The sequence below is a fragment of the Dendrobium catenatum genome, unplaced genomic scaffold, assembly GCF_001605985.2.
Source record: "Dendrobium catenatum unplaced genomic scaffold, ASM160598v2 fragScaff_scaffold_0, whole genome shotgun sequence".
Taxonomy (NCBI): Eukaryota; Viridiplantae; Streptophyta; class Magnoliopsida; order Asparagales; family Orchidaceae; genus Dendrobium; species Dendrobium catenatum.
The window spans coordinates 423,064-495,152 of NW_021318462.1; the positions used below are offsets into that span (position 1 = coordinate 423,064).

A 72,089-nucleotide genomic window follows, 5' to 3' on the forward strand; every position below is an offset into this window, starting at 1 on the left:
ATTATCAAAACATAAGTCATGAAAATAGATTTGCAACAAGGGGTGGGAGTGCTGATGGTTTTATAAGCTTAAGAGGAGGTGTTGGTTTGGGTATGTTTAGACGGGATGGCAGCGTCATTCGCAATTTTTGACTAGTGCTTTTACTTATGGTTCTAACAGTATTAGGAGGAGAAAGGATTGGGTCTTTAGGACATAGAGTTGGGGGATGCATGATAGAGCCGCACTGAGAGCATGGGTAAGGTTTTCAATCATATTAGACACGGAGAGGGAAGGTTTTCTCGTCTACACAGTAGAAGATTTATTCTGGGAGGGTTGAGGAGCTAGTGATTTGAACGCAAACTCTTATGAAAGTTAATCGCATTTTTGCAGCAGAAAGACCGTCAACAGCTAATGGAATACCGACACAGCTTGCAAGTTTAGAAATACCTTCTGGGGTCCAGAGAGAAAGTGGTAAGTTCATTATCTTTATCCATAGGGGAATCGAAGGAAATTTCTCACGCTTAGGGACAAAATCCGGCGACCACTTCTGGAGGATGAAGGGCTGCCGAAGATAAACCATGGTCCTCCGGTCCAGGCTAGCTTGTAATCTTCTAGAGTAATGAACTTAAATAGGAAAAATCCGTCATCCATCATAAGCAAGGATAAGCCACCCTTGAGGTTCCACGCCTTTTTGATGGTTTGAAGAAGGGCCTCGTAAAAAGGTCTTATACCAATCGAGTAGCCGACAAGAAAAAGAGACCATTTGGTAGCACCAATGATAAACTGTTTGCTGGTAAATTGGGAAGTAAGATTTTGAGTGGGGACAAAAGATAGGGAGTGGGAAAATTCAGTAGAAACTTGGGGTGTGGTGGCGAGGAGATTTTTCCAAGCTAGTGGGAAGCAGTTGCTGATGGAGGAGAAGAACTGGAGTGGGAAGCAAACGGGGGAAAAAGGAGTCAGCCATGGGGAAATGCCCTCGTTGGGGGTGGCGGGAGAGCACAAACTAGAGCAAGACTAGAAAACCATAACGGAGCTCCAAAACGGCGGGGGTAAGTTTAGCATCTCTGGTCTTCATCGGCATTAAGGTGAGGCATACATTATTTGGAGCCAAGAATCCTACCTTCCTGATTTGAAGGGCCTCTCAATCAATAAAATTAATTGATCGTGTCTCTCATCTTTTCAAATAAAAAAAGGAAAATTTACATACATATCACTATATACTTATTATTTTACATATCTAACACCTCATTTTTAAATAATACACTTATACCACTCAAATCCCTATTTCACCTCAATACTACTACTCCGTCTATCGCACCATCTACTACAAACATTACAATGTCTACTTCCCGCCAAAATCAGCTCTTCGCGCCAGGGGTGTCCAGAACTTGTTTCCGTCATACGTTCCCCAATCCTGACGTTCTGCTTCTCCCCACGTTCTACTTCTCACGACGTTCGAAAAAGTAGCTTGTCGCCAGGCGAACATTTCCCTTCGATCTTTGCCGTGTTATGCTTTAGGCATTCTGCTTCCCAGGTTCTTTTTTACCGCTTTATGCTTCCGACGTTTCTCATTTTGTAGGTTAGGCATGCTCGTTTAGCAGTAAGCTTACTGTATACCTGTTATCAAGGTTGCTAGTGGAGTAAGCTATGCCCGTTTGTTTTAGTTTAGAATATTGAAACTAGAGAATCGTAAGAATAGTGAATTCTTCATAGGCAAATTAAATATTCCATTTAGAATGAGAACGTGCTTGTTATCATTCTAAAAAAATTATTTTTGTTTCATAGTAAAAGAAGTTTATTTTTCTTGTTGGTAAGCCATGCAATTGAAGTTGATTATGTAATTTGTTTACCAATAACGAAGGAGGTTTAGTAGTAAAAGAAGTTTATTTTTCTTATTGTTAAGCCATGTAATTGAAGTTGATTATGTATTTTATCATTGATAATGCAGGCAGTTTTGCAGTAAAAGAAGTTTATCATTCTCGAAGCAGTTATTGATGTGTTCCAAGACGAATTACTTTGTGAGTATTAATTGATTGATTTAAAACACCTTATAAAATTTTAAATAACATTTTCATCATTGATACTGCAGGCTTATGGTGACAATGTTAGAAATAATCTATACGGAGAGAAGAATGAGTATATTTATGTTGTATTTAAGTATAGAGCAATATGGGTTCAAACCAATGACCAACATAGAAAGAGGTACGATGGTGGCAAACAAAGGACTGTAAAAATTGAGAAAGGACAACTCACTATTTTTGCAGTTAGAGCAGAGATTGCCCAAATATGTTCTTGGCTCAAGGGACATCCATATAATATGTATTATTACAAATATGGAACATCACCTAAAGAATACAATGATCTAAATTCTAACGTTAAGGCATCTAAGTTCATAAAAGTATCTAATGATAATTTACTTGCTGAGATAGTTATTACAGTACAAGAAGTAGAAGGACATGAATCTATGTCCAATATAAGGGAGTTCATAAATTTTGAATAGATGATTGAAAGTTCTTTTGACTATAATGATTGTATTTCGAGTGTTCAAGTTTTATGTTATAAAGATATAGCTGTTGGCACCTATTTTTCTGATGCAATAACTTACAAGCATACTTTGCGATCAGTTGCCATCAAGGAGATATTTGATGTTAGGATTAAGGCTAGTGATAAGAAACATGATATTGCTACATGTTCTCATCAAAGTTGCTAATGGAGAATTAGAGCTTCCCTATGTGAAGATGCTCACACTTTTGAAGTTAGAAAAGTTGATGGAGTTCACATGTGTCCAGGCATCAACCGTGCTGGGAATAGACTAGCCATATCTGCATGGGTTGCCAATGAGATTCAAGAGATTGTCAAAAGGAATCCTGACATTCCTCCAAAAGATATCAATAGCAATTTAGAGAATGTATGGGATATACCACAGTACAAATACCAATAACTTTGCTGAATCATTCAATGCTTGGATAGTGGAGGCCAGAAATAAACCTATTGTTGACTTAATTGACATGATTCGTGGTAAACTAATGGAACAAAGGGCTACACGTAAAATGACAAGTTTGACTTGGCAACGTGAAATAGTTCCTCATTCTGAAGAATACATAAGATACTTTACTACAAGAAAAGAACATTTAATAGTTAGCCAATATACTACTGTCAAGGCTGAGGTGGAATCCATTCAAGACATATTGTTGATGTTGAGAGTAGAGACTGTACATGTAAAGTTTGGGAATTAATAGGACTTCCTTGCATCCACGCCATTGCTTTCATTGGGATGAAGGAGTATGCACTATGGCATACATACGTTCATGATTACTACTACGTTGACCGGTAACTCTAACATTTGAATTATTTCAATTTCTACATCACACTTGCTACACTAATTTCAACTTCTTTAGATACAGGATGGCGTACGATGGAGCAATTGGCATGCTACCTGGGAAGGATCAATGGCAAGTGATTCACGATACTGTTGAGATTGGAGCACCAAATACATTAAGACATAGAGGAAGAACCAAAAGAAGAAGATTGCCTAGTTTTTTGGAAAAGGACAAGAAAGTACATAAATGCAATAGGTGTAATCTTTGGGTTCATCATCGAAGTACATGTAAGAACCCATTACAGAAGAACATCAATGACACAATTATAACACAAGTAAGACAACCAAAGCGTCCAAAGTTGCAAGTAGAAGGGTTGTAGAGGAGTTGGGAGATGAGTATGAGTATTCGAATCTTGAAGGTTTTTAAGTAAATGTTCAGGATTATTTTGGGTTACTTTTTTTGGGTTTGACTTCTTTTGGGACAAATGCTTTGAGTAAGATTTTTGTGGTCTTCAAAATTAACTTATAAACCATTCTGAATTTGTGTATTGAAGTTCCGTGTAAACCTTTTTGTGTTTGATTTTTTGGGTATCTGCCTGTACATCTGTTCAGTACAGTTATGCACTTCGTCTGGGTCCCCAAAGTTCAGAATTAATGCCTGTGTATTCGCACATTTCTCATGAACTACATCAATTGATGTTGTTGGTTTCAGTATAATTATGCACTTCATCTTTGTCCTGTTCTTTACTTGCTCTAATATCTCAAACTTATAAGTACAGGAAAATTTTGGTTCTTTGAAAACTATATAAGCATTGAGGATGAAAATAGCTCCTGCATTCATTTGAGGATGAAAATAGCTCCTGTATTCATTTGAGGCTGTTGCTTAAGTTAAATTTGCTGCTATTTAAGTTAAATTCCGATTCTAAAAACTTATAGTACAGGGAAAAAATTTGCTTCCTATATTCATTTGAGGCTATCTCAAGTCATAACACAGGCGATGAAAATTGTATAAGCATTATACAGGATGCTGTTTAAGTTGAATTTCAGTTCTTTGAAAACTTATAAGGACAGGGAAAGAATTTGCTGCCTGTATTCATTTGAGGCTAGCTCAAGTCGTAGCACAACCAAATTGAAAACAAATATTTCTTTCATTCCACAAAAAACTTTGAAGATACAAAATTCTAATACAAAAGGCTAGCTCAAGTCATAGCAACGCCTGAACTATTAACCTTCGACAAATACATAATAAACTACTAATACAACACTTATCATCCTCTAAAATCATCCATACATTCAACTTGAATACCACATAATTCTAGCCAAAAAAAGGTCGAACTGTAACGTCGATAAGAACAACCGCAATAAAAACTTTATTCATCAGAAGAATCCTGTCAAGCTTCTTAGAAGTCTTTCTATCGAAGGCATTAAATTCATAACGTGTGACATAACATGGCTCTTCCTCTTCATAAACCCATTTAAAGTAATGGCAATCATCATCACTTCGATTATAAATACACCTATAAAATTGTCTTCCACTATTTGGTCCTTGGTGGCAGGTAAACAAAACACATTTGAGGTGACAATGGTAGTATACATGGGATTGATGCCGCCTGGCTCTCACAACTGATGAATTTGAAGAACTCATTATAACAAAAAAAAAAAATTATGTCAACACACTCCAACAATTTCTAACAAGCGAAGCCAGTTATAATCTTGAAAAAAAAAAGGAAAAACATTTTGGTAGCACGACACAGTGGAGTGAACGGAAAAAGAAATCAATCCAACATTTTGCTTCATGGCTCTTCCTGTTTTGACAGCACAACATAGTAGCCCAAATCTCCAAGTAAGCATAAATCAATCCAAGTTAAAATCTCAACAAGACTGTTTCTGCATAAACAGTCCGACCTCAATGGCGTGAAGGGAAAAATATTTGCTTAAACAGAAATCAATCCAAGTAAAAAACTCAAAATATCTGCTTAAACTCTGCATAAGCGGTCCGAACTCAATGTTGTGAAGAGAAAGTCAGAACATGCTTCTATCATTTACATCTAAAATCGAAACAAAGTTTTCATGCTTTTACCTTAGATTGCGAAGAGGTCCGACTCAATGATGTTATCCCCCTCCTCAACTTCACCCGCTGATGCCCTAAAAATGAAAAAACTGGAAGACGTCGTTAGCGTGAGAACAAGCATCGTGGACTGTGTGGACAGAGGGTATAATTGAGGTGAGTTAAGGATTTGAGTGGTATAAGTGTAATATTTAAAAATGCGGTGTTGTATATGTAAAATAATAAGTATATAATGATATGTATGTAAATTTCCCATAAAAAATAGTAATTCTTTTAGCAAACATTTTTTTGGCTACCTTTACTGTTTTACTAATACGGCTCTCATGAATGATTCCTAGATTTCGACTTGGGAACAATGCTTTAAAAACCGGATCGGCCGGTTTGACCGGTTCAACCGTGAACCGGTCACAAGGCCGGTCCGGTTCAGCCCTAAAACTGCTTCTGCAACGAACCGAACTGAACCGGTCAGAACCGCCGGTTCAACCGGCGAACCGATTCGGTTATTTTTGAACCAGCCGGTTCAAATCTCACAAATTTTAAGTATTTTTTTAAATAAATAAATTAATATATATTAAAAACATTTAATTTAAGTTAAATACATTTTATATAATAAGCATTTTTGTCCTCAAAACATCATGAAACTTCTTCACATGACCTTCTCATATGCTCTCTTCATGTAAGGAATCGAAATATGCTATATAAACAATAGCAAAAAAGTATTTCTAAGGGATGTGGGACTAAAAAAAAGAGATGAGAAGTGTATGAGTTCATAACATATATAATGGGTATAAAATTTATTTTTAAACATATTTTTTTACTTAATTATTTTTTATGTGAGTGTTAATTATTTATTAGTTAACAATAAAAATTTATTTATTTATACATAATAAAAAATAATTTATCATTAATAATTTTATTTATTTATTAATGATTTTAGATATAAATTTATAAAATAACTTTTGTATACAATATATCATAAACATGTAAAATATATTTAATCATATAATATAAAATTGAATCTCTTCTTGTTCCAGTTCGTTGTTCGGTCCGATTTTCAATACCTTGCTTGGGAATCGACTTCCTTTTTATTTGCGGGTCCGAATAATTCAGATACGCGTAGCATGATTTTTTTTTTGGGACATTTAGGCCATTTAAGGCAAACTCACACACACAACGCATACACATGGACTCGAACCTTGGACCTCTTAGTTGGAAGCCTAAGCTTTCAACCAATAGGCCAAGGAGAGTTGTGTGCGTAGCATGATTTGCTAGATGGTGTGTGTAAGGCACTTATGCAGTGCAGGTTGGACTGGAAATTGCCTCCGACCGGACGTTCCTCTACGTCCTTGCACCGAATGTAATAAAAGTTCGTGTGGAACAATTGTTACGTCCTCCGACCGGACGTAGAGGAACATCCGGTCGGAGGCAAATTCCCGCCAAATACCGAGATGTACCGAGCAAATACCGAGCAATGTCAAACAATAACGAAGAATACCATCATTTGAAGACCCAATACTGAGTTATATCGGGATTTACCGAGCAAATACCGAGTTATACAAAAGTTGTACCGAGTTTTTTTCAGAAAAACTCGGTACAACTCGGTATTTCTCGGTACAGCTCGGTATAACTCGGTATTGGTCTTCAGAGAACGGTATTCTTCATTATTATCAAATAATACCTAGTTGTACCGAGCAAATACCTAGTTTTTGGACGGGAAATTGCCTCCGACCGGACGTTCCTCTACGTCCTTGGACCGAACCTAATAAAAGTTCGTGTGGTAAGGCACTTATGCAGTGCAGGTTGAATCAGATGAAGATCTATGTATGCGGAGTCCTTTTCGGACACGTGTAGTTGACGTGGCAGTTGACTTGGAGCCCGCATCTCTTCCATCTTCCTTGCCTATTGCTCGCCACTCAGCGCTTCGCTCCCCGCCCTCTTCCCCTCTTTCTTTTTCTTTCGCGAACTCGTTGTGGAAAATTTATACGAAACAGTTTGGTTAGGGCACGATGCTTCGGCTTTTTTGGTCGATCTCCTGAATCTTGTTTCTACTGAAGGCGTTCTTTCACTCCCTAATTCTCTGAGAAGCCCCTTGAGATTTTCTAAGCAATCTCATCGGCTTTTATCAAACTATTCGCTGGTTTCATCGAGGGATTTTTTCTCTTAAACAGTTAAGGTATGTTTTCTATCTTGTTTCACTAAATTTTTTATAGGAAATGCTAGATTTGATGATTAATTGTTCCCTGAAACTAAATACTTCCATGAGTTTCTGCGCTGATTTGATTTTTGAAAAGGATTGTATGTAGAATCTTCGTTTTTATTTAGAGGAAACTTCATCGATTGAGTTTCCATGTATGTTCACTGAGAGAGAGAGAGAGAGAGAGAGAGAGAGAGAGAGAGAGAGAGAGAGAGAGAGAGAGAGAGAGAGAGAGAAGAAGAAGAAGAAGAAGAAGAATCATAACTGTTCAGGATTTCTGGATCGAGTTCGTGTCTGGTGAATGGCATCAGAATTTCCTCACTCCTTTCCGGTGACGGATTTTTGCTGGGTTTTTTACGGGGCCAGAGGAAGTGGGAACTCGTTTTCAAAAAAAAAAAAAAAAAGCCCCGACGGAATTGGAATTTTCTGATTACGGAGTTAAAGGTGTCCAAAATTTTTACGCTTTTTATTAGGTACGCAGACTTACAGCGGATATCATGGTCTGCGCTCTGCCCGTCAACGCCATCTGGTTTGGAGTGTTTGGGTCTTCGGTATGGTGGAAGACGTATCTGCCCATGTCTTAATAAAAATTCACGTGAGAATTCTTTTTTTCTCGTTTTCTTTGAAAGGGAGCCGAGGAACATTATTGGTAGGAACGCAATTTAGCTCTGCTTTTTCCGATTTTTAAGGCTAATAAAAGCATATTTATCCTTTTAATTATATGAGGATTTTTAATCATCGAAGTGCTAACTTTCATCAAATGATTCCAGTCCTCTTCCTTTTTATAGATGAATATATAATATGGAAACCAGCTTAAAGGAAAGTGGATGAAATGAAATTCACACAATTTGTCTGGCTTTTATCTCCAACAACTGATTTTGAATTTTCAGCTTCCTTTTATTCCTTTTACTTGAATTCCTTATATCCGAAGAGCGCATGCTGAGATGATGTGGGTGATCCTATTTCAACATGCATTTTTCGTAAAATAACCAAATTTAAACTATTGCCTCATGATAGATCTTGTTAGTGCTCTCATTTGGAAGCAGGTCAAATTGATTTGGTAGCATCTTTAGCAAATCAAATTAGAGCTTGAATTCAATCTTTTTTGAACAAATAATAAATAGAGGGTTGACTTGATATGGTTTAACTGTCTCTATTATTAGCAGAGGGGCATGAGATTGAGAGAAGAATATAGCTCCCTATGATTGTTGTGCAAATCAACATAAAACAACACAAATAACACAACCAAACACAATGCGATTTATGTGGTTCGTCGAATAATCGCCTGCATCCACGGGAGGTGGTGATTTCACTATATTGCGTAGAAACATTATTACCATTGACTCTCTTTTACTTACGACAACCCTCAAACTTATATTTATAGATTTGAAACAAAATTAATAAAAAAAATTTTATTAATGAAAATCTAATCATGCCAATGATAGGAAACACTTAGAAGATCTCAAGTAATTCTTATCAATCTTTAGAAAAACAGCGAAAATCCTCCACAAAAATCCACACAAAACTAAGAAAACAGTAAAAAATTTGTATTATTTGATGAAATAAAAATGAAAAATAACAAGATGCAGTTGATCCTTAATTCGAGAGGAGGATCGATCTTTCTCAAATCTCTAGACGCCGCTAGAGCCCAAAGAAAACTTAAATCTAAGAGATATCAAATTTCAACCAAATCCAAGATGCCCTAACCCTAGGAAAATAAACTATTTTATGCATACAAATCAAAAGGAAATCCCTAGACAATCCCTACATTCAAATTTCCCTCTTAATTTCCCAAAAAATCTTCCCTATTTGGCTCCTGAAAACTTGCAGCTTGATCGGCCTCCGCGGGAGAGGCGGAGATGTTTCGCCTCTATTCGCTTGGGCCAGTCCCGTGTGGAATGGTTGAACCGGTCTAACAATACATCCATCCCATAGATCCACCTTGTCCTCAAGGTAGAAATATGCTTGTGTTTCCGTGGAGGTAGGCATCCTTAAGGTGGCTGAAAAACCTTAACGAATTGTTGAATCAAGGGCTGCATTGAAAGAGAAACATCCCCTTCCTCTAATCTGATAACATCCATCCTGTGTAATCCCACCAGATAATCTTTCCCCACCTCTTGTATGCCCCTAACCATGATTTTAAGTGATACCATGACTTTGGATAGCCCTGCATCTCCCCTTATAACCACCTTTCTCCTATCCACCATTAATTCCATCTTGAGTACTCCCCAATTGTCCTTGGTTTCCCCCAAGGTTTGCAACTACTTCATCCCTAGATTGACATCAGTACTTCCTAACTCTAGTGGGAGAAAGTCATCCCTTACCTGAATCCCCTGGATGGGTAACACCACTCCTCTACAGTTCCCCTGGCTTGTACCCATCATCACTCCATAACAACCGGTGTCCACCAATTTCACTCACAGTTTGTTGACAATCTGAGTGGAAATGAAATTATGGGTAGCACCACTGTCAATCAATACTACTATCTCCATTCATGCTATTTCCCCCTTTACCTTCATCGTATGATTCGAAGTCAATCCTACTACTGGATTCAGGGAGACCTCCGCCACAATCAGATACAACTTGTCATCCATCTCTCGCACCTCCCTCCTCAAGTTCTTAATCATCACATACGGTGAGAACCTGAAGAGTTTGATCCCTACACCTGTACCCTGGAGTATACTTCTCATCACATCGAAAACATAATCCCTTTGACCTCTTCTCCTCTATATTCTTCTCTGTCAACCTCTTAAAATTTTTCCCACTCCCTCCTATTGGCTTCTTCCTTGTGGTCTCATGAAATCTTCCTGATGTCGGACCCTTGGGTGCTAAATGAGTAGTCGTCATCCTATAAGTGCCTCATGAGCTGGCTACTCCTGGGTCTGCTCTCCTCTCTAGATTCTTCTGATTTTTCATTAGTTGGGCCAATTTCATTGCCTCTCCCAAGTCCCAAGGCATCCTGACTTTCACCGTCACTCGGATTTTTGCCTTAAGCCCCTTCATGAAGTTCTCCTCCAAGGAAGACTCTAATAATCACTCCACCTGACTGGCCAGGTACTTGAACCGCTTCCGATAGTCTGCCATTGATCCATCCTGCACCCGTGCGAAAAATTGCTCATAGAAGTCTCCTCCCTCATCAATTTGGAAGCGTTCTAATAAACAATCCTTGAATACTCTCTAGCTCCTTATAGGCCTCATCTGGTCCCGCAATTGGTACCATGACAATGCCTTCCCCTCTAGACAATAGGCCTGCTGCTGCCAATTTCCCCTCATCCGTCAACCCATTGATGGCGAAATATCTCTCCACCTTATAAATCCACTCATACGCATCCTCTCCTTCGAATATGGGCATCTTCAGCTTTCTCACTTTCTGATCTCACCCGTTTTCCTTTATTCCTCCATAGCTTCCTTTCTCCCAAGTGCTTGGCTCTCCCCATGTCTCTTGGTCTTCCCTTGCCCTATAACCCAAACTCCCTTCGAATTCCGCTCTCCTTCCTTCAAATTCCGCACCTTCGCGGCCATAACCTAGCGTTCCCAATCATCACCCCTTTGCTCCTGCCCACCATACCCATGCCTTTCCCTAAACCTATCTCCTCTATCCTCCCTCTGGAAAGGCTCCAGATGGGGTTTCTCTTTTCTCTCTCTACGATCTCTACCTCCTCTTCATCCTTACGGATTTTAGAATTTGTATTATGTCCTTCTGGCCCTCTCGCCACAGAAGCTGCCGATTGATTGTGGAATCCTAACATCTTCTTCATCATCTCCCGTAAGTCTGCGACTTGCCCTTCCAAGGAAGAAAATTTGGTTCATCTCTCCTTCCAATCTCTCCTCCTAAGTGCCCACGTTTTGGCCACCATCGTTTGCTGGATTTTTGTAGATACAAAAATATGGATTTTACTTTAAAAAAATAACACTTTCCTTCTTTATCGACCCAAGAACAACCACTGGAATTTGCAAAAACAGCCCACCAATGGTCTCAAGATTTGTTCGGATACCAATTTGATAGGAAACACTTGAAAGATCTCAAGTAATTCCTATCAATCTTTAGAAAAACAACAAAAATCCTTCACAAAAATCCACACAAAACTAAGAAAATAGTAGAAAATTTTTATTATTTGATGAAATAGAAATGGAAAATAGCTAGATACAGTTGATCCTCAATTCGAGAGGAGGATTGATCTCTCCCAAATCTCTAGACGCTGCTAGAGCCCAAAGGAAACCTAAATCTAAGAGATCTCAAATTTCAGCCAAATTCAAGATGCCCTAACCCTAGGAAAACAAACTATTTAATGCATACAAATCAAAAGGAAATCCCTAAACAGTCCCTACATTCAAATTTCCCTCTTAATTCCCCCAAAAATCTTCCCTATTCAACTCCCGAAAACTTGCGGCTTGATTAGCCTCCGCGGGAGAGGCGGAGAAGTTCTGCCTTTATTCACCTGGGCCGGTCCCGTGTGGACCGGCTAGACCGGTCCATTGGACCGGTCTAACAGCCAATCAGATCTCCCAATCAGTGTAGTAATTAAATCTCCCAATTAATGCAATAATCAAAGCTCCTAATCAGTGCCATAATTAGAGCTCCTCTACTTACGACTAAAATTTGGAAATAAATAAAAAACTTTCATAACATTATTTACCTCATCTTTCACTTCAGAAAGTGGAAGATGACAAAACTCCAATATCAGAACGACAACGCCAAGTTGGTTGCCTATTTACTCTCATGCCAAAGGGATCAAGTCAAGCATAATTCTTCAAAATATATGAACAATCAGTCATGATCGCAAATGTTCACCAAACTCCTACAATAGGTGAACTTCTAAACCTATAAAACTTTTGTGAGCATGTCTGCTAGATTTTCTTTGATGTATATCTTCTTTAATTGAACATTTCCTTCATTAAATAAGTCCCGAACAAAATGGTACCTTACATCAATGTACTAATACGAGCATGATAGATTGGATTTGTGGCCAAAAATATCATACTATGACTATAAAAAAACATCGTTAGAGACTCCCGATCAACTCCCAAGTCATCCAGTAGGTCCTGCATCCGTATTGCTTCCTCATCGCCTCCATTATTGCCATGTACTCAGCCTCTGTGGTAGACAAAGAAACTGTGGACTGAAGAACTGATCTCCAATTGATTAGACCTCTTGCCAATGTAAATAAATAACCAGTCTTTGACCTACACTTATCAATATCATTGGTGTAATCTGAGTCAGTGTAGCCTACTCACAAATCTACAACAGATAACTGCCTCTCAAACACCAAGCCTACATCAACTGTACCCTTAAGATACATCAGAATACTCTTCACAGCTTATTAACAACTCTTTGGATCATGTATAAACCTGCTCATAACACCAACTACTTGTGATGATTTCTTTAATCTACGTAAAGACTTGTCCAATCTATAAACCAAATCTTTTGAGGCTCTATATCCAGGCAGCTGTAATATGTAGATCTCTTCTTGCAATTTCTCGTGTAAGAACATAATTTTTATATTGTGTTGCTCCATGATCAGACTATAATGTTCTACAAGTGCTAAGAGAACAAGGATCGAGGGATGCTTAACCGCCAGAGAGAATACTCATCATAATCAACCCCTTCTTGTTGTGTAAAGCCTTTGGCCACCAGCCTAGCCTTGTACCGTACATTAGCTCCATGAGATCCTTTCTTTTTTGCATACACCCATTTGCACCCAGTGCCTTTCCCCATCCTACAAGTAGCATTCTTCTAAAGAGAACCAATCTCTTCATCTATAGCCCTTTTCTAAACATCACCATCTGGACTATCCACTACTTGTAGTGACTAAGAACTTTAGCTTCCGTGGCTGAAAGTGCAAATCCCTCAACCAAGCTGATTTTTGGACATTCTTCCATCTGGTCCTGCTCCTAGTAATAGATTCTTGAGTGAGAACCTCATTCTCAACATCATCTTCTACCTTTCTCTAATTATTGTCAATATGTATCTTCTGATCTGCAGCTGAATCAAGTACCTGGATAGAAGTGATTGTACTCTATGGAATAAATGGAGTTGCATCAAACTCCATGTTCTATTGTGCATCTGTGATCCCAATAAAACTCTCCATCTGCTTCGAGTCCCAAGGCTTCAACATGCTCTCCTCGTCGAATGTGACATCCATGCTAATGAAAATATTCTTCTCTTCCTGATCATGGAGTTTGAAGCTCTTGATTCCACGCCTGAAGCCAATAAAGATTGTTTTCTTTGCTCGTGATTCCAGTTTATCATTCAGAGCAGTTGGACACCCAAACTCTTTTACAGGATGCCTTGACCACATCTCCTTTGGGGTCTTCTTCCCAATGGCTGCAGAAGGCATATGGTTTGCCAAGTGATATGCATAGTCTATAGCCTCGGCCCAATAAATTCTATTCAACCCAATATTAAATAACACCGAACTTTCTCCATTAAAGTCCAGTTCATCCTCTCTTCCGCTCAATTTTGCTGCGGTGCCTCTCTAATAATGAAGTGGTGCTTATCCTAGATCTCTGACACTCTCGCAAAAATGCATCAGATATATATTTTCCCCCGTTGTTTGATCTAATACATTGGATCGTTTTACTAGTCTGAGTCTCAATCCACTTCTTCGAAGTTCTGAAAATTTTCAATACGTCGCTCTTGCGCTTCATAATGTATACCCAAATACATTTAGAGTAATCATCAATAAAAGAGACAAAATATCTCTGACCGCTGAATGATGCTGTCTTCGTCGAGCCAAAACGTCCGTGTGAACATAGTCAAGAATATCCTTTTATATTGTGGATAGCAGTACGAAAGGATACCCATGTTTTTCAAACATATAATATTCACAAAAATCTAGCTTGCAGGTGCTCGCTGATTTGATCAATTTTTTCTTCACCAAAGTCATAAGTGAAGCCTCTGCAGCATAAGCTTGCCTCATATGCCACCATGTAGTGGCCTCAGAAGAATTATCAGCAACATAAGCCATTCAATCATTGTTATACCCTGAATATAGTAAAAATTTTGATGACGAACTCCCTTCAAAAAAATTAGCGCTCCATGATATATCTTCATAACTCTTGCCTCAATAATTATTTTGTAGCGCTTGGTCTCTAAGGCCATAACAAACAACAAATTCTTCCTGATATCTAGAACGTCTAATATCAGTCAACTCTCTCACAGTACCATCATGCATTCCGATAAAGATTCTTCTTGCACCAACAGTACGACATGTTTGATCATTTTCCATTGTCTCTAAATCTCTATCAAGCTCCCTATATGTACATAGTCACTCTCGAATGGGACAAATATGATAGGTAGCATCAATGTCCAAAGTCTAGCATGAACCATCTATGTACAAACTATGAGAAACGACAAATAGTGATACATCGGAATTTTCATCACATTTTTTCACACTAAGTTTTGCCTTTACCTTAGTGGAAATTTCTTGTCCCTTCTTTTTCAGCTTAGGGGAATCTTTCTTCTATTGATCAGTCTCTAAACTGAAAGCACACAAATTATTTCCAAGACTGTACCCACGAGACTTGCCCCACTTATTGCTAATGCCACTACCACCCTTTTTTTATTATTCTTCTTCTAAGATCTTCCTTGATGTAGTGTGAAAGCCTTGGTCAAATTCATCTTTGCAAATTTTGTCTCTACAACGGAACTCATGATTCAACAATGTCGTAGTCACCACACTATAATTCAAGGCCTTCCTATGAATGAGTGTCATCGTAAAGTTTTCATACTCATCCGAGAGCAAATTCAACAGGAGCAACTTATCTTCATCTCCAATCTTCTCATTCAAATTTAATAGATCTGCTAATAGTTTTGTGATGTCATTCGGATGCTCATTAATAGTAACCTCATGTCATATTTGAAATTTATAGAGCCAATATTTCATATAGAGAGGATTCTCCTCGCTTTTCGTTAGATATTTATTTTCCAAAGTCTTTTACAGTTTCACAGTAGAAGTCTCCATCATCACCCCATATTTGATATCGTGAGATAGACAATTTTTGATCAAGCCACATACACTCAAGTTCATCTTCAACCAATCTCCCTCAGACATCTCTTTAGAACGTTCATAGCTATCCAAAACTTTCTTTAAATTCAAAGATTACAGTGCATCCATAACCTCACATCTCCAAATGCAAAAGTTTCTTTTGTCGTCAAATTTTGTTATATTAATTTTGATGGGATGTGTAACCACCTGATAGATTGACCTCTTTTCCACCGTTGAGGTGGATTTATCCATGGCTTCGCCAAATTTCATTGCCTCCACAAAATTGTAGCCGTCTCAAGTCGAAAATACCCTAATATGGCTCTCTTTCTACTTCCAGCAATGATCCACAACAAAAATTAACAGCCCAGCCGTAAGATTACGCAGACAATCATGTCAATTTGGCTTGACTCTGCTCTGTTCCGCCCCAGACACACGCGAGAAGATGTTGCAGTGTGCGACAAACTTTAGTCGGTTCTACTTGTCTCTTGATCACACAAACAAGTTCTGCTCGAATGTATTGTATGCATATTTTGTCTTTTGGTTCCATCTGTGGTCAGACCAAGGCGCAACCTACCTCCCTGAGCTGCACAATTTGCCTGCGCACGCGACACCAGCATACAACCCAAGCCTCTGCGTGTAGCGTGCCCGCACACTTACGTGCATATGCCCTACTCCTGCATAAAGCCTACACGAGACCTTGCGTCCTTGCAACCACGCGAAATTGCATTTGACTGATCTGCCTCTGCTTCTTTTGAACAAGTCGCACACAAGCACGCTGAAAAAAGTCTCTCGCTTGACTTTGCTCCAAGCACACTTCGAGAAAGGCACATTAATGTGAGCTCCTGCTGCTGCGCCTCTGCTTTTTTAGGTCCTACTGAGCATGTATGCTCCCTTCCACACTGCTCGTTCGTCAGGAAGAAACGAAGATCTTAGAAATTTCACCGTCGCATCAAAATTTGATTATGATACCAATTGTTGTGCAAATTAGCGGAAAATGTCATGAACCGACCTGGCTAGCCCGAATTAATGGGGCGGGAGCAGGCAGTCGTACGGAAAACACCGTAACATAAAACATAACAATTCCATTTAAACTTTTATGACAAAACATCAACATCATCAATCACATAATAAGAAAGAGTCAAGTAAAAACATCAACTGAAAGTTCATCCACTTTATTTCTTCTCACACAATAACTAAAAACATAAACATCCACATTTACATAAACTCCAACAGAATGTTCAGATACAAACTACTAACTCAAACTCAAAACAGGAAACGTAAAACCTTTCTTCTTGAGATCCTCTACGACGATAGGTGTACTGTCATCTCGTTGCCATTACTTTTCATATGGTTCTCCTGAAAAAGATTCCTGCAAGCAGGGGTGAGCTTACTCGCTCAACAGGTAATTCATATTTTTCATAAAAATTTGCATAAAATCATAATAAAATATCCTTTCATAATAAAACATAAAACGACGATCAATAATGCATAAGTTTATAAAATTATATATAAGAAACTTTTTCATAATTTTTTCTCAATCATAAACCTTTCATTTATCTTTTTCCTCAAACATCAACTTTCATATTGTATAGAAAACATACATAAAATATATTATGCATAATATCTATTATATCACCCGTCTCGAATGTGCCCATAAATTTTCGTACTAATCATGTACACATTTTATATCATTTAGTCATTCCTTTACCATTGGCTCTAACGAGCTCCTTTACTATTTGACTCTTTCGAGTCCCTTTACCATTTGACCCTTTCGAGTCCTTTTATCATTTGGGCACTCCGCATCAACATGCACAGTCTTATATCATAATTTATGATTTATATTCAGTCAATTATATGCTTTAAAGAGAAACACTTGTGAATAAAAAAATCAATCGTTTAAAACATGAAAATCTTCAATCTAAACTTAATATGAAAGCTCACTAACATCATGAAATAAAATACTTGAACATGTTATTTGTCCAAAATAAAATTCGTAAATCTTATAACATGAAATTTTCAATTATTTGTATTAAATAAAAGTATAAAACATAAATATGAAATTTTTACAAATAATATGAGTACCTACCTTCACCCAAGTATGGTGCTTCCTCAAAGTGTCGCTTTGACACACCTCGATCTCCTTAAAGTTCACAACCTAATAATTGCATAAAAAGACTTGTCACAAATCAATATTCCTTAAGGTTTAATCTAATTCTTAATTGTCAAAACTCTTCGTTTGCCTTAACTGTTCTCTACGATGCTTAATGAAATTTAAATAAATTAATCCTAATTTTCGGATTTAATAAAATCCTTAATTTTCGAAAAATCAAAATCTTCAATTTCATCAAATTTACATGCCAAAATTATCCCTAAACATTTTTTAATAAATACCTTAATTATTTTCGAATTAAATAAATTAGGAAAATAAGAAAAATAAAATTTCTTATAAAAACTTAAAATTTGTTTTAAATACATTCCTAAGGCCCTTAGAAATAATTTTTGTAAAAGCACTTTAAGGAAATTAGATTTTAGGTAAAAACTCTAAATTTTCGATTTCCAAAAATTTATCATAAAACTTCATTTTCATCGTTAAAATACTTCGCTAATCCTTCCTTAAAGGATTCGTAAATAAGTTTTGAAAGAGAACTAAATTTTTGTAAAGGCCTAGAAATTTCGTCTCCAAATAACTTGATATTGAGAGGGATTTGCTTCGAATAAATCATACCTTAAGACTCCCCTCGTCATTCTCTCCGATTTTCACTAATTTTCTTGCCGGAAAAATGCCGTCAGAGCCATAACCGCCGAAGCCCCATCGTTTGCCTGTCCGCTCATTCCGCGCGGTTTGGCTGATCGTGCGTGAAATGAGCGGGAGGAGGGTGCAGTTTGCTATATTAGGGAGAAAGGGGATTTGCCAAATGACCCATATGCTCTCACTTAAACAATTCTAGCTTAAGAAATAATTAGGTATAGAATTTGTATTTTTAAACTTATATAAATTCTATCTTCTAATTTAAGCGAAATTGGATACAAGTTCTATATACCAAAATGATCAGAATTTCGCGTAGAATTTTATAAAATTATTTTCGTTAAATTTCGTTAATTTTGAATTTTCACTTAAGTTTCGTCATGATGCATCGAAATGCATGCGACGATCTACGATCGTCGTTTTCGAGTTTTACAATTCTCCCCTCTTAATAAAAATTATGTCCTCGAAATTTAAAAGCAATTATAGTAACTAAAGTCATACCTTAAGCAAATAAATGAGGGTGATTCTCTCTCATTTCTGACTCCTCCCAAGTGACATCCTTTTCTGAAATGTGCTTCTACAACACCTTAACATAAGTGATTGCTCTGTTTCTCAACTGCTTAACATCATAATCAATGATTCTCTCTAGTTCTCCCACAAAGATCAAATTCGGTTAAATATTTACCATCTCAGTACTAATCTTTTGAGCTTCATCTATAATATATTTATTTAAAGAGGAAATATGAAACACGTTATGCACTCCACTCATATGTGCTGGTAGAATCAACCTATAGGTCAGGTTTTCAATCCTTTCTGAAATCTCAAAAGAACCTATATATCTTGGGCTAAATTTTCCTGTTTACCAAACCTCTTCACTGGACTGACCTTAAGAAAAATAAACTAACCCACCTCAAATTCAATTGGTCGATGTTTGACATCATAATATTTCTTGTCTATTCTATACTGTCCTCAATCTATTAAGGATCAATCTGATCTTTTCTGTAGCATCATCAATCAGATCTGCACCAATAATCTTCCTTTCCTCTATCTCAGCCCAACTTAAAGGTGTCCTACATCTTCTCCCATACAAATCCTCATAAGGAGCCATACGAATATTTGCTTGAAAACTGTTATTGTAGGCAAATTCAATCAGTGGTACATATGTGTCCCACTTACCCCCAAAATCCAAAACACATAACCTGAGTAAATCTTCTAAGATATGGATGATTCTTTTTGACTGCCCATCAGTTTGAGGGTGGAAAGCTGTACTAAAAGTAAGCCTGGTATCTATAGCTTCCTGATCTTTCTTCCACAATCTGGAAGTGAATCTTTTATTCTGATTTGACACTATAGTCTTTGGTACTCCATATAATCTGACAATCTCACAAACATACAGGCTTGCCAATTTTTCAACTGGATCAATTTGTTTAATAGGTAAAAAGTGTACAGACTTAGTTAACATATCAATTATCACCCATAAAGCATCACATCCTCTTTTGGATCTGGGTAAACCAACCACAAAATCCATAGCAATATTTTCCCATTTTCACTCAGGTATAGGTAAGGGCTATAGAAATCCTCCTGGTTTCTGATGTTCCACTTTCACCATTTGACATGAAGTACACTTTGATACAATATCTACCACACTTCTCTTCATTCCTGCCTTTATATTTGGTATGTACAATCTGCCTTTATAACGAAGTAATCCTTCACTATCAAGCTCAAAATCTTCAGTGTGTCCCACACTAATCATATATAGTATCTTTTTAAAATCCGCATCATGTGGCAAAGCTTCTCGTACCCTTTCTGGAAAAGTTGATTGGATAATAGTCTGATTCAACATTACAATTTCTGCATTATTGGGTTGAACCACTAAAATTTCTAACTTCTCTAATTCCCTTATCAATTACTGTTGCTGTGTAATTACCCAGTTTGCACTACCAGAATTCTTTCTGCTCAAAGCATCTGCAACTACATTTGCTTTACCCGGATGATACTAAATGTTCAACTCATAATCCTTAATGAGTTTTAACCATCTCCTCTGCCTTATATTCAATTCTTTCAGTGTGAAGATACACTTTAAACTCTGATGGTCAGTAAAAATTTCGCACTGTACCCTGTACAGGTAATGCCTCCAGATCTTTAAGGCAAAAACTACTGCAGCTAACTCCAAATTGTGGGCTGAGTAATTCCTTTCATGATTCTTCAATTGCCTAGAAGCATAGGCAATGGCTCTTTCATTCTGCATTAGTACACAACCCATCCCTTTATGCGAATCATCACTATAGAGCTGAAATCCTTTTGATCCTGAGGGAATAGTCAGCACTGGAGCAGTTATCAACATTGCTTTAAGCTCTAAAAAGCTTCCTCACACTGAGCTATCCATTCAAACGTCATTGGCTTCTGAGTCAATATGGATAGTGGCATAGCTATCTGTGAAAACCCCTCAACAAATCTTATGTAATAACCTGCCAATTCCAAAAATCTCCTAACCTCAGTCATTGTAGCTGGTCTTGGCCAATCTGCTATTGCTTGCACCTTATACTGATTCACATATATCTTCCCATCAGTGATCACATGCCTAAAAAATTTCACACTCTTCAGCCAAAATTCATACTTGGAGAACTTAGCATACAATTTATTTCCTCTCAATGCCTATAACACATTCCTAAGTGATTTGCATGCAGTTCTTTATCTGGGGAGTAGACAAAGTGTGTCATCTATGAATACTTTCATGAATACATATAAAAATGGCTTAAAGATTCTATTTATGAGATCCATAAACACTGCAGGAGCATTTGCCAAACCAAAAGACATCAGTACAAACTTATAATGCTCGTATCTGGTACTGAAAGCAGACTTTGCAATATCTTCATCTTTAATCTTGAGCTGATGATACCCTGATCTCAAATCAATATTTGAAAACACTGAAGTACCTTCCAACTGATCAAACAACTATCCTTGGTATAGGATACTTATTCTTCACCGTCAACTTGTTCAACTCTTTGTAATCAATACAACGTTTTAGACTTCCATCCTTCTTTTTCACAAAAAGAACAGGAGCACCCCAAGTGGAGGTACTAGGCGTGATGAATCCCTTCTCAAGAAACTCTTACAATTGATCCTTCAACTCAAGTTCTTTTATTTCCATTTTGTAAGAAGCCTTAGCAAAAAGTTCAGCTCATGCCACTAATTCAATAGAGAAATTTATTTCTCTACTTGGAGCTAAGCCAGAAAAATCATCTAAAAATACTTATGGAAATTCCTGAATAATTGGGATGCCTTTCAGCTCTCTTTCTTCCTTCTTCTCCTCCTTAACATAGGCCAAGAAGCCTTTATAACCTTTATTCAACATCTGAAAAGCCTTCAGGGATGACACAATCACGGCTGTTACTCCTTTATTCCATTGAAATTTGAATTTCCTCTCCCCTGACATACAAAACTTAACCTTCTTTTTGTTACAATCTATAATCACGAAATAACAAGATAACCAATTCATGCCTAAGATTACATCAAATTCAAACAATGACAAAATAATCTAATCTGCTTTTAAGTTTTCATCACCTATTCTCAAGTTTATATGACAACTCCTATCTGTTTCCATATGTTTCCATTTGGCATTAAAATTGATAGTGATTTAATCATAATTATAGGAAGCAAATTTGTAGATCTAACAAATTCTTCTGAAATAAAGAAGTGTGACGCTCCAATATCAAATAACACTCTAACAGGTCTATAACACATAAGGATTGTTCCTAATCATAAAAGGTCACAACATTCATTTATAAAACATATCATTCATTATTATCTCATTTCATATAAAAATTATTTATTGACAATTAATTAAATTACGTATCTGTAACAACGTGAGGAGACCCCTTAGCTTCTTGTTGGGGCAATCCATAGACTTAAGGCTGAACATTCTAATGAGTCTGACCTTGAGAAGGCACAGAAGCTGTAGACTTCACAACTCTTGGTCTACCAGCTGTCCTTTAAGTATTGTTGCCTGACCTGACCTCTATAGTAGATCTCTGCCCCAAAAGAGGGCAAGACTTTGACCATATATCCAGGCTAATTCCAATAGCAAGTATTTGTGCCAGAGAGGCACTCCCTTATGCATTCTACCACACTTGTTGCATCAAGTAGCAGTTGAAGCACTGCCGTCAGTGTTGCTGGATCTAGGCTTCTTCTAAAGACTGAGCAAACTGAGAGGGCTTTGACCTGCCCTCAATCTTCCTTTTTTGAAAATCTCTCCTATTCTGAGTTGCCTTCATGTCCGTCTCAATCATTCTGGCTATTTCCACCAAAGTGGAATAATCTTTAATTCCAAAAAGGAATGAGAGGCTGCCTGATTATGTCTTTTAATCCAGTCAAGAAGCGGTGACACTTCTCTTCAGCATTAGGTATCAAGTGAGAGGCATACTTAGACAACATTGTGAATTCAGCCTCATACTAAGAAATAGATCGATCTCCCTGAACCAATCTGTTGAACTTATCCTGCATCTGTCTTCTGGCTGAAATAAGAACATACTAGCCTCTGAATACTTTTACAAATTGCTCTCAGGAGACTTGATGGCTGGGTCACCCTCCAAAATTTTCTTGCAACTGACTCCACCACCTTTCTCCCTCACCATCAAAGGCATAAGCAGTAGGTGTCACTCTCCTATCATCTGGGCAAGACATGCCCTCCAGGATTTTCTCTATCCACATCAACCAATCTTCAGCCTCTATAGGTCCACCACTTGAAAACAACGGAGGCTTCATATCTTGAAATAGTTTCAAGTTCTTGTCCATAAAATGACTTCCGCTACCACTGGTATGAGTTTGAAAGGTTTTTATCATCTGAGTCATTGCTTCCATCATCTGAGCGAATGACTCCATAGTATTGTTATCATTATTCTTCTGAGGTTCTGCTACTTTTGGTAGCTCCCTCCCTTCCTCGCCATCAATGCCATCAGTGATATTCTGCTCAGGATCCATATTCCTGAGATAAAACACAACAATCATAAGACAAATAAATCATAAAATCCACACTTCCTAAACATTCTAAGACTCATACAATTCTCCTATAGGCTATTTCATTCATCATTATTAAACCTTTGCTCTGATACCACTTTTGTCACGACTTGACTCGGCTAGCCCGAATTAACGGGGCAGGAGCAGGCAGTCATATGAAAAACACCGTAACATAAAACATAACAATTCTATTTAAACTTTTATGACAAAACATTAACATCATCAATCACATAATAAGAAAGAGCCAACTAAAAACATCAACTGAAAGTTCATCCAATTTGTTTCTTCTCACACAATAACTAAAAATTTAAACATCCACATTTACATAAACTCTAATAAACTGTTCAGATACAAACCACTAACTCAAACTCAAAACATGAAACATAAAACTATATATTTCTTGAGGTCCTCTACGACGGTAGGTGTACTTTCATCTCGTTGTCATTACTTCCATATGATTCTCCTGAAAAAGATTTCCACAAGCAGTGGTGAGCTTGCTCGCTCAGCAGGTAATTCATATTTTTCTTAAAAATTTGTATAAAACCATAATAAAATATCTTTTGATAATAAAACATGAAACGACGGTCAATAATGCATAAGTTCATAAAATTACATATAAGAAATTTTTTCATAATTTTTCCTCAATCATAAACCTTTCATTTATCTTTTTCCTCAAACATCAACTTTCATATTGTATAAAAAACATACATAAAACATATTATGCATAATGTCTATTATATCACTCATCTCGGATGTGCCCATAAATTTTCGCTTTGATCAGGTACACATTTTATATCATTTGGTCATTCCTTTATCATTGGCTCTAACGAGGCCCTTTATCATTTTTCTCTTTCGAGTCCCTTTATCATTTGACCCTTTCGAGTCCTTTTATCATTTGGGCACTTCGCTTCATTGTGCACAATCTTATATAATAATTTATGATTTATATTCAGTCAATCATATGCTTTAAAGAGAAACACTTGTGAATAAAAAAACCAATCATTTAAAACATGAAAATCTTTAATCTAAACTTAATATGAAAGCTCACTAACATCATGAAATAAAAGACTTGAACATATTGTTTGCCCAAATGAAATTCGTAAATCTTATAACATGAAATTTTCAATTATTTGTATTGAATAAAAGTACAAAACATAAATATGAAATTTTTACAAATAATATGAGTACCTATCTTCATCCAAGCACGGTACTTCCTCAAAGTGTTGCTTTGACACACCTCGATCTCCTTAAAGTATACAACCTAATAATTGCATAAAAAGACATATCACAAATCAATCTTCCTTAAGGTTTAATCTAATTTCTAATTGTCTAAACTCTTCGTTTTCCCTTAATTGTTTCCTACGACGCTTAATGATATTTTAAATAAATCAATCTTAATTTTTGGATTTAATAAAATCCTTAATTTTCGAAAAATCATAAATATTCAATTTCATCAAATTAACATGTCGAAATTATTCCTAAATATATTTTAATAATTACCTTAATTATTTTCAAATTAAATAAATTAGGAAAGTAAGAAAAATAAAATTTCTTATGAAAACTTAAATTTTTGTTTTAAATATATTCCTAAAACCATTAGAATCAATTTTTGTAAAAGCACTTTAAGGAAATTAGATTTTAGGTACAAGCCCTAAATTTTTTATTTCCAAAAATTTCTCCAAAAACTTCATTTTCATCGTTAAAATACTTCTCTAATCATTCCTTAAAGATTTTGTAAAGAAGTTTCGAAAGAACTAAATTTTAATAAAGCCCTAGAAATTTCGTCTCCAAATAACTTGAGATTGAGAGGGATTTGGTTCGGATAAATAATACCTTAAGACTCCTCTTGTCGTCCTCTTCGATTTCTACTAATTTTCTCGTCGGAAAAACGCCGTCGGAGCCACACCCGCCGAAGCCCCACCGTCCGCTCGTTTCGCTCTGTTTGGCCGATCGTGCGTGAAATGAGAGGGAGGAGGGTGCGGTTTGCTATATTAGGGAGAAAGGGGATTTGCCAAATGATCGGACCTCACTTAAACAATTCCGGCTTAAGAAACAATTAGGGGTAGAATTGATATTTTTAAACTTCTAAAAATTCTATCTCCTAATTTAAGCGAAATTGGATACAAGTTCTATCTTCCAAAATGATCAGAATTTCGCGTAGAATTTTATAAAATTATTTTAATCAAATTACTTTAACTTTGAATATTCACTTAAGTTTCGACTCGATCCATCGAAATACGTGCGACGACCTACGATCGTCGTTTTCGGGTTTTATAGAAAAAAAACACAAATCACACATGTTGTGGTTTATGTGGTTCGGCGATGAATCACCTATGTCTACGGGGAGGGGATGATTTCACTATAATGTGGAGAAACATGATTACAATTGGCTCTATTTTACTTTAGCAACCCTCAAACTTATTTTTATAGATTTGAAATAAAGTTAATAAGGAAAACTTAATTAATGAAATTGTAATCATGCCAATTAGATCTCTCAATCAGTGCATTAATTAAAATTTCTAATTAATGCACTAATCAGGGCACCTAATCAATGTCATAATTAGAGCTCCTCTAATTACGACTCCAATTTGGAAACAAATAAAAAACTTACATAACAATAATATGATGTTAAGATTTGTACATTAACACTCTGTCAGATGCTGCATTAGCTAGAAGCTCTTGCTCTCATTGCTTTATGCGGTTTTTAGGAGAAAATAATTAGGATGTTACAGCAAAAAGTAAATGTCTTCAGGATATTGTAGGTTTGCCTCCATCAATTTGTATACAATATTACATCCAACCACATTCAATAACGATAACAACCAAACAGCACCTATGCTTTGGTATTTTGTCTGAAGAATTCCATATTTTTTGGCTTTCTTGGTGATCATCGTTGTTGTTGCTGCTCCTTTTGTTTTGTTTATTTATTTTTTTTCTAGTTTGCTTGTGCACTATCTAAAAACCCCTGTGGAGTCCACAGGTTTTATGCGCTTCTATTCTTTTTACGAATACATCTTCAACTAAACTTATGCTTTTACCAAAAATAAAATCACAGAACTATTTTTTCCGTGTAATTTCACCAATATTAGTTAGGGGATTAGAAATTGCCTGTTTCCATTTCCAAAGTTGTTGCTCTTATGGCACTACAAGTTTTGTTCCCACAACTTGGACGGAATAACAAAATCAGAAAATGTGCTCCTCCAGAACCCAAATATGTGGATTCCTTGTATTCGCTACTCGCAATTATGTTGTTATTGTATGCTGTTCTCTCTAGTTTTTATCTGTACTTTTATGTTTTTGCTTGTGCAGTTGTTCGATGGTTTAACTATATCATCATCATCATCAGTCTTCACTCAACTGCTTGGGACTGAATCTTCATTTTCCATCATTTTTGTTCAGTATTACAAGAGGTTTTGAATCCATTTTTTATCAGGTTTTTTGAATAATGTCTACCCATGTTACCATAGTTCTCACATTTTCCTTTTCTAATAATTTTACTATAACTTTATTAACCATCTAATGAATGCATTTGCCATCTGTTATTCTATATCTCGAAGTCACTTAATCTAATATCAACTACTTTGTCTTCAATACATATTACTCCAACTTCTTTTGCACAATCATTCTTAGTTTTGTCACATATTAATTTGAACGTTCTCATTTTCACTAAATTTTCTTAACCATCTGTGACTTTTTTATTCCACAACAATTGGATTCATCGAACATAGTTAACTTGATTGTAGATTAATAGAACAAGTTGTCATGAGGTACATCTAAATTTTAACCACTCGGATTAGCCTTAGCTTTTAAAGTTATATCATCCTCTATATCTTAATTTTTTTTTTACATAATTGATAAAAAAGATTTAAATTTATCACTCTCAAGTTGATGATGATGTATGACATCTTATGATTAAAATTCCTAATGCAATTAGTTGATTCAATGTATGAAATTACATGTGGATTTGGTATTCACAATTTAGAAAACCACCAATTAAAATAAATCTATCTTCTTTTGATTTGAACTAAAAATGCAAGAATTTTGTGCCAAATATTTTTTTACATAATCATATAAATCAAAGAAATTCAACGAGAAATTAAAATTCATAAAATATTGTTAATTCAGTTGGAGTTGACATCACAATTAAATACCCCATTTTAACAAATTTTAAAAAAATCAAGAACAGTTGTGAAGACCAATAATATATTATGTACATGAAAATAGAACATAAAAAAGATAACACCAAAATATAGAAAATCTATGCCTTAACTATTATAAGGAGATGACTTTCGTAGAAATTGATAGTTGCACTTGCACTGCACACAAAGACTTAATATTCTTAAGACTTAAGATTGATTTTTTTTTGAAATATTTACTATACCAAAAGCTCTTTTTTCTCTTAAAAAAAATTGTTTCATGCTAGAATATTTGTGGCGGTACAGAGTTTATTATCATAGCTTTAATTAAAAATTCAGTAGATACACAAAAAACTTAAGAATAACACAGAAAAATGAGATTTATTACCTGAAAATCTAGAAAAGGAAAAAATTATAGGGCCTCCAATTGATCTGAATATAAACACTATGAATCGGATATTACAAAGGTCCAACGGACACTCTTCCCCTTAACAAGAGAGAGCATTAATGTGATGTAGTAGATATGAAAACTGGAAATTGAAGTTTTAAGATGCCTGAGTTATCATCTGGCATTAGTGAACGATCATCTCAACCACTCTTCTTATAGTAGAGAGCAAGTGATCATGCGGATTGGTATTAGATGTTGTTAATTGAGTAATTGACAAACAATAGTTGTTATCCAATAATAGATGTTAAGCAATGGTCTATTGTGGACGTCAGACATTGAGAAATATTTTGGGATCCGCTCGATCATTCTCTTTATATATAGGGAGAATGACAAACTATAAAAGTGTGCATCAATGTCGGTGGTTGAAAATGTTAGTCATTTGAAAGAATTAAATATCTATTAACTAGGACTATTAGATAACGATCAGTTTTCTACTAGATCATTTTCTTTATAGTAGGGGACATTATCATGATTGTTCTATAAGTTTTACACTGGCAGTCGATTACCTAACACCATCCTTCACTTTGACTTGCAATGCTTTATGGCGCAGAATGTTGGCAATTAAAATAGAAACATAAAATCAAGTCAAGTGTTGGAGAGATGAGGATGCTCAAGTGAATTAGTGGCTTTATATTTAGAGATAAAATGTGAAATGAATATATACATGAAAATGTTGGAGTAGCTCCAGTGTTAGATAAGATTAGAGGGAGTCACCTTAAATGGTTTGGTTATGTAAAATATAGGAGAGTAGATGTATTAGATCTATTCTATGTTAAGAAATGTAGAAATATATTAAAAAAATTTTGTTAGAAAGTATTAGAAATGACATTTGTTTATTATATTTAAATGTGAATTTGACCTTTAATAGGACACAATGCAGAAAAATGATTCATGTTTTTTTTCTGAAGAAATGCAAAAATTGCATTAAAATGAAAGAAATAACAACCTATTACAAACTAGAACGAAGAAACTAATGGTACCTTGATCCAAAAGAAAAAGGAACCTTATTGGACTTGTCGCTTCCAGTGTTTGTAAATATCAGGACTATTTTTCCCCTGAAATACTTGAAGCTCTTAATCACCACTGTCGTAGGTAATATCCGTACTTGTGTCCATAGTGGTTCGTTGTACCTATGATGTATCCATTGTTGTTATCCACAAATGGTTTGTGCTCATTTGCAGGGACCCGTTTTATCTACTACGAGCTTCTAGGAGTGTTTGTAGAAGACTTATTGTTGCTAACATCATACCCACCTTTCACCAATCTCAGGTTCTTGTTCTTCGTTGTTCTTTTGAGTTCAAATCAGGTCCGAGTCAAATCTTACATTCACCCGAAATTTCGGCAACCTCCCGGCATCTACCCCGTTTAGGGGAAAACTACAGGAAACTGGGCCTTCCCACCACGTGCAATAAAGGTGTGTATGGTAGGTGTCCTCGGACGAGGACACCGCGGCCATGATTATTTTTTTCCTCCCACGACGCGCAATATAGGCGTGTATGAGGTCTTTGACGGTACCTGTTTAAAAGACACAATTTGCTTTCCCCCCGCTCGGGGGTACTTATAAGTGACCCCGCCTCGCCGTAGGTGCCGCACCGGGGTCCCATCCCACCACGCGCAATAAAGGCGTGTATGGTAGGTGTCCTCTGACGAGAACACCGCGGCCACTAATTTAAATTAAAATAATTAATTATAATTAGTTTTAAATAATCATAGTTAATTGTTAACAATATAATTAACTATAATTATAATTATGAACTAATTATAATTTATCTTAATTTAAAATAAATCATTATTTGTAATAATTAAATATAATTCAAATATTTAATTATAATTAATTTTAATTAAATATAATTATTTATTATTAATAATAATCAATTATAATTAAAAAGAATTAATTTTAATCAAAAAAGGCATGACTTATATATGATTTAAGTTGGATTAGGATGAATTTTAGAGGGTTAGACCTAATAGAGAGTTAAATTAGCTCTCATTAACCAGCCCTAAATCAGCATGGTTCGGCAGATTTACTGGATTTGGCCGAAGCATCGTGCGTTAGGGAGAAAATTACCTTCACACAAGCGAGCTCCTGCGTTTCTTCTGATCAGAATGTTATAACTTTCGATCTAGCAGGCGGGGGGAATCCCGTCTAGAGAACTGGGGTCAGGTAGATGGATCGGCCAAGGCAGAGAGGGAGATCGGGTGTGAGGCTCGAGTAAGGAGAGGGATCGACAGGAGTTAGGGGCGCCGGATGTGGAGATCAGAGGTCTTCAGGTAAGAGGCTTTTCTTCCTCTCTCTCTCTCTCTCTCTCTATCTCTCGCTCTCTCTGCTTGCGTGAAACGTCGGCACAAGCAGAGGAGATCGGGCAAGGGACGGGTTAGGGCAGTGGTGGAGGCCGGCTTGGTGAGAAGGTAGAGTTCGATCGACGGGAGAAGATCGTGGATTATGATAGAGGAACTGAGAGCTTCGGTTGAGTGGGAGAGGAGCTCGCGGATTTCGGGAGGAGAAGTCGAGCGTGGAAGGAGCATCCATTGCCTTGGCTTCGTTCGGTATTTAACGACATGAAAATGGTACGATCCCACGGAAGTTCTGCAGGAATCGCGGAAAAGTGATGCTAGCGGCGTCGAATAGTCAAGTAACGGGATTTCTTGCAGAATTCTGGGATTACGTGGAATTTTTTTTAATTTTGATTTTCTCTCTTTTTTTTGTTGATTGTTGTTCATTATCTGGTGGTCAACATTCATATCACATTTTTTTAACCCAGATAGATTCTCAAAAGATTTGGCCCCTTATGACTCCCTTTTTTGAGCTTATAACACCAGAATATATCACATATCGCAGTTTCAGATAGAATCTCAAATGATTCTGATCCCTTATAGCTCCCAATAATTTCCTGACATCGTTCAAATCTCAGAGGATTTTGGCCTCTTATAACTTCCATCAAATATAATTTAATTACGTATGTGCATATATCATCACATTTTATTAGTTAAAAAGTAATTGAGCATGTGTCAAAATTGCATAATGTTGTATAACATCAACAATAATAATAACAACAACATCAAGCCTTTGTCCCATTACGTGTCAGCAACATGAATCCTTTTTCTCCATTGTGTCATGATAAAAGTCAAATTCTCATTTAAATCTAATAAAGAAAGATCATTTCTAATAATTTCTAACCAAGTCTTTTTAGGTCTTCCTCTACCTTTCTTAACATAAGTCAAATCTAATACCTCTACTTTTCTAAACGGGTCATCGGAAGGCCGCTATATTATGTTACCAAACCATCTAAGGAGAATCTCTCGATTCTTATCTTCCAATGGAGCTACTCCAACCTTTTCATGTATATGCTCATTTCGTATCTTATCTTTATGGGTAAAACCACTCATCCACTTGAGCATCCTCATCTCTACAACATTTAACTCACTATTATGCTTCTCTTTTAAAAGCTAACATTCGACAACATAAAACATTGCAGGTCTCACCACCATCTTATAGAATTTTTCTTTAATGTTGTATAACAACAGACAATAGAAAATCATACTAGTTAAAATGCACATTTTCATAAAATAATTAGAATATAAGGGATTGTGTAAAAAAATGTTTTAAGACTTTTTATATTATAACCCTATTTTCCAACATCCAGATAATTTTTTATTCAATAAAAATATCATAAATTTCAAAACCCCAATTGTTAAATTTCTAGAAAATATTCAGAATGTGCATAATCGTAATCTCTATAATACATAAAAGTTACGTGTTGAAAGTTTTACCAATGCAAAGTTATCATTTTTTCGCTAAGTGAAACCCTAATTTGATAAAAAAATTAGATAAAAACTTCGTATTTTTTTAAATTGAGATAGGAGTAATGTGACCTACATTAAGACGAACAAGTTTCCTAGCTGAGTTGATGGACGAAAAAGACTCGAAGTCCACAAAATTAGGGTTTTGTCTTTCTCTCTCTCTTTTTCCCTAATATCCCTAAGCAGCTCGCAGTTACTCAATTTTTTTGGATTTTATAAAAGCTTATAATGGTTAAGTTATTTATGTTAAAATAATAATATAATATTAATATAATTATATAATTTATTCAATTTTAATTTAAAATTCTTTATATCTTTAAATTCCGGAATCCAAATTTTACAAAAAATTATTCATAAATTAGCAAATCATATCTAGAACATTATGGTGAAATCGGTTTGCAAAATGGATACTAACAGTCACAAAAAACCCACTTTTTACGACATATGCTGATTTTTTAAGGAATTTCATAAGTGCCCAAAAATATGAAAAAATTAAGCTAATTAAAGCATTACGTTATATATGTTCTGGCAAAGACGGATTGTGATTTGAACTTATATTGACTATTAAATTTATTATTGACTATTCTAGGCTAAAAAAATTCTAAAATTTAAAGGATTTTCACTGATAGAAAGTGGTTTGTATGGTCGTTCTCCTTTTAAGAGGGGAAATAACCTATCAGGAATGAATATGATGGTGTTGGTTGTTGGTTGACGACAAACATTAGTGTTGGTCGACATTAGACATTGGTGTTATTTGTGGCATGCATCGACATTTTTCAATGTTCATTATCAACATCAATAGACTATTGGTGTCAATTGTTGCGAGGTATAGCTTTAACATTTCCCTAAATTTGCTCTACTAAAATCCTCCTTAGGATCTCGCCTCGCCCTAATTTTTCATTTGCCCCTTTGGGTGGAGAACTTAATCTTCAAACAAGAAAGATATGATTGCCATGAAGTTGAATAAAAGTGATTGACCAACTATCACATCATAGATTAAGTCTGTGTGTATTGCCATGAATTAGACTAGATGAGTTGAATGCTACTGTGATTCACCTAAGGTGACTAGAAAGGTGATCGTGGCAAGAATTTCTACTACTTTCAAAACTATGAATGTCTTAAGGATGAGTTTTGAGCTTTTAACCAAGACTCGTATCATCGGGGATGGATAGAATATCCATCAAATTACATCTCAACTAAAACTTTTGTAGTATTGGTGGAAGATGTCCCAATTCCAACAAAGAAAATGAGATAATCTTAATGTGTATATCTCATTGAAATCAAAGCCATCAAAATTAACTTGATTATTCTTTAGTGCAATTTCTTATGTATGAGGATAGATCAGTTGTGGTGATATTCTCATCATAGTATTAATGGTCCCTATGACGTGTAACCTTAGGTCTTATGACCTCATTTTTCATGGGTCGGGCAACCTACATACTATTTTTCACAAATAGCAGGCAAGGCACCATTGGTGAATCAAATGTTTAATCCCTTCCATCATATGAAGGCATTTTCTCTATGGAATGTTCTTTTAAACAATGAAAATGGAAGTATAAGGATTCGTCTCCATCGTTTGGATTTTAAGTAGCATCGTGATAGGAAGTGGATACAATTTTCTTGAAATCAGCGTACGACAATAAGAAATTAGTAAGAAGAATATACCAAAAATATTTTTATTGCAAGATATATGAAAGAAAATAGCAATAAATAGCTAGATCTTCAATTGGAGAGTAAGATCCGACACTTCCAAATCATTATCTGGCGAGCCCTCATAACCTAAGAAATTCTAATTTTAACAAACTCAAAACATAATCTTGAAATCATCCTATTATTGGTATTAAATAGGTCTCCTAATTCCCTCACAAATTAGCCCCCATTCTCTTAATAATTTCCTCTCATATTTGAATTCAAATTAGATCTCTTGCCCAAAATGATTTCCTCGTAATTATAATTAAAACATTCCTAAATTAGCCCCCTTTGATAGAAGCTCCCTCTTGATTAGAAAACTTATTAATTCTCTCCCAATCAAATCGGCCGGTCCATTAATACTCTCATCCCAAAGTGCCATCTTGTCCTCAAGGTGGAACGAAGGAAACCACTGCTGAAGCAATTGACTAAGGCTTGGTTTGGTTGGGTGTTTCTAAGGCATTTTTCATTCTACAATGGGAAATAAATAAATTTCAATCATTTGGCGAAACTGCTTCTCTCAACAACGTTGTTAATAACATCGTTTTGAGACGAAACGACACTGCTCTTATGCAACTCCTTTCCATGCACGTTCCCCGTTTTACACTTGCGACAAGTCTTCTTTACCTCGCAGTCGCTCGTCTTCTTTGTTAGGACGCCTTCGATTGTTCGTTCCAAGCACCGATTGAGGCCACCTGGATGATGCCGATCTCGATTTGCAGCAGGATTTTGTTGAAAATGAATAGGATGTGGATTCATATATCTGATTTGAAGAGGATTTGGGCGTTCCTTCTGATTGCGGTGAACAGGAGTCATCCGATTTTCTAGCCAACAAAGCAACTATAGCTGCCTCTGATGATTCGCACCAATCAGACGAAACAATGCAAATGGAAGAGTAAGAATTAAATGGTTTACACGTTGACATGGAAACAAAGAACGTCCAATTGGGCGATTGCAAGCAGGAAGCCTTGTTAGACCAGGTTAGTGCTGTATTAAGAAACATCTCGTGTGTAACATCAATCTAGATTTTATTTTTGCCGTTATCAATGGAATGGATGTCAAAATGATTGTGAATGAGCCGTATGAAGCTTCTTGCAGGTGTGTAACTTGTAGAAGTATAGCCATTAATGACACATTTTCTATAGATGAGTGCACATCAGGTGTTCGAGCATATGCTCCATTGGCAATTAATGCATAATTTTAACAAAACTAGCATCCCGCAACTACCCTAGGGCCTTCATATGGATTTTGGAAAGAGCTATGGTCAATCCGCTTGGAAGAATCCATGCTACGCTCAATATGAGAAGCTCAATAGGGTTGACATTCTTGTAGACAATGGCATCGCTTTGAACCTTAATGTTCAAATGGTGAATGACAACATTTCCAAATTATATTAATCAACTAGTTATTCATTTTATATTTATTCGTATTTACGGTTAAATGGCTAAATTTGTGATAATAAATTAATAGTTTTTAAAAATTTTGTGTATATTTTCATTTATTTAAATATTAAAATAAATTAAGTATATTTGAGTTTAATATATGGATACTTTCATCATTTATAATGATAACACTGAAACTTTTAATCATATAATTAAGTGAACTTAACATAATAATAGGAGTATAAAAAATGACTCAACTGAAAAAAGTTGGATTCATATTGTTTTCTTTAGTAAGCAATGTAGTTTTAAGACCATAAATTTGATACTATTATTTTTAATGAATATGTGAGGTTATAAAGAGATAAAATAATATAAATATAATTTATATTAATCAAGAAGTTGTTTATTTTAAATGTACTAGAATTTTTTGTTAAATGTCAAAATTTATGATAATAGAAAAAACTTTCTTAAAATTATATGTATATTTTCATTTATGTAAGTACTAAAAAAATTAAGTATATTTAAGTTTAATATATAGATAATTTCATTATGTATGATGAAAAAATTGAAATTATTAATCGTACCAAACACTAATTATCAAATTTAAAGTTTGAATAAGCACAAAAAAAAAATTTAACCAAACAATATTTTGTAATAACTCCATTATATAAAACGTTATTTTTGAAACTCCATTTTCTTCACAACAGCTTTAAGACAAACTTTTTCTAGAACATTGACGAACCAAACGAGGCCTAATAGCACTGGGTTGAAAAATAACACTGGTCGAATGATCCTTGCCTCCAACATCTCACTGATCAATCTTTTGATCTCATCCTTCTAGATTTGGGGATAATTGTACCGACAAACACTGATAAGTGAGGCTGCCTCCTTCAAGATGATAATATGTTTGTGTTCCTGCGGAGAAGGAAACCACTGAACTGGCTGGAACAAGTCTCGATTGCTGTAGGAGTGCCTGAGCAATGTCTGGTTCTTCTATCTTCTCTCCATTTTCTTCGCCTTTTAAACTCTACAACTTCAACAAAAATCTCATTTCTTCACCCTTTCCCTTTTTTGGAAGTTACTTCAAAATCCCCTCCATCACATCTGTAAATGTAACCGATAATGTTGAGCTAAGAGGAACTAGATTCTCCATAGGTGAGGTCATTGAATTCTTATTCACTTGAGATTGAGAAATTACAGAGACTTTGGAATCTTGTCCGGATAAGCATGATTTATTAAACAAATTCTTTTTGGCATTGATGACATTATGTCCTCAAATGCCGATTTGAGTTGACCAACTTTTTCTTTAAGATGCTCTTCCAATGCATCAACTTTCCCTGCCATCATAGGTCTAAAAAAGTGCTCTGATAACAATTTATTAGGAAGTGCTTGCAGAAATTTAGGAAAAACCTTATCTAAAATCTGATTTCAGCAATGTTAGAGAGCCAACAACAAGAAAACTAGAAATATAACACACAAGAACACATTTTATTGAATGTCTTATGATAGAAAAGACAAGATACAAATGTATCTTCAATTGGAGAGAAAGATCCGGCTCTCCCAAATCTCTAGCTGCCGGCTAGAGCCCAAACACCCAAAGAACAATCTAAATTCAGCAAACAACACATCATACCTGTAACCCTAAGAAAATCACCTACTTAAAGCAAACAATAAATAGCAAATACCCAAGCATCCCTCCCCCAATTCCCTCCTATTTCCTTAATTATTTTTCTCCCAAATCAGCCCCCAAATATACTCTCTTAAATTACGAAATATTTCCTAATTAATCCCCCAAATCAGCCCCCAAATCTATAATCTTTAGTTAGAAAATATTTTGTAATTAATCCCCTCCAAATCAGCCCCGAAATATGCTCTATTCAATTAGGAAGCCTATTTTAATTAATCTTTTTTTTATTAAGAACCTTCCTAAACAGCTCAGTCTTTATTAAAAAATTTCCAAATTTTTTGCCAATCAAATCGATCGGTCCATCAATACTCTCCTCCCAAAGTGCCACCTTGTCCTCAAGGTAGAATGAAGGAAACTGCTACTGAAGCACTTGACTAATAACACTAGAATGAAAAATGGTTTGACATTGGGTCGTATAATCCCTGTCTCTAGCATCTCCCTGATCAATCTATTAATCTCATCCTTCTCAATTTGGGGATAACAGAAGAACACTGATATGTGAAGTTACTTCCTTCTAGATGATAGCATGCTCGTGCTCCCGCGGAGGAGGCAACCTTTGAACTGGCTAGAACACCTCTCGATACTGTTATAGGAGTGGCTGAACCATATCCGGTGCTTCTATCTTCTCTCCATCTTCTCTGCTATCTAAACTTTGCAGCTCCACCACAAATCTCACTCTTTCACCCTTTTCACTCTTTCAAAGTGACTCCAAAATCAACCCCATGTCATCTGTCAACATAGATGATAATATTGAGCTGACAGGAACCAGATTCTCCATAGGTGTGGTCATTGAATTCTCGTTCACTTGAGATTTAGAAACTATAGACTTTAGAATCTTACTTGGTATAAGTAGGATTTATTAAACCAAACTTTGCATCAGATTCAACTACTCTAGCCAATTTGTTCATGCTTTGTTGACAGTTCTGCTTAACAGGAATTAAATGTCGTTGAAGTTGATAATGTCCTTTGATGTGAAGATCCAACACCTTTATCATTCCTTCTAGGTTGGAAAAATTTTCCTCCATTGATGACATTTTTTCCTCAAATGCCGATTTGACTTGGCCAACTTTTCCTTTAAGATGCTATTTCAAGGCATCAACTTTTCCTGCCGCCATTGGTCCCAAAAAGTGCTATGATACTAATTTTTTAGGAAGTGGATAAAATTTCTTCGAAATCAGCGATTGAAAATAAGAAATTAGGAAGAATAATACACCAAAATTATATTTATTGCAAGATATATGAAAGAAAATAGAAAGATACAGTTGGATCATCAATTGGAGAGGAAATCCGGCTCTCCCAACTCCCTAGCCAGCGGCTAGAGCCCTTATAACCTAAGAATTTCTAATTTCAACAAACTCAAAATATAATCATAAAATCACCCTATTGTAGCCTTAAATAGGCTCCCATAATTTCTTCCCAAATCAGCCCCCTTTTCCTAAATAATTCTCTCTCATATTTGAATTAAAATTAAATATATTGCCCTAAATAATTCCCTCCCAATTATAATAAAAATTTTCCTAATTAATTCCACTTTGATTAATAACCTCCTAAACAGCACCATCTTGATTAGGAAACTATCTAATTCCCTCCCAATCAAATCGGCTGGTCTATCACATCAATCAGTTGAGTGTACAACATTTTAGATTTATATGCGATCTTTAGCTCTAGATTTATTTAGTTGGCTATGGTCATATAATTGATACTTGTATTAAGATAATGTAAGCAAAGATGCCACCACTTTTGGCATCGCCCACCCTATCACTATCTACAATGCCAATAGGCTATCCCATGCTTGCTATTGTTCAAGCCCGAGCAAGCCTTTCCAAGCATGTTCGGACCCAATGTCATTTTTGATGTTATGAACTCACATTCTTACACTTTTAAAGCCATAACAAAGCCTTTAAGCAAATTTTGTAGATTTTTAAGTCAATATTTTAAATAAATATTCCCTTCAATGATGTTCCACCTTCTCAAAAGAGGGAAATTATTATCGAGGTGGAGTACTTTAGACCATCCAATGGAATATCCTAATTCATTATAGAAATAACCAAGAGACCCATTTCAGAAATTTACAAATTTGCTTTGTTTCTACACCTTTAAGGAGCATTCAAAAGGAGAGAGTTTTGGGACTCAGATAGTTTTAAAGCTCTACTTGCTAGCACCCAACATACATCGTCGGCCGACTTAGACACCCTCATCAACACCATCATGACTGCCATCATTCACCCCCTTCATACACTGTTGATAGATATTGGCTCCCATGAGCCTTAACTCATAACACATGCTCTAATGATCATAAAAATAATTTAATTTAATTATTATTATATTATTTTTTGGACTAATATACTTGTTACATAATTAAAACTAATAAGTGCAGGTGTACGCAAGGGGGGCTAAAATTCAAATAGAGTGTGTGAATTTGAAACCAAGATAAGCAAGAAATGAATCAAGATCTGAGGAAAGGTCAAGAAACTGAAGACTATAAGCATCAAATCTGGTTGAAGTTGATTCAAACTGTAAGGCGAATGTCAAGTCATAAATTCTATTTTTTTTCATTTTTTATTTAGCAATATTCTAGGAAAAGGAACTTTGTGAAGCAACTATCAAACACACTAGAGCGAGCAATAAAAATAATTCTAAAATTTTCCTTAAAAGAATATAGATTGATCATGAACTAACATGCCATAAGATATGCGCTTGATCCTTAGAATTAGATAAGATCAATATATATCACTTAATAAATTTATAATAATGAACTGATCATACCATACATTTTAATTGTATTGTATGTTCAGCATTAATTTTTTTTTTAATTTTAAATAAATTGAATTTAAACAATTGTTTCCTTAATTAGACGAGTTCAATGTTTGACTTAATTTAACTGTACGATTATCTACCTAAATTTACTTAATTAAAATATGGAAATTAAATTGTCAATAAATATAAATCTTATATAATTAATCATACATTATGATGTCAATCGCTTGGACAATTGAATAGTTTGCTTTTCCCAAGATTTTATATTTAATCTAATCATATTGTATAATGACCTTATTGCACTACTTATATTTTCTACTAAAGAATGTTTTAGGATTTTATTTTTGTGTGCTTTGTATATAAACGTTTCTAAAAACTCTAAAATGTGTGTTGAGACTAAAAAAAATCTGAGAAGAGTGCTTTGAGAGAGAACTTCAAGCTTTTCATTTTGAAACCCTAAATGGAAAAAATCTCTTAAGAGTGTGTGCACTCATTGCTATTTTCGCTTTTGTTCTACCTTAAATCCTCCAGTATTTCATTGTTGTTGTAGAAAATTATTGCTTCATGAAATTTTGTAAGAGATCGGAAAGATCTCAAGCTTTTTATTGTAGGAAGTTGTGGATTAACCGGGAACTAGAGTAACGATCTTATAACTTGGAGTAGAAGATGTGGGGTTTCTCTATTACTCGTTAAGGAGAGGGGCTCTCTCCTTGAGGTGGTGGAAGGAGATAGTAGTGAATCCTTCAGGTGGAAGTTTTAAGGCTTGGACATAGGTATTAGTGCAGAACCACAAAAAAATTTGTTTGTGCCGTCTTCCATTTTGCTTATTTATTTACTACTATTACTTGCTTTTCTCGATATTTTGCATTATGGATAATATGCTTGATGATATTATTAGTTTCTTTTGATCTAAAATATTTACTTTTTAGTTATGCTTGCTTCTATCATTTAAAAAATAAAATATTTTTTTTAATATTAAAATAGAAATGGAGATTTTAAAATTAAACACACTAATTCACCCTCTCCCTTTGCTGGTCACACACTTCAATTTGTATTATAGCAGGTTACTTTACAAAAGGTTTCATAACTTTAAGTAGATGCTACAGTGGCCCACACCAAAAATTGTAGAAAGCTCACTCCTTTCTCTGTTATTATTTAAGGTAAACAAATTGTAGGCTGCACTGCTTCTTTCCTTTTAAATTTCAATTTTATGTATCACCTGGAATCTTTCTCTTCTTCTCTTGGTGCTTAAATTAATTTTCTTGTTGCAGCCTATTAGATAGAAGTTGAGCACTAAGGACATAGGATTTCCACGGTATATAACTTTGATGGGTACCAATCAAACAATTACGCCTTCCAAATCAGAAAAATCATCTTCAATAGTGCAGGTAAGAATTCATATTGAAAGTGCTTTCTTATCTCGTAATAATATCTGCTTACTTTATACGATCTGTGTGAGAAAAATGCCTATTTGCTTATGACAACGATATCATAAATCTTATTGTCTTATTAAAAGTCTTCTAATGCAAGTCATACCATTTATATTACTTACGTACATGAATGCATATACAAATTGTTCAGATGATTATATGAGAATGCAAAACACATTAATGATTTTACCATGTAGTTTGTGCGAAAAATGTTGACACTTGTGTGAGAAATAGGTTGGCGGGTTGACTTTGTTACAGAACCCATTAATAATACCAAGCATTAGGAATTATTGTTGGCCACTGCATGCCTTTTATCATTGTGTTTTATTTAGGAGAACCATAATGCCATTTTAGAAACCAAATTAGAAATACCTTTTAACATTGAAGTATGTCAAACTTGACTCACGCATGGTAAAGGTCCTTTAAAGGCTTATAACGTTGCTATAAATCCCCTAAATGCATTCGTTTGCTTTATCCTGCAACAAATGAATAAAAATGACGTTTGAATAACTTTCTGGCAGCATCCACAGATACGAGAAATTGCTTTTTATTAGGCCTAAACACTGTTAACGGTTCAGCATAGATTAAAATAAACTTTTAGTGCTGATTGGTCCCACCAACTTGTTTTGAGCCCTTGATGCTATACTTTCGATATATTTTCAACTTATACATGTATCCCCATTCGCAGGAGCAACCTTCTGTTCATCCTTATCCTGATTGGGCTTCCATGCAGGTTGGGATGAGTATAACTACATGGAATGTGTTTTATATTTTTGCTAGCATAAAAATTTATTTTACTGTTGAAGCATTGCTAAAGGTCCGACTTTTAACATGAATTTACTTTAAAGGAATCTTCTATTTCTAGGCATACTATGGTTCTGGAGTTCCAATTGCAGCTCCTTATTTCAGTGCTGCAGTTGCTCCTGGTCATACTTATCCATATATGTGGAGTCCGCAGGTACTTCATTTTCTCAATGTATTTGGTAGCAACTAGCTTCATGATGTAGTTACTATAGCTTTAATGTTCAGCGATTGCTGATGGAATCTGGATGATTGATTCGTGTGCTATTTTTTTTTCTTTCCAACTAGTTTCAGAAACGTGTTCTAAAACTGCACAACCTCACCCCAAAAACACACATGTAGGGGCATAAAATATAAAATTATGGACTAAACTATTAATTCTTGGAATTTACAATTAACAGTTACGGTTGCTATAATGTATAATGTTTGCTCAGAATTTCAACCTTGAAAAACTTATTTCATTACCTTCTACTTGCAATTAAGAAATAAGCATCGTATGATGTCCTTGGCTAAATGTACCATGTTTGTACTCTTTTTTTGAAATGAAAGCCTCCATATTTTCTTTAGATATAGTTTTCCATGATCATAAAGGTTTTTTTTTTATTTGGGTACATCCAATTTCTTACATTTCTATTCGGCTTGTAATTTTCTTAAATACTTCTTAGTACATTTATTTGAGCCTTTTTTATGGCCTGTTCTCAAGTCAAAGCCGATGTTCTGCAGTGAAATTTGAGGGATATAGTGGTTATGAAGCATTCATCGTTACTTTAATGACTCATAATTTTTTACCTAAAAGAAGTCTATATATGATAGCTGTTTAAAATTTGGTTGCTGAAGAAAACCTCAAATTGTTGGAATAAAAATAATAATACTGGCAAATGATGTTGACAATGGGTTTTTTTATTTAAAAGTTGGTAATGGTGTCAATAATAATGAATCTGGTTTTATTTAAGTCTCGGTGTGGATATATTGATGACTGTTGAGCACTTCGCAGTGTATAAATTTTTGATGAGTGCAAAGTTTATTAAAAATTGGACCCAAATAGTGGAATATGGTTAACGATGATTATTTATTATTCTTTAAAATTTACAAAACTATCTTTTTGGATGGCATGGATTATTCATTTTACAGGTTAATTCCCATTCTGACATTTTGGCTTTCTCAGCCCATGTTGACACCTTTTGGGGGGCCATACACAGCAATCTGTCCTCATGGACTTTACCCACATCCTTCAGCAACCCATGTATGTTTTTACTTATTAACTTCTACATTTTCTACTGACAGTTTTTTGTAAAGTGACTCTAAAACTGGGGAGTGTGAGTATGATATTAAAAAAATTTACCATCAGAAGTTTTTCTTATAAATATTTTTTTTCAAATTTTTGAGGAGAAAGATGAAATCACAGATTTTTTTATTTTATTCAAACAAATTTCTTTATTATTGAATGGTAGTTCTTTTTTAGGACAGTCATTTACTTTATTTGCATTGACATATATCATATTAGATCTAAATTTATCTATGGATGACACCCGATCCTACTAGAAGAATAACACTGAGAAAATGACCTAAAAACTTATGTGAGAATGGAAAGAATAGTCCACTATCAAGAATCTATAGTACAAGTGCTCAAACTACCAAAGGTTCAAGATAACCAAAATATCATAAATACTTCTCTTAACCCTTTATTTATAGGGATTTGAGCACTATATAAAAGGCTACATCTATAAAGAAATAGAAAATATAATTCCTTACAAGCTCTCAATACAAACTACTCTAGAAATATCTTGCTCTCTGACTGGTTGAAGGGAGAGTAAATTTGTATGAATCTGATGGTCTGCCTTCAGGTGAGTTAAATATTGTGGAGTATTGAATGAGTATTGAGTAGGAGGGGCCTCTGGTTGGTGGATACTTTGGAATCATCAGCAACCTATGTTGGAACCTTGGATCGCCTAGAAAAAGAAGGCAAATGAGCTAGTGTTGTAGGGAAGGAAGGCCATGTTCATGGTTGAATGATAATGATATGGCAAGCTAAGAGCCCATTGAGTAAGTGCTTTTTTGTAGCAAAGGTGGCAAGTGTGAATGATGACACTCCTATGTTGATGATGGCGTACGACTTCGGTGGATAATCAGCCGTACGAGGCAAATGGTGAGTTGCCTAGTCACGAGAACTCTTGATTTGTTCCTTCAGGGGGCTATTTCCCTCTGCTTTTTCAGGTTAGTGGGATCCAACAGTCCTTAGGCAATCTCATTTGTAGGGCCCGCTATGTGCGAGTTTCTTTGTCGCGGCCTGCTGATTACCTAACTAATATCGAATAATGCATATATAAGTATATATTTACTTGTCCGATTCACTTGAACTTTTGATAGGTGGGTGATGAAAAGGATAAGTGAATTAATGATGAGTATTAAATATTGCTATCAAATTATGACTTGTTTATTGTTACCTCGATTTTTCTCAATAATGATGATGATGTGACATTAACTTTCTCTAGCCCCTATAAGTAATGATTTTGCATTGGAGATCCTTTACTTCTTTGATGATTATGAATAGGGCTATTGAGTCCTACGAGTGCTATCAAAATGAACCTTGTCGAGTTAGCCTTGTCGGGTATAGAACAATCAAATTGGGCGGCCTTTTGCCTGGGGAAAGCTAACAAGCTGTTAGGCCCGTTCACTCTGAATCGGCCCATCCATCCCAAGGGCCGGCTCACCACTACTACAGGAGGCGGAACTTGTCCGCCTCCATGGATGGTTCCCGCCTACATTGAGGGCCCCACTAGTCCAAGTGAATTCAAATTGAAGAGGAGGAGGCTAGGGCTGGGAGGGAAATTAGATTATGAAAGTTTTTCTATTAAAGAGGAAGAGATGTTTAGGGAAGGATTATGTTTTGGTTTGTTCTCAATTATGATTTCTTGGCGACTTGGGCTCTAGACTCTCTTATCTAGAGATTTGGGAGTGACGATCCTCCTCTCGAATTGAGGATCTCTTGTATCTTGTTTTTCTTATTGTTTGACTTTGATTTTCTTACCACAATATATTTTTTTGGGCTATTTTCACCCATATTTCACATTGTTCTCGTTGTTTTTCATCCATTGGACATAGGTTTGCTTGCGAACTCAAGTATTTCCTATCAAATTTGTATCAGAGAAAGTCTTGGGACCGGTGGAGGGTTGTTTTTGGCAAATTCCAGCAGTGGTTTTTGTTGCAACTCATGCCTATGAGTTTATGCTTTTGATAATAACAAATATTGTGGCTCACTTTTTGTTGTCTACTTGTATTTGAAATATATTTTTGTTTCTGTGTTTGCTAACATTTCAGGATTACAGTGCACCTTATAAGGCTCAATTTTTGACAGAATAAGTTTTATTTGTAATTTTCATTAATGTATTTTTGTTCTGTAAGGGTGTATGCTTGCTTGTAACATTGCTTATTTAATTCTGTCTTTTTAGAGTTTTCTGTTTTTTGTCACATCGTCCGGGACGATCCACAAATCGGTCTAGACGATCTGTTAAAAAGAGAAACCCTAATTAGGGCTTCCTGGTTAAGACAGCTCATTAAGCTCATCATCCTAGACAACATTCGTATCGGCCGGGATGATAGGCTCAAATCAGAAAGAATCAGTCGCCATATCTATTTAGCTATTGTTTATTTTTGGTCATCGTCCATGACATCATCCTAGACGATGCAACAATTATGCCTAAATTAATCTTGTAATTAAGGAAAGCAATTAAGGTTTGATTGCTCGATCATATCATCCTAGGCGATCGCAGGATTAGCCGTGACGATCAGTTCACAAACCTTAGTTTTCCTTGGACGATCAAACATCGGCTATCTTCTATTCAGGGCGATACTCTGGATGATTTTCATGGATTTGAACTAATCGTCCGGAACGATCGTGAGATCGACCTGGACGATCAAGCTATTTTTCCATCATCCAGACATCCATTCAGTGCTATTGTTTGGATAATATTCAACGATTTGTACTGTTCGTACAAGACGATATTTTATCGGCCTGGATGATATGAACAAAAATCTTATGATCATCCCAAATTGTCCTGACTGATTGAGCTTAATTAGCACTGATCGTACATGACGATAAAGTCGATTTGTTGCAATTAAGAGCTATTCTGAAGCTCTTCTATTTAAGACCTCTTGTTCCTTTCAAGAGAGTATCTTTTGCTGCTGTTCTGACCTGAGAGAACCAAGAGGAGAGGGAGAGCAAGGGAGAGAGAGAGAGAGGATCTTGTGAGGGGTTTCAAAAAGGTTGCTCCAAGCAAGGATCCATTGTTTTCCTTAATTCCTTGGGGGTTCTAGAGAGGTCTAGTTCAGCATCTGATCAAGATTCTCTGCCTTCTTCAGGAGGAAGCAAAAGGAGTTGGGTTCTCTGCCTGCTTCTGGAGGAAGCAAAAGGAGTTTGGTTCTCTGCCTCACTTGGGTTGGTGGAAAGCAGGTTTGTAAAGGCTTCTCCGCCTTGTTGTGGGGGCAAAAGGAGAGACACTGAGTTTAGTGCAATACTCGGAGTGTGCCTCTGAGGAGTGAACGTAAGTCGTCTTGACAAAATCACTATAAATTTATGTATTCTTTATTACTGCTTTCACATTTAATTTCCGCACTTTGATTTCTGTGCTGAATTTTGGTTTTTTTTAAGATTGTGTTTTGATCAAATTTTTTTTTAAAATACCAATTCACCCCCCTCTTGGTTAGCCTTGGGACTAGTTCATGAGGGCTTAACATCCTTGTCGAACGTTCAAGTGCCATCAGAGCACTTTCAATTTTTGGTTCGAAAATGAGGTAAGTTGCTTTTTTTGGAGACCCAAATTCAGATTTTGTGAATATACAAACTCCGGATAGTGATGGCGGCTAAGAAGGTGAATTCTTTGGAAGATAGGCTTGAAGGGGAGATGAATCAAATCAAGAAAACGATGGAGGAAAGGATTTTCTCCATGGAAGGACAAGTAGCCGATCTCCGGGATATGATGAAGAAAAATTTGGAAATCCACAGCCAAACGGTAGCTTCCACAAAAAGATGTGGAAGGGAAAAGCACGAATTCTGAAACTCGTAGAGAGGAAGATTAGGTGGAAATCATGGATGACGAAAGAAGAAGACCATATTTGGAGCCTGTCCAGTGAGAAGAAAGTGAAGGTTGATATATGGAATGCTAGGAGGGATACTATGGCCGCCGATGTGTTGATTTTGAAGAAAGAAGGGGGGAATTCGAAGGGGGTTTGGGCTATGGCAGGGCAAGGGACTAAGAAACGTAGGTAGGGCCTAGCACTTGGGAGATGGAAGGCTATGGAAGAATAAGGGGGAATGATGGCGATCAGAAGGTTAGGAAGCTGAAGATGACCATATTTGAAAGAGAGGATGCGTTTGGGTGGATTTATAAGGTGGAGAGATACTTCGCCGTCAATGGGCTAACGAAGGAGGAGAAGTTGACAGTGGCAAGATTATTCTTGGAAGGGAAGGCTTTGTTCTGGTATTAGTGGATAGACTAGAGGAGACCTATCTGGAACTGGAGGGAATTCATGGACTATATAGTAGAATGCTTCCAAACCGACCATGGAGGAGATTTTTATGAGCATTTATTTGCTCTAACATAGGAGGGATCGGTAGCAGACTACCGGAAGCGGTTTGAGAACCTAACCAGTAGGGTGGAGAGATTATTAGATACAATATTAGAGGGGAATTTCATAAAGGGGTTGAAGGTAGAGATCTGAGCAGCAGTTTTGAGCACCTAACCAGTAGATTGGAGAGATTATTAGATACAATATTGGAGGGGAATTTCATGAAGGGGTTGAAGGCAGAGATTCGAGCATCAGTGAAGGTTCTTATGCCTCGTGACTTGGGGGAGGTCATGAAGTTGACCTAGCTAGTTGAAAATCAGAGAAATCTAGAGAGTGGAGTCAGGTGTAGCAGCATAGGGGACACTTACAGGATGACGATCACCCATCTAGCACCTAAAGGTCATGCAATAGGAGGAAGTTGGGAGGCCACCAGGGAGAAGACAGTAGGAGGGAGTGGGTGAAATTTCAAGAGGTTGATAGAGAAAGAGATGCAATAGAAGAGGGATAAGGGGTTGTGCTTCAGGTGCGATAAGAAGTATACGCCAGGGCATTGGTGTAAGGACTGAATTCTTCAGGTTCTAACCGTCTGTGATGATGAGGAAGCTGAGGGAGGTGAGGAGAGGGAGCAGAAGCTGCATTTGGATCTAGTCGAGATTTTTTTGAACTCGGTGGTAGGATTTACTGTGAATCATACCATGAAGGTGAATGGGGAGATAGAGGACAGGGAGGTGGTGTTGCTGATTGATAGTGGGGCTACTCACAATTTCATTTCCACTCAGGTCGTTGATCAATTGGGAGTGAGATTTGTGGATACCGATTGTTACGGGGTGATGATGGGTATGGGGAAGGTGGAGAAAGGCCAGATGATCTACAGATGAGTGTTACTGACTATCCAGGGGATTCATGTGAGGGAAGATTTTCTTCCACTAGAGTTAGGGAGTATAGATGTCATCCTAGGGATGAGTTGTAGACTTTGGTTGACACCAAAATGAATTGGGGAGCACTTACGATAGAGTTGATGGTAGATAGAAGGAAGGTGATGATCAAGGGAGATCTAGGGCTATCCAAATATATGGTTTCTCTTAAAACTATGGTGAGGGATATATAGTTGGCAGGTGGAGGATATTTGGTGGAGTTTGACAGTTTGGAGGGAGCTAAATTGGAAGAGGGAGGGGACATACCCCTCTCCATACAATTGTTGATTCAGTAATTACAAAAGGTGTTTCAGCCACCTCAGGGATTGCCACTGTATAGGGAGCAGGAGCACACCATCATTTTGAGGGAGGGTGTGTCACCCATCAGCGTACGGCCTTATCACTGCCCTCAGTTTCAGAAATATGAAATTGAAAAGTTGATTAGAGAGATGTTATAGGCAGGAATCATCAGACCCAGCGTTAGTCCCTTCTCTAGTTTAGTTTTATTAGTGAAGAAGAAAGAGGACAGCCGGCGATTCTGTGTGGACTACAGGGCGCTCAACAAAAAAACTATACTTGACAAGTTTCTCATACCAGTTCTTAACAAGCTGTTAGATGAATTGAGTGGAATAGTGATCTTCGATAAGATAGATCTGAAATCAATATACCATCAGATCCGAATGAAGGAGGAGGATGTGCCCAAGACTGTCTTCAAAACTCATAAGTGATACTATGAGTTCATTGTGATGCCTTTTGGCCTCACCAATCCTCCAACCATTTTCCAGGCACTTTTAAAAAATATTTTCAAAGCTTATCTCAGACGATTTGTACAGGTATTCTTCGATGACATCCTCGTCTACAACAAGACAGAAGAGGAGCATTGGGAGTATTTAAAAAGGATGTTAGAGGTGCTGCACGAGTACCAGTTGAGAACCAACTTGAAGAAGTGCTGCTTCGCACAAGTCAGTGTAGAGTATTTAGGCCATGTTGTATAAAAAAAAAGATGGTAGCAGATCAGTCCAAAATTGAGGCAATGCTAGAGTGGCCAGTGCCTAAAAAATTGAAGTAGATGAGGGGATTCTTAAGACTGACAGGTTATTACAGAAGGTTTGTAAAGAGGTACAGTGTCACACCCCATTTTAACCCCCTATAATCAAAGTAGAGTGTAATAGAGAAGGAGAATCTAATCCTATCTTCTTATTTACCCCCATATTGAATATAAGAAAAAAAATAGTCTATTAAAATGATCCCAAAACAACTAATCATAACACATCAAGATATTCATAATAGAAAACATATATAATATACCTTAAATAAACATCAAATAAAATACACATCTTATAAAACAGAGCTTTACTAAAACTTTTAAAATTTACTTATGTACACTAAAGTCTTTATACAACTTACACTTGAACCTCTATGCATACCCAAAAAGTATGTACACAAAAAGAAAGATAGTCACCCCTCTTAATGCCCTACGAGATCCTTCCCTTTTCTTGCAGTACAAGTGTACAACCACTGTTAATGAGCTAGGACTCAATGAAATATACAAGCAATGTATTAGAAAATAAATAATAACATTATTACCAATTTATTTAGAATATTACTCACTAAGAATAATATGGTTAAAACACATTGGAAATGCCATACTAATCACAAAAAAAAGAGCATATCACTACTTACCATTTTGCCAACTATTCAATACCTTTAAACAAGTTATATGATGACTATAAACTTTTGCACATTTTTAACTTTCCAATTCAACGTTGGGTCCAGCTTCCCAACTTTTAGAATGGAAGTTGTTCTCTCATTTTGGGTTGAGTCTAATTTTTTTCAACTTCTAGAATTAAGAGTGTAGACTTACCTCATCGGGTCTTTCGCCTTTACATGTGCGGACTTATTTCTCATATATAACTTAATTCAGTTCCCCTATAGTCATCCCTTTTTAGTCCTCATGACAGATGCTTTGATGACATAGCTACGCTTTAGCTGCCATTTAACTGTGCTTTAGCTGCTGTTTAACTGCGCTTTGGCTGCCTTTTGGATTCCCTTTGTCTGCTATTTAGTTGTCATTTTACTGCCCTTTGGGTGCCCTTTAGCTGCTCTTTTGTTGCCCTTTAGCTGCACTTTAGCGGCATTTTTACTGCCCTTTTTGCTGTTGCGCTTTTGCTATCATTTAGTTGACCTTTTTCTGCCATTTTTGTTGCTGCCTTTTTGCTACGCTTTAGCTACCCTTTTTGTTGCTGCCCTTTTTATTCATTCATAAGTTTATGAATATTTATTCTTTTATGTTTATGAAATTGTTAACATTGATAATGATTACTCTCTGTATAAATAATTTCATACATACTCGTCCACTTCATACAAAATAAACTAAAATAAATAGAAATACATGCAGTAATAAGCATAATAAAAATGAAGTGCAATAATAGAACATTTATTAATTCTTATAACCTCATTTGGGTATCTCACCTCGCTAGGAATTTGTTTTCCTAGACTCTGTATTCCTTTCCTCTTATATATAATCTCAATTGCACTCTTTCTCATTCCATAAAATTCTTTTCCTTTCATTCTAGGTCATCTTCTTTAATATTTTATGCTACAACTTCAGCCTTAACCTATTTTTAACTACCATAAGCAAGTAATAGTAGTTACCATATTATTTCTTAATTTTGCAGCAACTAAAAGCAGTAGCCCTACTTAGATTAAAGAACAAACTGCACTTGCTTTCAATCAAATAAAGTTTTCAACCACTAACTTAAACATTTGCCTAATTTACCTTACCTTAATTTGCTAAAAAAAAATTTATGGAATTCTTCCCATAGCACCCACGGCCTGCAGCTCCTTCGTACACTAAGCCAATTGATGGAAAATGGGAGAAGAATACTAATGCTGCATAGCTGAGGGAAATTTCAGCCCACTATAGGATTAATGTATTTTTTTTAGATTACTTTATATTATAATCCATAGTGCTTTTCCCACTACAGGCTTCCTAAAAATTTTCAGGCGTGGGATCTAATCCAACCAATTCATGGCTTGGTTAGTGGAATGTAGCTCTAGTGGAAATAAAGAACTGTGACATATGTAATAGTTATTCTTATACTAGTTATGCATATACAATTTACTTCGTAAGTAATAAATGCTTCAATTAACCTATAAAAATATTTGCCTTTACTTGAATGTTTTGGATATTATATTCCACCCCTCGTTTAAATTTTGTCCTCGAAATTCAGTTCCTTAGTAGCCATCAAACAATTGAGGGAATCACTGTTTAATGTCTTCATCTCTTTCCCAAGTTGCTTCTTTTTCTAGCCTGTATTTCCATTTCAATTTAACATATGGAATCTGCCGATTTCTGAGTTGTTAAATATCAAAATCTAGTATTCTGTCTGGTTCTTTAGTATAAGTCATATTTTTCTGTAACTCAATTTCATCATGTGAAATTCTTTGATGGGCATTCATAATATATTTCCTTAGTAGTGATCATGAAAAACATTATGTATATTTGATATGTCAGCTGAAAGAGAAAGTCTATATGAAACTTTTCTAATCCTGTTAATGATCTCAAAAGGTCCTATGTATCAATGATTCAATTTGTCTCCTTGTCCAAATCTAGCTGCGCTTTTTACAGGCTTAACCGTCAAAAAGTCAAAGTCACCCACTTCAAACTCTATTGCTCTGTGCTTGGGGTCATAATACTTTTGTTGGCTATCCTATGTAGCTTTTATTTTATCTTTTGATTAATATGATTTTCTTTGTTGCTTCATCCACTAGCTCTGCATCCATTAGTTGTATTTCTCCTACCTCGGCCCAAGTTAAGGGAGTTCTGCACTTTCTACCATAAAATGCTTTATATGGTGCCATTTATATACTAGATTGGTAGCTATTATTGTAGACAAATTCTATTAAGGGTATGTGATCTTCCCAGCTACCTTTGAAATCCAAAACACATAATCTCAATAAGTCTTCCAGTACTTGAATTGTTCTTTCAGATTGACCATCAGTATGAGGGTGAAAAGTTGTACTTAAATGCAAATTTGTGCCCAAGTTTACTTGAATGTTTTCCACAACTTAGGAGTAAATCGACCATCTCTTTTTGAGACAATAACTTTTGGAATGCCATGTAATATGACAATCTTTTTTACATACAAGCGTGCCAATTTGTCTATTGAATTAATTTGGCTGATAAACAAAAAGTGAGCTGATTTTGTTATACTATCAATAATCACCCAAATATTGTCCTGTCCCTATCTGGATCTAGGAAATCCCATAACAAAATCCATTGAATGTCCACTTCCACTGAAGGATAGGTAATGATTGCAGTAAGCCATTTGGTCGCTGGTGTTTCGCTTTCACAATTTGACATGTTTCACACTTAGTTACATATTCTGCAACATCCCTCTTCATACCTGGCCACCAGAATATTAATTTCAAGTCTTTATATATCTCGGTACTGCCTGGATGAATTGTATAACCAGAATAATAAGCTTCTTTCAAAATTTTGTTTCTTAAATCTAGATCGTTGGATCTTCATAACTGGAATTTGTGCCTAATGATTCCATCAACATCAATAGAAAGATCAGGTCTTTTCTCTAACTGGACCTGCTCCATCAATTTTGAAAATTAAATACTAAGCTTTTGAGCTTCTTTGATACGATATGTTAAAGTGGGCTTTACTGTCATCTGATGTAAATATTCTGCATTTTTGAAATCTCTAATCTCTAATTGCAGATTTTTCTTTTCTTTAATCAGTTGAACCTCTTGAGTAATTATCCAGTTCATCATTCCTATAGACTTGTGACTCAAAGCAACAACTACAATATTAGTTTTTCCTGGATAATACTGAATATCCAAATCATAATCTTTATTGAGTTCCAACCATCTTCTATGTTTCAAATTTAGTTCTTTCTGTGAAAATATATATTTTAAGCTGTGATGATCAGTGAAAATTTCACATCTTATCCCATACATGTAATGCCTCCAAATTTTCAAAGCAAATACTACTGCAACCAGTTCTAAATTATGAGTGGTATAATTTCTTTCATGGGACTTCAACTGTCTCGATGTATATGCAATCACCTTTCTATTCAGCATTAAAACATATTCCAAACTTTTCAAATATGTATTACCATAAATTTGAGATCCTTTTGTTCCTGAGGGAAGTGTCAATACTGGTGCTATAGTTAGATGCTCTTTCAATGCCTGAAAGCTTTTCTCACATTCAGTTGTCCATTCAAATTTTATCTCTTTCCTCATTAGTTTGGATAAAAGGCATAACAATCTATGAAAATCCTTTAACGAACCTTCTGTAATATCCTACTAATCCAAGAAAGCTACAAACCTTCGTAACATTCTTTGGTGTAGGCCATTCCACCATTGCTTTTCCTTTATGTGGATCTACTAAAAATCTTTCCCCATTGATAATATGTCCCAAGAAAGAAATATTTCTTAGCCAAAATTCACATTTTAAATATTTTGCATACAACTAATTTTTTTTAATGTCTCCAAAACTATTCTTAAATGTTCAGCATGCTCTTCATCAGTCTTTGAGTATACCAAGATGTCATCTATGAAAATAATCATAAACTTATTTATATAATATTTGAAATTTCAGTTCATCATATCCATAAAGATAGCAGGAGCATTTGTTAACCCAATCGACATGACTCTAAACTCAAGATGACTATATATAGTCCCAAAAGCTGTCTTACTGACATCTACTAAGTTACACTTGATGGTATCCTGATCTTAAATTAATTTTGGAAAATACTGTGGCACCTGCAAATTGATTAAATAAGTCATCTATTCGTGGTAATGAATATTTGTTCTTAATAGTTATTTTGTTCAGTTCTCTATTGTCAATACACATTCTCATGGATCCATCTTGCTTCTTAACAAAAAGTATAGGTGCACTCTATGGGAAATGACTAGCCTTGATAAATCCCTTATCCATTAATTTATGTAACTGAGTTTTTAACTCATGCAATTCTTTTGGGGCCATCCTATGAGGAGATTTGTAAATTGCTGATGTTCCTAGCTGCAATTCTATGCCAAATTCAACTTCTTTTTCATGTGGCAATCCTTGTAATTCTTCAGGAAATACATCTGAAAATTTAGAGACAACTGGAACATTTTGCAATGTTTGAACATCTTTATTTAAAATCTTCATTTTAGCCAAGAATACTAGCTCACCCCTCAAGTATTTACCCATCTTTACTGCACTAAAAAGAAAGGATGTTGCATTCATCTCATAAGAAAAATAAAAGGTCTTCTCATTTAGTAAATTTTATTCTCTTCTTCCAACATTGAATTGTAGTAAAATGTTTATTTAACCAATCCATCCCCAAGATGATGTCAAACATTTTAATAGGCACTATAATCAATTCTGTTGAAAATTTGTGATTCGAATATCAAAATTTATAAGACATCCTATTGGCAGGCAAATTATCCCTCGTTGACATCATAATAGACAAGGTAGGTGTAAAATATGCAGTCTCAAGAGAGAAATTAAAATAGAATTCTTCATAAATAAACAAATGAGATGCACCAGAATAAAAAAGAACTCTACCAAACTTGTTAGAAATCAAAAGTATACCTATAATCACTTTCTCTGAATTTTTAGCCTCTTGGGGTGTAATGGCAAACACTCTAGCTTTCACAGGTTGATTGCCTTTAAGATTTGATGCTTCTCCTTTTAACTAAACTGGTGGTTTTTCTTGTACTGCTGGCCTTCCTTGGAATTGAGTTTTTCATGTTTGATTGCCTCCTTCAAGATATCTCCTATATGGTACATGTTCCTGATATCCTTGTGGCCTAATATTGGTTCTTTTCTCTTGAGGGCAATCCATCTTGTGATGACCCATCTCACCACATTTAAAACATCTTTCTGATCCCATCAAACACTAACTAAAATGTCGCTTCCCACACTGCTCACATAAAGATTTTTCAAGCTGATTCTGCTTTTGTTTATCATCAAACTTTGGCTTCTTGTTTCTGAATCAATCATCCCTTTCAAACATTTTCCTTTTTCCTGGTTGTTATGGCTCCCAATTATACTTAAAAAGAAATTCAGCTTATTTTCAATCCTTCTGGCTTTCTCCACTAAGACTGAGAAGCCACTCATATCAAAAGGTGTTAATGCTAGTTATAGTTGATCTCGGAGTCCTCTAAAAAATCTATGGCACTTCTCCTCTTAGATGCTGACATAATGAGGTGCGTAGCGAGACAAAGAGCTGAACTTAGCTTCTTATTGCATAACTGTTTTGGAACGTTGAGTCAGATTGAAGAATTTGTCTTGCAGAGCTAATCTGTCTGAAGGAGGAATAAACCAATCTCTGAACACTCTCACAAAATCATTCCACTGCTAGTGATAGGCATTTTCTAATTTTTTCTCCATATTGTGATTGCACTACCTTTCTGCTTCTTATTCTAGCACAAATGTAGCCAATGGCAATTTTCTATTTTCGGGATAGATCATACAATTTAGGATTTTCCCTATCTTCAACAACCAATCCTCAGCTACTGTTGGATCACTTGAATCTTTGAAGGCTGGTGGTCTAAAAATCTAAAACAACTTTAAATGTCGATCCACTTCATTGTCACCTTCAGATCTAGGTCCACTACTTGTTGAAGATTTCTCCATATATGTCATTTTATCTACCAATTGTGAGATTAAATGCACAATTTCTTGAAGTTCTTTAGACTTATTTCTCTCATTCGTTCCTATTTCTATATCTAGCCGGCATGACTGACCAGTCATTCTTTCTAGCAACTCAGACATAATTATCTATATGCATATAGATAATTCATATACTTATGGTACATGGTATTAAACATAATCATATTAAAGCATTAAATAAGCCTTGTATGCAAGTATTTATGCAGGTATATTTATTGTTAGAATAAATGTACGCATCCTTCTGTTCAACCACGATTCAACCTATAGCTCTGTATACATCAGATTAATTTTATCTCACCCTACTTCATTGTCTAAATCCAAGTATGCTTCAATTTGATTTTTATTAGGCTTTGATACCAATTTCTATCACATACCATTTTAACACCCCATAGTTAAAGTAAAGTGTAATAGAGAAGGAGAATCTGATCAGACCTTACTTACCCCGATATTGAAGATAAGGAAAAAAAAAAGTCTCTCCAAACTATCCCAAACAACTAATCATAACACATCATGATATTCAGAATAGGAAGCATATATAATATACCTCAAATAAATCTCAAATAAAATACACATCTTATGAAATAGAATTTAACTAAAACTTTTAAAATTTACTTATGTATACAAAAGTCATTATACAGCTTACACTTAAACCTCTATGGACACCAAAAAATTATGTACACCAAAAGAAAGATAATAACCCCTCTTAATGCCCTACAAGCTCCTTCCTCTTTCCTGTAATACAACCACTGCCAATGAGGTAGGACTCCATAAAATACACAAACAATGTATAAGAAAATAAATAATAATATTGTTAACAATTTATTCAAAATATTACTCACTAAGAATAACATGGTTAGAACACATTAAATGCCATATTAATAAAAAAAATGCATAGCACTATTTTCCATTTTGCCTATTGTTCAATGCCTTTAAACAAGTCATATAATAGCTATAAGTTTTTGCACCTTTTTAGCTTTCCAACTCAAGGTTGGGTTCAGCTTCCCAAATTTTAGAATGGAAGCTGTTCTCTCATTAAGGGTTGAGTCCAATTTTTCTTAACTTCTAGAATTGAGAGTGTAGGCTTATCTCATCAGGTTTTTCCGCCTTTTCTTGTGCAGGCTTATTCCCTATATATAACTAAATTCACTTCCCCTATAGTCATCCCTTTTAGTCCTCATGACAGATGCTTTGATGACATAGTTGCGCTTTACCTTCCCTTTAACTGCGCTTTAGTTGCCATTTAACTTCCCTTTAGCTACACTTTTGCTATACTTTAGCTGCTCTTTTAATTCCCTTTGGCTGCTCTTTAGCTGTGCTTTTGCTGCCCTTTAGCTATACTTTAGTTGCCCTTTAGCTGCGCTTTTGCTGCCCATTAGCTACCCTTTTTGCCCTTTTTGCTTCTCTTTAGCTAGCTTTAGTTGCCCTTTTTGTTGCTGCACTTTTTCTTCTTTTTTGTTGCGCTTTTTATTCATTCATAAGTTTAAGAAGATTTATTCTTTTATGTTTACGAAATCGTTAATATTTATAAAGATTATTCTTTGCATAAATAATTTCATATATATTCGTCCATGTTCATACAAAACAAACTTAAGATAAACTGAAATACATGCAATCATAAGCATAATAAAGATGAAGTTCAATAATAGAATATTTATTAATTCTTATAATCTCGTTTGGGTATCTCACCTCGCTAGGAATTTGTTCTCCTAGACTTTGTATTATTTTTTTCTTTTATACAATCTCAATTGCATTCTTTCTCATTTCATAAAATCTTTTTCCTTTCCTTCTATAAGTCCTTTACTACCACTTCAGCCTTAACCTGTTTTTAAGTACCACCAACTAACAATTGTAATTCCCCTATTGTTTCTTGAATTTGCAACAATTAAAAGCAATAGCCCTACTTAGATTAAAATAAAAATTGCACTTGGTTCAACCAAATAAATTTTTCAACTACTAATTAAAACATTTGCCTAATTTAGCTTACCTTTATATGTTGAAATTTTTTTTGGAATTCTTCCCATGTCATTCCACGGCTTGCAGCTCCTTCGCACACTAAGCCAGCTGATGGAAAATGGGAGAATAATACTAATGCTGCATAACTGAGGGAAATTCCAGCCCACTATAGGATTAATATCTTTTATTCAGATTACTTTATACTATAATCTCTAATGCTTTTTCCACTATAGGCTTCCAAAAAATTTCTAGCCGTGGGTTCTAATCCAGCCAATGCATGACTTGGTAGGTGGAATGTAAAAGCTCTAGTGAAATTAAAGAATTGTGACATATGTAACATTTATTATTATACTAGTTATGCATATACAATTGACTTCATAAGTAACATATGCTTCAATTAACATATAAAAAAATTATACTTGCCTTTACTTGAATATTTTGGGTATTATATACAGCACCATAGCATGACCATTCACTGAGCAGTTGAAGAAGGATGATTTCCTATAAGGGGAGGCAGCCACATCAGCATTTAAGAGCTTGAAGAAGGCTATGACTACGGTACCAGTCTTAGCTTTGATAGATTTCACTCAGATCTTCATAGTGGAGACAGATGCATCCGGATATGGGTTTGGTGCATTGCTTATGCAGAGTCGTAGGCCCATTGCCTATTTCAGCCAGGTGTTGATTGCTAGAGCCAAGCTGAAGTCTTTCTATGAGAGAGATTTAATGGCCATCGTTTTGACCATCCAGAAGTGGCGACCCTACATACTTGAGAGGCATTTCATTGTCAGGACAGATCAGCTGAGCATGAAATACCTGCTGGAACAACGGATGATAATAGAGGAGCATCAGAGGTGGCTGTCCAAATTGCTGGGGTATGATTTTGAGATTCAGTATAGGCCATGAGTGGAGAACAAGGCGGCAAATGTGATGCATTTAGATTTTTGCATTATTTTTTTTGTTATGAACAATATTAGTTATATTTTCTATTTTTTTTTTGTTTTTTTTATGCTATCCAATGATGGTGGTAAACCCAATGATCATGTTAGGAAGAGGTTTAGTTTTTGCTTCCTTGGGTTTGCCGGCTTTGGGGGTCCATTTTGTCCTTTGGATGTTTGCTGGTTTCATGAGGGCATTGGCTGTTTCGATTTGAGCTTAAGTAGTTGAAACATTAGTAGTGCCAGCTCATTAATATCTAGCGGAGGAGTAGCTCATTATGAGCTGATGTTTAGTTATAAAATTATTGTTGGGAGCAAGATTTGGTGGGTGGAACTTGATCTTTCACATTCTTCTTGAATTGGAGTTGCTGCAGCTTTTCTTCTCTGGATTTTTCTCTCACGGGCTGCTGCTCTCTTCGGGTTTGTTGCTGCCTCTTCGGGTGGCTGCCTACTTTACTGCTCTGGCACCTCTTTTTTGACCGAGAATTAATTTCCCTGAATTGCCTCCTGGTTTCCTGTGCTGAAACCGTGGCTTGTGCTTGTTCCTGGCTGGTTCCGTGGCTTTATTCATTGGAATTTTGATGTGGCTCTTGGGATTTCAGCGGGGAAGGTTCTTGGCCTTTCATTTATGTATGGGAATTTGGGAACTTTTGGCTGTTATGTTTCCCCTCTATGGCCTATATATATGAGATATTTTGAGAAGAAATGGTAGGTGAATATTTGAGAGCAAAGTGCTATAACCTGCGGGTTCTTCTTGGAAAAGCTTGAGAGCTTTGTCCACCTTCTTCCCCCCTCTGGAAAGCTTGCGAGCTTCTCCTCTTTCGTCTCGGGGCCGTCAGAGAGGAAAGTGCTAGGGATGAGGATTTGGGAAAGATCAGGGTATATTTACTAAGGGAGGTGGGTAGCCACCTAGGGTACTCCTTGGAGGGGGATAGACTGCTATATCAGGGGAGGTTTGTGATGCCCCGGACCTTGATCCACATCCAAAACTTATTCCAAGAGTTTCATGGAAGCACTGTTGGTGGCCATTCAGGGGTGCAGAAGATATACAGGAGGCTAGCTTCGGAGCTTTATTGTAAGGGGATGCATAAAGATGTAGAGGAGATGGTGACTAGATGTGAGATTTGTCAAAGGAACAAATACCTGGCTATGCCACCAAGAAGACTACTACAACCATTGGCTCTACCGGGACGAGTATGGGAGGAGATATCCATGTACTTTATAGATTGGATGCCCCGTTTAGAAGGTTTCATGGTGATTTTTGTGGTGGTGGACAGATTGAGCAAGTATGCTCATTTCATCCCCCTCTGACACCCTTACACCACGGTGACAGTGGCTTCAGTTTTCATTAGAGAGGTGGTCAGGTTGCATGGAGTACCAGAGACGATAGTATCAGATAGATATAAGGTGTTTCTTAGCCCCTTTTGGAGGGAGTTGTTCAGATTATAGGGGACAGTTCTGAAGAGAAGCATCGCTTACCATGCAGATATGGATGACCAAATAGAAGTAGTCAATAAGAGCTTGGAAACTTATATGAGATCTTTTGTGTCGGAGACACCCAAGTTATGGGCCAAGTGGTTATCATAGGCTGAGTACTTGTATAACACCTCTTTTCATTTTGCTTCTCAGATGATCCCATTCAAGGTGTTGTACGGAAGAGATCTTCCCCACTTGGTGCACTTTGGGAGTGGTCGTACTCCAATTTTTTCAATAGAGGATTACTTAGAGGAGAGGGATAGAGTGCTAGAGGAGTTGAAGAGTCATTTATTGAGGGCTCAACAAATTATGAAGAAACAAGCTGATGGGTATGGGAAGGGCATCCAGTTTGAAGTGGGGGAGATGATGTTCTTGAAGCTCCGACCATACAGACAGAAGACAGTCGCTAATTGGAGGAATGAAAAACTTGCTCCAAGGTACTTTAGACCTTATAAAGTGTTGGGGAAGGTCGGAGCAGTAACATATTGGTTGAAATTACCACCAACGGCGACTATACATATGGTTTTTCATGTATCTCAGTTAAGAAGGGCTATTGGTGACTATACAGTTAGCTCCGTGTTATCGGTGACACTTATTGAAGATTTACAGGTGGTTTTGGAACCCTTAGAATTGACGGGGGTTTGCCAAAAAGAAGATGGAACTAAGGAAGTGTTGATCAAGTTGAAGAACCTTTCTGATTACGAGGCCATGTGGCAGCCATACAAATGGGTGAAACATCAGTTTCCTTGTTTTCACCTTGAGGACAAGGTGATTCTTTGGGAGGGGGGTATTATTAGGTCGGTTTACTCTAAACCGGCCCGCCGGCCCAAGGGCCGGCTCAACTCTACCATAGGAGGTGGAACTTGTCCGCCTCCATGAATGTTGCGCGCCCACATTGAGGGACCCCACTAGTCCAAGTGAATTAAAATTGAAAAGGAGGGGGCGGCTAGGGCTTGGGAGGGAAATTAGATTAGGAATGTTTTTATATTTAAGAGGAAGAGATGTTCAGGGAAGAATTATGTTTTGATTTGTTCTTAATTAGGGTTTCTTGGCGACTTGGGCTCTATACTCTCTTGTCTAGAGATTTGGGAGAGACGATCCTCCTCTCGAATTTAGGATCTCTTGTATCTTATTTTTCCTTATTATTTGGCTTTGATTTTCCTACCGCAATATATTGTTTTGGGCTGTTTTCACCCAGATTTCGCATTATTCTCGTTGTTTTTCATCCATTGGAGATAGGTTTGCTTGCAAACTCAAGTATTAACCTGAGGGTTACTTGCGCACTCAATTATTTCCTATCATAAGCCTAACAGGAGGGGTAGAAAGCCTCCACCGAGCAAGAGGCCAAAGTTAGGGGTATACACGAGTCGAGTCGAGCTTGGGTCATACCAAACTCAAGCTCAACTTGTTGGTCAAATTCCAAGCTCGAAATCCAACTTGAGCTCTTGTCGAGCTCAAAGGGTAAACTTAAGCTTAGGTCGTGGTTCGAAAGGTGGGCTCGCGTGCCAGCTCATTAACCTAGGGACTTGATCACCCTTGAAGATGAAGAAGTTTTGAGATGCTATAGCGAGAGAAGAATAGGCGTGGGTGATAAGATTGGAGGATTCTTGAGCTCATAAAGTAGAAGAGAATTTCTTTCAAGTAATAAAAGATAAGTGATTGCTAGTACATTTTTGAAACATCTGATGCTAATTTTTAAAGAAAGGCTATAGTTTTTTATATTTGCTTTTATTAGTTTGTAGCTTTATAGTTTCCCATGAAAAAAACTTTGCAGCAAGTTAATTAATACATAATTTTAGAAAATAAAAATACTAATAACAAAAAAAATTGAATATATATATATTTATATATTATGCGAGACGACTCGCGAGCTTGTGAGTCGAGTCTCGTCAAGCTCGAACTCTAGCTCGTTTAATTCATGAGCTCAAGTTTAAGCCATAGCTCGAGCTTGAAGCATAATAAGCTCGGCTAGAGAGCTCATTTTCGAGCCACGTTCAAGCCAGCTCATGTGTCATTTTGATTCTCTTACACCCCTAGTCGAAGGTGGTGCCAAAACCATTCAAGGATCTACCAAGCCTGTCATTTCCCCCTGCTAAAAGAGTTATGGTTAAACTTAGGGCAAGGAAGGTGACCATGGTGCTACTGACTAGGGAAACAAAGATCGGTGAACCCACCACCGCTAGTTGCCACATTGAATGAGCTTAGAGAATTGATCTCTTCCTAGGCTCAAAATTTGCCCCATTTATTATGAGGCTATACAAGCAAATTTATTTGATGTGACCGGTAGAAGCGGCGTGAATTGAGGAGATGGCTTCCACTGAGATCGTGGTGAGTCCAAATGAAGCTAAACAGGGGCTTCTAGTGAGTGAGGTAAGAAGAAGAAAAAATACCTCAAGTATTTGGAGTGAGCCTTATTAAGCGGCCATGTGTTCGTTGCGAATGACCCAAGATTCTGGATCTCCTAGAGTGAGCTATTAGGGCACCCATTAATGAGTTTGGGGCATTGGCTTTGACATAGTGGGCACCATGGCTATATACAAAGATTACAGTTTTACATGATAAGCTCCTAGCAGTTCTTTTGAGTTTTCTTGATAAAGAATTTACAATTATTGATCCTTGAATGTTGACCATAAAGAAACCTCTTGTGAGACTCAGACTGTCGAGCTGTCAGTAGCGGTTAAGTGATAGTGGTTGGCGAGCAAGTGGATGTGGCTACTGCCAAGTAAGAGGGTGTACCAATTAGGGAGCAAGAGGATTTGACTCTCCTGGAAATTGCCGCTCGAGGGATACCTGTATTCTCACTGTCAGCGGGTTCCTTAGGTAATAATATCCCTTCTGAAGGGCTTGTGGGCTCCAAAATTCGTTGTGCTTTTTCTTCGGGGGGAGTTTTAACGCATCAAGTTCTAGGGTAAATTTTGGAAGGCAGATGTATTTGTAGTGGGATAAAGGCTTGATGTTGTTGTTGTTGTTGTTGTAGATGTATTTGTAGATAAAACACTATCCAGAGATTTTGCCCTCATTTTGTGAGGACTTTATGATCTGAGTTCTGGTTTCCTATAGGCATAAGCCCCTTCAGTTAATTACCCCTCCCGATAACGAGAGAGAACTTTCGATTAAGGCTAGTCGTCAATCTGATACGTAGAAATACGTGTTATGTGGCATAAAGTAGCAGCATGGGTTTGGATTTGGGAATTTGAAATGTTTGATATTTAAAATTGAAAATTTCACCATCTTTTACTTAAAGCAGATGGTGGGGGAATGAATGATGGACCATATCAAGATCTCATGGTTCCTCCGTCCCGGGCCATCGTGGTCCTTAGTCTACTTAGTTCGAGGCGGTAGTCGACCCAACTTTATAGAAAGATCCTTGTCGGCAGCCATGACTTCGTCCAAGGGGACTTTGTAGACATGGGGTGAATATTTGTCTAAGGGGACAAGCTAACAGAGGGCTTTGTGCCCTATTAATCATATCCTATTGATTCATATGTCAAGGATTTGATGCCATTAAGGAATGTATTGACTCTGGCCATAACCGATATTTCGTGGTGTCATTTGGTGGCAAAACCACTAGGTTCAGAGGGCCCCGGGTCATAAATGTTTATCTAGCGGTGCCATTTGGTGACAAAACCACCAGTCAGAGGACACGTACCACGTCTTTATTGGCAAGAGATTGTTGGAGAATGGATTCTAGTGATATTTTCAACTAGGTGAGCTGATGTTATATTTAGATTTGTCCTCCTCGGCAAACTATTACGGAGGGTGGATGAATTTTGCTTTAAGTGATTTAATGGTTAAATTTAAATTTTAAACTTTTGAAATATTAGGATTTTAGAGTTTTTGGATGTTTGGGATATCATTTGAAATTATTTGGAATCAATTTCTCCGGTTGAGATCCTCTATCAATGCGGTCATCATCGGGGTGATGTAAAAGTCACTTGAAAATATTTAAATTTTGTGATTATTTAAGGGCATTTTGAAATGCTTGAAATTAACCCATCCCGTTGAGATTTTCTATTCAACACAGCCATCATTGGGGTATTTGGGGGCATTTTCATTTATGGACTGAACCTTGTCGACTCTATCGAGCTGTTGATAGAAGATCGGGTTCGTTATAGGCTTTGTTCCTTTATTAGTAAATTCTCATTGTTATAGGCCTTGAAGGCCTAATATGAATGTATTAAGATAAATATATCAGTCGTCACAACCGTACATTTATTTGATGGTTCGAACTCTGTCGACTTCTATTGATCCGCATAAAAGGATCGGGTTTGAACTTGAATTCACTTATTAACCCGCGTAGCATCCCTAGACGTCACATGTGTACCCATAACACGCTCGTCGGGGCCCATGCGGGTGTTTGGGGGTATTTTATAATTATTTACTGAACCTTGTCGACTCCTTTCTAGCTGCTTAGGAGGATCGGGTTCAAATTTATTGACCTGTGCAGCATCCCTAGACGTCACATGTGTTCCTACAACATGCTCTCCGGACACCATGCAGTTGAATTTTTTTATCGATGAATCTTTCTTATAAAAGGCCTTGAAGGCTAATATGAATGTATAAAATAAATATCTCGGTCGACCTCGTGACCGCATATTTATTTAATGGTTCGAACCCTGTTAAGAAGAATCATGTTCAAACTTAGATTCGTCATTTAGCCCGCGTAGCTTCCTTAGACATCACGTATGTACCTATATCACGTTCATCGGGGCCCATGCGGGTGTATGGGAGACATTTTATGATTATTTGCTAAAACCTATCGACTCATATTTACTTGCTTAGGAGGATCAGATTCAAATTTACTGACCCACGCAACATCCCTAAACGTCACGTGTATACCCATAACACGCTCATTTTGTACAGGTGGACTGTCGTGCAGTACTTGTTGTTTTCTGCAGGTAGATTGTAGTGCACTAACAAATCTCTTGCTTTCGGTTGTAGATGCTTGTAGATGGATCACTGTGTGCATGATGGACCTTCTATAGTCACTTGTGGGCACATTATAATTTCTTCTAACATCTACGATCTTTCATCAATGTTTGCACATAGATGTAGTGAGAACTATCATGTTTTCTTGTATGAAGATTGATGTCAATCCCAATTTCTTTATTGGTAAGGCTGAATGTATTTGCTTGTATTTTAATGTTGCTTATGGAGCATTGTTATAGAAACTTGCACTGTGCTCTTATGTAATGGCTGATAGATGCATTTATAATCTTCATCACTTGCAAGTAGGCTATCATGCTTAGTTACAAGTTACTTGATGTCGACCACAGGATGTTGTATTCATTGCACACCTTCCAATACTTGTAGGATATTCCACATATATTTTTAAGATGGCTAATTGAAGGGGCATCATCACACTTGTATCTCTACTATTATCGTATGGTTCAACTATCATTGTCATTTGTGAACATAATATCACATTTATACCATTCTTATTGGATGCCAATTATAGATGAATAATGTTTTCTATGATTCCATGCTCGATCAATGTCTTCCAAAATTACATCTGAAAATTCTTCATCCTCCTAGGTAGGTTGATATGTACATATACATGATTAACTTAACACCGTTAATCGTTAATATTTGCCATTCAATTGCAATGACGATTCTTGTTGATTGTCGTTTGCAGATGAGGTATGTCTAACATTGAGAGTGGGTTGTCATGATCTAAAGGCCTCATACTATGACTCTATGATCGATCTCTTTCTCTCATAACCTTCTTAAATTAAAGATCACATTATACTTGCAATGAATGATGAACTTGACACTATTAATATTCTCAATTTGATTGAAGTGATAATATCTTGAATCTAAAAGAAAACTTCCACTTAACACTTTGCATTCAAAGTGAAATGATGAATCCATTGGAATTTTTTATCTTTCAAGAAACCATTAACCTCAATTTTATTTAAACCTGACTCAAGCTCAAATTCAAGTTTATTGTCATTTTGTTCAAATCAAGTTCTGGCTTGAGTCCAAGTCCAAGCATAGTCCTTGTTCTATTATTCAAGCTTAAGTCCAAATGAAGCTCCCCTGTAGTCTTTTGAGATTAAATTATGGCCGAGTTCAAAGCACAAGTTCAAGTCCAAAACATGTTCAAATAAAGTTCAGGCTCAGTATGAGCCTCTTCCATTCGTCGAGTCTCCTGTTGTTTAAGTTATGTCCTTTGTATTCCATTTTAAGTTCAAATTAAGTGCATTTAATGTTCATTCAATTTACAAGTCCAAGTTCAAATAATGTCCCTTGTTATTGTCCAAGTCCTTATGCATTTTAGTCCAAATTTTGCCAGCCTCCCGGTGTCTCCCCCATTTAGGGGAAAAACCAAGACGCAACCTTCCCCTCATCGCTACTTGAATGCTTCAGGTAGGTGTCAAATGACATCGTGGTTGCATTTATTTTTTAAATCCCCGCTCGATATATGAGCGTTTAAGGGTCTAGAGCACATGTTTAAAATAACACAATTTCTTTCCCCCCTCTGCACTACATGAGCGTTTGGAGGTACTTATTTTTTTTCTCCCTCGTGCTATATGAGCACTCTGGGGATTACCCACCTCATTGCTAGCATTGCACCGGTTTCTCTCCCTACTACGCTACATGAGCGCGTAGGATGTTTGCCGGCTCGTTGCAAGCATCAAGGATAGGATTTAAGTTAGAAACTTATACCTTTGCAACAGGATTGGCGACGGCACAGTAGAGTCTTAATAATTATAATAAATGGAACAAGAATGTATATACTTAAAGAGCTCGGGTATGCAGGCTAGATAGGGTTCGATCGTGGATTTGTTGAGTTGAGACAAGTTAACGGGTCGAGTGTTGAAGAGGGGTTGCGGCTGAGTTCAAATAAGGCTTGGGTTGGATTCGGTTGGAATGAGGTTAGTATAGATGGGGTTCGGTCTTCAGAGCTTGGTTACCTGAGAGGAGATGTCGCCTCTGGATGTAGGAGGGGAAGGACGGGATGGGGAAAAGATCGGACAAGGTTGGCCAAGACTTTGGCAGAGGCGGTGCAGATGGAGGCGACGAGAGGCTAGGTCTTGGTTCGACCATATGTATTCGGTCCAGGGCAATAATCGGCTTCAGCGACTACAGGGAAGGTCGGCACTGAAGCAGGTCAGGATTTCGGTCGAGGTTTGGTCGGAGGAGGCAGGGCCTGGCTTCGGTTTGAGATTGGGTAGGGAAGAAGGTCGATGCAGGTTGGTCTCTCTTTCGCTCTCTCTCTCTCTCTCTCTCTCTCTCTCTCTTTCTCTAACTAGGTCGGAGGTTGGACGGAACTCACATACAGTGCAGGGGATCGGGACAGGGATTCGGTTCCAGGGAGGTTCGACCAGTGGCAAAGGTCGGTAACTAGAGGTCGGCAGGAGCCGGCGAGTGGAAGCTGAAATCGAATGTCTGATCCGTCTAGCTTGGTCGCGGCAAATGCAGGTAGGAGCAACAGTTTGCAGATCTAGGATTGACGGAGGCTACGAGAGATCGGAAGGTAGGAAACTTCACGAGAGTTATTGCGAGAGAGCAGGACCGAACAAGCCAAGCTTCATTCGTGTTTTATTAACACGAATGGGGTAACGATCGAGGAGAGATCGCAAGATTTCTGGGAAGAGATTCGATGCGAGCGGTGCTGAATTCAGCGGGATTTCTGCTGAATTCGTGGGATCTCGACAGGTACGAGGTATCTTTGCCTCTTTTTTTTTTCTTTATCTACAGGTTAGTAGGGCTGAACACATTAGAGATGTTAGCTGAGTGAGTTAACATCTTTATGAAGATGATGAATCTAAAGGGTATCAAGGGTGAGCCTAATAATTCTCAATTGCCACCGAAGAGGCGAGCTCTCAATATAAGAGGGACTACTCCACTCTTCGAGCTGAGATAGAGGAAACTTGAAATCAAGTTAAGGTGAATTCATTTGTAGAAGGTAGGTTTCTGGTAGCATATTTAGAAGGTTTGAGGGTCCCCCTGCCTTGAAATGGCAAGTGACCTGATATGTAAGGTTTTTTGCTATAGAAAGTAGCTTCACACCACTTTATTTTGTTTGTATGTTTTGTAATGAGTTTGTTTAGGTCGAGTTTTATTAATAAAAATTTTATGTTTGGGCAATGCACTTGTCTTAATTGCATTCTTTCTTCATCATGCGAGTATTATGTTTTTGCTATATTTTCGTGAGCACTTTATTAACGAAGCTTATAGTGCAGCTATAATAATGATGATATGGTGAGCAACTCTGCATGTGGTTTGAGCGATGAGTAAAATCCTTAGAAATATTCAATAAGTTTGGTTTTGTATTGTTTTGTCGATCTGTATGATGGCATTGAATAGAGAATTTGTTATTTTTCAGTTTTTGAGATGTGCGAGTTCTTCGAGTGATATTTATTCTTAGAGGTGAATTCCCAAGCCCAATTTAAATTAGTTGTGGATTCTAAATTATTGTGTATGTTAGAACTATTGCATACAAGAATTATAAAAGACACATTTTGAATGAAAACTTCATTTTATTATGGAAATTTAAAATGAAAATACCAGAGTAATAACTCCCTCATGGGTAGAATGTCTTCAAGTCATTGGCACTTCATGTCGTTGGCACGTCTTTTCAGTAGTATGTTTGTAACTGGTAAGCTGTAGGGCCGACTTGCCTCTTAACAACATAAGGACCTTCCTATGTTGATCTCAACTTATTGAGGACAGACTAATGAACATTAGCATCTGCCTTCTTGAGAACTAGATCGCCCTGATGGAAGGCTTTCTCATTGACATACAAATTGTAATACTTGGTCATCCTTCATTTTAATTCTTATTTGACAGAAGCTTGAGCTCTGAGTTGCTCCAAGAGGCCGACTGCTATCTCCAAATTTTGTTTGTTCCTCGCATCACACTTGCCAAGTTCATTCTCTTCATAATTGTCAGCAACAACCATTTGATGCTATGCAACTCAAGCTGCATAGGTAGCGATTCCATAGCACCATGGGAGTGAAAATAGTGTTTGTCCAGTAGCTGAGGAGGGAGTCATCTTCAGCACCCGCAATAAAAAAGATATTGCATCCACCCACTTTCTTCTTGCTCCCTCGACCTTCTTCTTCACGAGATTGAGAATTTTCTTGTATGATGCTTTGACTTTCCCAATAGTTTATGGATGGTTGACTAATGCAAATTTGACGTGAATTCCTTATGATTGACATAAGTCCTTCAATGCCATTTCAATGAATTAAGGCTCTGAGTGATGATCATAAGATGCAAGCCATATTTAGAGATTGTCTGTCCATATGAAGTTTCTAACAATGGTGAAGGTCGTCCTGGCGAGTACCTTAGCTTCTATCTATTTAGTGAACTAGTCGAACATGACCAGTATGAACCTTCTCTTACTAGTAGGATGTTGGAATTGACTTGCTGGTCCATTCCCCATAAGATAAAAATGATTATGGGATGTTGATGGGTTGTAGCTTGAGAAGGTTGCAACTACATGAGGTAAACTTTTGCACTAAGGGAACCTCCTTGGGAATTCTTCTACATCTGCCCTCAGAGGTGACCAAAAAATTCCTTGCCTCAAAATTCTATGACTGAGTGTCCTTCCTCCTGAAGGACTACTACATTCTCCTGAATGGACTTCTTTGAGCATACCCTCTCATTATCATTGACACACCTCAGATTGAATGAGGTCGCCAATCTCTTGAACAATTCACCTCTTATTATGGCATCTATCCGCCTTTATTTTAGATTGTCTTTGGTCGCCGACCTCAGTGCTTATTTTCTATATGCATGTACTCCATAACGGGATCTATCCAACTCGCCTGAAGGACCTTTTACATGCATGCTTTCATCTTCTTCAATTGTTGGCCTTGTTATCATTACAGCTGGTTGCCTATTTGCGTTTTCTTGCTTGGATAGGAGATTAGGAAGTTGATTCTGCTCCATGGGTATTTGGATTATTTTGAAGTATGCCAACTTATTTATCTCTAATTTTTCTTTAAAAAGGTACTTCAATAATATCTCATCTCTTTCCTTTTACTCGCCATTTATTTGATTTTCCATCAATTGTGTGTCAAAGTGCAACATCAGCTGAGTTGGTTCAAGTGCCATAGCAAATAGCCTGTCGGCAAGTAAGGCTTCATAGTTTCTTGATAAATTGTCACCTTGAATTCAGTGATAGTAGTTTGTGTGATGACAATTCCTGTTAGGCTCTTCAAAATCATACCCGCTCCTACTCCTTGCTTTCTTGGAGCCCCGTCAACATAGAGAGTCCAATATTGATGTTGATCTATCGCTTCTTACTCATTACCTTGTGTGTTTAAGGAAATGAATGCCAAAGCCTTGATGGAAGTTCTTTATATGTATGCGAGTTGGAATTCTCTCAGTACCATTGACCAATTTAATAATCTTATATAATGACAAGGCTTGGCTAGTATTGCTTTGAGTGGATAATCAGTAATTACTTGTATGGAATGGGCTTAAAAATATGGTCGCAGCTGCCCAGTCAAGGTCATCAGTACCCATGTGTGTTTCTCCTTGATAGGATACCTTTGCTCTACTTCCTTATTGTCTTGCTCACATAATAGAGGTAAGACAAACTCTTCTAAGGCTTCTAAGCCTGTGTCTCGAACATCCTCTTAAACTCATAAAAGGAGGTGATGAATCTTAATTGTAGGAGAGTGAATCACCTCAGTGCTGACTCCTTTAGCATCATGAAAAACAAACACTTGAGAACATCATCAATGTCAAGCTGGGAAGTCATTGACTCAAAAGTGGCAACATGGTCCACTTGGTCAGTCTTGCCTCTATAGGACTCCAAGTGTGCCACCTTTAACTTGGTTTTGGCTTAGCCTTTGCAATTGCCCTTGACAAGGCATTGGTATGTTCAGGTTCAATTCTTCTAACTCACTAAGCAAGCAGGTTGTAGTCTTCATTACTTGTCAGCGACTGGGATCAGGGACAGATGTTGAGGTTAGTGCCCTAACTGGCCTCCTGTGTTGAGCTGCTGAGTCACAAGATCTTATAGGGGAGCTCTCTCTTTGTGTTTTCCAGGGTAACCCTCCCAAGACATTTTGAATCAGTTTGGTTATCATTCATCTTCTTAAAGTATCAACAAGTGGTGAAGTTGGGTGGGGGTTCTTCATATTCACTAAAGGCTCTGTTTGTGTTGGGTACGTCTTCTTTTCACTAGCATCCATATACGCTCATTGCATCTTATAAAATGTTGGATCCAAATTTTCCTATGGATAACACCTGACCTTATTAGCAGGCTAACTCTGAGAAAATGACCTTAAAACCTGTGTAAGAATAAAGAGAATATTCGACTATCAAGAGTTGTTGTGCGAGTGCTCAAGCTACCAATGGTTCAAAGAGATCCAATAGATCCTTAATGTTCTTCTTCACCTACTTTTATAGGGATTTTGAGGGCTATAAGAAAGCCTACATTTGTAAATAAATAAAAAGTACAACACTTTCCAGATTCTCAACAGACTACTTTAGACATGTGTCGCCCTCTAACTAGCTTAATGGAGAATGAATTTAATGATCCACCTCTTGGCGAGTTCAATAGTGTCAAGTATGCATGGATGAGTTCAATAGTGCCAAGTGTGAATTGACCGAGTGCGGAGCAGGAGGGGGTTGTGGTTGGTGGATACTTTGAATTCACTGACGGCTTGTTCTGTTGTAACCTTGAATTGCCTAGGAAAAGAAGGTAATTGAGCTAGTGTTCTAGGGAAGGCATGATCTGTGGTTGAATGATCGTTGCATGGTGGGTTGAGATCCCCTTGTGTAGGCGCTTTCTTGTAGCTGAGGCAGCAAGTGTAAATGATGACACTCCATTGGCAATGGAAAACAACTTTAGTGGACAATCTTCCATATGAGGCGAGTGGCGAGTCGAGTGGTTTGTGAGAACCCTTGATTTCTCCATGCCGGGGGGGGGGTGTTCAAAACAAATTGAGTTGAAATTTTTATAAGTTCTACTTGAGTCAGCTCATTAATGAACATCTTCTTATGTTTCAGCTCATAAATGCTTTCCCACTACTTAATTCAGCTCATAATTTGTGTATTTATTGCCAAATCTAGATTCATTCCCCCTTTTCCTTTGTCTCTTTGGTTTCTTCTTGTGTCTCTTTGGTTTCTCCACTTGTGTCTCTTCTCCTCCCCTTTG

The 72,089-nt window shown here is 36.6% G+C and overlaps 1 protein-coding gene across 16 annotated transcripts; it reads left to right on the forward strand.

Moving 5' to 3' along the window:
* Positions 1-7,196: 7,196 nt before the first annotated feature.
* Positions 7,197-44,552, forward strand: LOC110104342 (G-box-binding factor 3-like). 16 transcript variants are annotated; one of them, XR_003699666.1, is made up of 8 exons: positions 7,207-7,539; positions 26,620-26,743; positions 38,831-38,969; positions 40,274-40,370; positions 40,482-40,598; positions 41,329-41,373; positions 41,506-41,598; positions 42,607-42,705. XR_003699666.1 is itself a non-coding variant. In XM_028700885.1 (7 exons), exons 4-7 carry the CDS (start codon positions 40,539-40,541, stop codon positions 42,720-42,722), a joined length of 348 nt encoding a protein of 115 aa, XP_028556718.1. In that variant the 5' UTR covers positions 7,201-7,539; positions 26,620-26,720; positions 38,831-38,969; positions 40,482-40,538; the 3' UTR covers positions 42,723-42,737. The 16 variants fall into 16 exon arrangements, 6 of the variants coding, with proteins under 6 accessions (XP_028547508.1, XP_028556718.1, XP_028556939.1 ...); XR_003699636.1 differs by having other exon boundaries at positions 7,208-7,539; positions 26,620-26,720; positions 40,271-40,370; XR_003699592.1 differs by having other exon boundaries at positions 7,208-7,539; positions 26,620-26,720.
* Positions 44,553-72,089: the final 27,537 nt, after the last annotated feature.

Excerpts from the sequence above, each read along its gene's own strand:
- LOC110104342 (XM_028700885.1), top strand. The coding sequence starts at position 40,539 with ATGGGTACCAATCAAACAATTACGCCTTCCAAATCAGAAAAATCATCT. Across the intron at positions 40,599-41,328 it reads AATCATCTTCAATAGTGCAG|GAGCAACCTTCTGTTCATCC; the intron begins GTAAGAATTCAT and ends CCCCATTCGCAG. Across the intron at positions 41,374-41,505 it reads CTGATTGGGCTTCCATGCAG|GCATACTATGGTTCTGGAGT; the intron begins GTTGGGATGAGT and ends TTCTATTTCTAG.